Source organism: Leptodactylus fuscus, chromosome 1, assembly GCF_031893055.1.
Source record: "Leptodactylus fuscus isolate aLepFus1 chromosome 1, aLepFus1.hap2, whole genome shotgun sequence".
In the NCBI taxonomy this organism is placed as follows: domain Eukaryota; kingdom Metazoa; phylum Chordata; class Amphibia; order Anura; family Leptodactylidae; genus Leptodactylus; species Leptodactylus fuscus.
Window position 1 is genome coordinate 350,580,412 of NC_134265.1, and position 72,089 is coordinate 350,652,500.

The following is a 72,089-nucleotide window of genomic DNA, read 5'->3' on the forward strand; positions in this document are numbered from 1 at the left end:
CTTGTACATAGCAGGTAGTATTATAGTAGTTATATTCTTGTACATAGGAGGTAGTATTATAGTAGTTATATACTTGTACATAGGAGCAGTATTATAGTAGTTATATTCTTGTACATAGGAGTAGTATTATAGTAGTTATATTCTTGTACATAGGAGCAGTATTATGGTAGTTATATTCTTATACATAGGAGCAGTATTATAGTAGTTATATTCTTGTACATAGGAGCAGTATTATAGTAGTTATATTCTTGTACATAGGAGGTAGTATTATACTAGTTATATTCTTGTACATAGGAGGTAGTATTATAGTAGTTATATTCTTGTACATAGGAGGTAGTATTATAGTAGTTATATTCTTGTACATAGGAGGTAGTATTATAGTAGTTATATTCTTGTACATAGGAGGTAGTATTATAGTAGTTATATACTTGTACATAGGAGCAGTATTATAGTAGTTATATACTTGTACATAGGAGCAGTATTATAGTAGTTATATTCTTATACATAGGAGTTAGTATTATAGTAGTTATATTCTTGTATATAGGAGTAGTATTATAGTAGTTATATTCTTGTACACAGGAGCAGTATTATGGTAGTTATATTCTTGTACATAGGAGCAGTATTATAGTAGTTATGTTCTTGTACATAGGAGTAGTATTATAGTAGTTATATTCTGGTACATAGGAGTAGTATTATAGTAGTTATATTCTTGTACATAGGAGGTAGTATTATAGTAGTTATATTCTTGTACATAGACAATAGTATTATAGTAGTTATATTCTTGAACATAGGAGCAGTATTATAGTAGTTATATTCTTGTACATAGGAGCAGTATTATAGTAGTTATATTCTTATACATAGGAGCAGTATTATAGTAGTTATATTCTTGTACATAGGAGCAGTATTATAGTAGTTATATTCTTGTACATAGCAGGTAGTATTATAGTAGTTATATTCTTGTACATAGGAGGTAGTATTATAGTAGTTATATACTTGTACATAGGAGCAGTATTATAGTAGTTATATTCTTATACATAGGAGCAGTATTATAGTAGTTATATTCTTGTACAAAGGAGCAGTATTATAGTAGTTATATTCTTGTACATAGCAGGTAGTATTATAGTAGTTATATTCTTGTACATAGGAGGTAGTATTATAGTAGTTATATACTTGTACATACGAGCAGTATTATAGTAGTTATATTCTTGTACATAGGAGTAGTATTATAGTAGTTATATTCTTGTACATAGGAGCAGTATTATAGTAGTTATATTCTTGTACATAGGAGGTAGTATTATAGTAGTTATATTCTTGTACATAGGAGGTAGTATTATAGTAGTTATATTCTTGTACATAGGAGGTAGTATTATAGTAGTTATATACTTGTACATAGGAGGTAGTATTATAGTAGTTATATTCTTGTACATAGGAGGTAGTATTATAGTAGTTATATTCTTGTACATAGGAGGTAGTATTATAGTAGTTATATACTTGTACATAGGAGCAGTATTATAGTAGTTATATACTTGTACATAGGAGCAGTATTATGGTAGTTATATTCTTGTACATAGGAGCAGTATTATAGTAGTTATGTTCTTGTACATAGGAGGTAGTATTATAGTAGTTATATTCTTATACATAGGAGTTAGTATTATAGTAGTTATATTCTTGTATATAGGAGTAGTATTATAGTAGTTATATTCTTGTACATAGGAGCAGTATTATGGTAGTTATATTCTTGTACATAGGAGCAGTATTATAGTAGTTATGTTCTTGTACATAGGAGTAGTATTATAGTAGTTATATTCTGGTACATAGGAGTAGTATTATAGTAGTTATATTCTTGTACATAGGAGGTAGTATTATAGTAGTTATATTCTTGTACATAGACAATAGTATTATAGTAGTTATATTCTTGTACATAGGAGCAGTATTATAGTAGTTATATTCTTGTACATAGGAGTAGTATTATAGTAGTTATATTCTTGTACATAGGAGCAGTATTATAGCAGTTATATTGTTGTACATAGGAGCAGTATTATAGTAGTTATATTCTTGTACATAGGAGGTAGTATTATAGTAGTTATACTCTTGTACATAGGAGGTAGTATTATAGTAGTTATATACTTGTACATAGGAGCAGTATTATAGTAGTTATATTCTTGTACATAGGAGCAGTATTATAGTAGTTATATTCTTGTACATAGGAGCAGTATTATAGTAGTTATATTCTTGTACATAGGAGTAGTATTATAGTAGTTATATTGTTGTACATAGGAGCAGTACTATAGTAGTTATATTCTTGTACATAGGAGCAGTATTATAGCAGTTATATTCTTGTACATAGGAGCAGTATTATAGTAGTTATATTCTTGTACATAGGAGTAGTATTATAGTAGTTATATTCTTGTACATAGGAGCAGTATTATAGTAGTTATATACTTGTACATAGGAGCAGTATTATAGTAGTTATATTCTTGTACATAGGAGCAGTATTATAGTAGTTATATTCTTGTACATAGGAGCAGTATTATAGTAGTTATATTCTTGTACATAGGAGTAGTATTATAGTAGTTATATTGTTGTACATAGGAGCAGTATTATAGTAGTTATATTCTTGTACATAGGAGTAGTATTATAGTAGTTATATTCTTGTACATAGGAGCAGTATTATAGTAGTTATATTCTTGTACATAGGAGCAGTATTATGGTAGTTATATTCTTATACATAGGAGCAGTATTATAGTAGTTATATTCTTGTACATAGGAGCAGTATTATAGTAGTTATATTCTTGTACATAGGAGGTAGTATTATAGTAGTTATATTCTTGTACATAGGAGGTAGTATTATAGTAGTTATATTCTTGTACATAGGAGGTAGTATTATAGTAGTTATATACTTGTACATAGGAGGTAGTATTATAGTAGTTATATTCTTGTACATAGGAGGTAGTATTATAGTAGTTATATTCTTGTACATAGGAGGTAGTATTATAGTAGTTATATACTTGTACATAGGAGCAGTATTATAGTAGTTATATACTTGTACATAGGAGGTAGTATTATAGTAGTTATATTCTTGTACATAGGAGGTAGTATTATAGTAGTTATATTCTTGTACATAGGAGCAGTATTATAGTAGTTATATTCTTGTACATAGGAGCAGTATTATAGTAGTTATGTTCTTGTACATAGGAGGTAGTATTATAGTAGTTATATTCTTATACATAGGAGTTATTATTATAGTAGTTATATTCTTGTATATAGGAGTAGTATTATAGTAGTTATATTCTTGTACATAGGAGCAGTATTATGGTAGTTATATTCTTGTACATAGGAGCAGTATTATAGTAGTTATGTTCTTGTACATAGGAGTAGTATTATAGTAGTTATATTCTGGTACATAGGAGTAGTATTATAGTAGTTATATTCTTGTACATAGGAGGTAGTATTATAGTAGTTATATTCTTGTACATAGACAATAGTATTATAGTAGTTATATTCTTGTACATAGGAGCAGTATTATAGTAGTTATATTCTTGTACATAGGAGTAGTATTATAGTAGTTATATTCTTGTACATAGGAGCAGTATTATAGCAGTTATATTGTTGTACATAGGAGCAGTATTATAGTAGTTATATTCTTGTACATAGGAGCAGTATTATAGTAGTTATATTCTTGTACATAGGAGTAGTATTATAGTAGTTATATTGTTGTACATAGGAGCAGTACTATAGTAGTTATATTCTTGTACATAGGAGTAGTATTATAGTAGTTATATTCTTGTACATAGGAGTAGTATTATAGTAGTTATATTCTTGTACATAGGAGCAGTATTATAGTAGTTATATTCTTGTACATAGGAGCAGTATTATAGTAGTTATATTCTTGTACATAGGAGTAGTATTATAGTAGTTATATTGTTGTACATAGGAGTAGTATTATAGTAGTTATATTCTTGTACATAGGAGCAGTATTATGGTAGTTATATTCTTATACATAGGAGCAGTATTATAGTAGTTATATTCTTGTACATAGGAGCAGTATTATAGTAGTTATATTCTTGTACATAGGAGGTAGTATTATAGTAGTTATATTCTTGTACATAGGAGGTAGTATTATAGTAGTTATATACTTGTACATAGGAGGTAGTATTATAGTAGTTATATTCTTGTACATAGGAGGTAGTATTATAGTAGTTATATTCTTGTACATAGGAGGTAGTATTATAGTAGTTATATACTTGTACATAGGAGCAGTATTATAGTAGTTATATACTTGTACATAGGAGGTAGTATTATAGTAGTTATATTCTTGTACATAGGAGGTAGTATTATAGTAGTTATATTCTTGTACATAGGAGGTAGTATTATAGTAGTTATATTCTTATACATAGGAGTTAGTATTATAGTAGTTATATTCTTGTATATAGGAGTAGTATTATAGTAGTTATATTCTTGTACATAGGAGCAGTATTATGGTAGTTATATTCTTGTACATAGGAGCAGTATTATAGTAGTTATGTTCTTGTACATAGGAGGTAGTATTATAGTAGTTATGTTCTTGTACATAGGAGGTAGTATTATAGTAGTTATATTCTTATACATAGGAGTTAGTATTATAGTAGTTATATTCTTGTATATAGGAGTAGTATTATAGTAGTTATATTCTTGTACATAGGAGCAGTATTATGGTAGTTATATTCTTGTACATAGGAGCAGTATTATAGTAGTTATGTTCTTGTACATAGGAGTAGTATTATAGTAGTTATATTCTGGTACATAGGAGTAGTATTATAGTAGTTATATTCTTGTACATAGGAGGTAGTATTATAGTAGTTATATTCTTGTACATAGACAATAGTATTATAGTAGTTATATTCTTGTACATAGGAGCAGTATTATAGTAGTTATATTCTTGTACATAGGAGTAGTATTATAGTAGTTATATTCTTGTACATAGGAGCAGTATTATAGCAGTTATATTGTTGTACATAGGAGCAGTATTATAGTAGTTATATTCTTGTACATAGGAGGTAGTATTATAGTAGTTATACTCTTGTACATAGGAGGTAGTATTATAGTAGTTATATACTTGTACATAGGAGCAGTATTATAGTAGTTATATTCTTGTACATAGGAGCAGTATTATAGTAGTTATATTCTTGTACATAGGAGCAGTATTATAGTAGTTATATTCTTGTACATAGGAGCAGTATTATAGTAGTTATATTCTTATACATAGGAGCAGTATTATAGTAGTTATATTCTTGTACATAGGAGCAGTATTATAGTAGTTATATTCTTATACATAGGAGCAGTATTATAGTAGTTATATTCTTGTACATAGGAGCAGTATTATAGTAGTTATATTCTTGTACATAGCAGGTAGTATTATAGTAGTTATATTCTTGTACATAGGAGGTAGTATTATAGTAGTTATATACTTGTACATAGGAGCAGTATTATAGTAGTTATATTCTTGTACATAGGAGTAGTATTATAGTAGTTATATTCTTGTACATAGGAGCAGTATTATGGTAGTTATATTCTTATACATAGGAGCAGTATTATAGTAGTTATATTCTTGTACATAGGAGCAGTATTATAGTAGTTATATTCTTGTACATAGGAGGTAGTATTATAGTAGTTATATTCTTGTACATAGGAGGTAGTATTATAGTAGTTATATTCTTGTACATAGGAGGTAGTATTATAGTAGTTATATTCTTGTACATAGGAGGTAGTATTATAGTAGTTATATACTTGTACATAGGAGCAGTATTATAGTAGTTATATACTTGTACATAGGAGCAGTATTATAGTAGTTATATTCTTATACATAGGAGTTAGTATTATAGTAGTTATATTCTTGTATATAGGAGTAGTATTATAGTAGTTATATTCTTGTACATAGGAGCAGTATTATGGTAGTTATATTCTTGTACATAGGAGCAGTATTATAGTAGTTATGTTCTTGTACATAGGAGTAGTATTATAGTAGTTATATTCTGGTACATAGGAGTAGTATTATAGTAGTTATATTCTTGTACATAGGAGGTAGTATTATAGTAGTTATATTCTTGTACATAGACAATAGTATTATAGTAGTTATATTCTTGAACATAGGAGCAGTATTATAGTAGTTATATTCTTGTACATAGGAGCAGTATTATAGTAGTTATATTCTTATACATAGGAGCAGTATTATAGTAGTTATATTCTTGTACATAGGAGCAGTATTATAGTAGTTATATTCTTGTACATAGCAGGTAGTATTATAGTAGTTATATTCTTGTACATAGGAGGTAGTATTATAGTAGTTATATACTTGTACATAGGAGCAGTATTATAGTAGTTATATTCTTATACATAGGAGCAGTATTATAGTAGTTATGTTCTTGTACAAAGGAGCAGTATTATAGTAGTTAAATTCTTGTACATAGCAGGTAGTATTATAGTAGTTATATTCTTGTACATAGGAGGTAGTATTATAGTAGTTATATACTTGTACATACGAGCAGTATTATAGTAGTTATATTCTTGTACATAGGAGTAGTATTATAGTAGTTATATTCTTGTACATAGGAGCAGTATTATAGTAGTTATATTCTTGTACATAGGAGGTAATTTTTATTAGTAAAAACAAAACAAAAATACATTACATTCCAGCAGAATTAATAACTAATAATAATAATAATAATAATAATATAACATAAATCAGACATGTCTGTCAGATAACAAAAATGAGAATCACTTTAACTTAAGAGTCCATTGCTGGCAGGATAAAGAGGGGGAAAAAAAAATAAATCCATAAATAAATGAACAGACTTATTTGCAGTGTTATCAGAGTATTCAGCAATCGATATATACATTTCTCCACAATTTTACATTATCAGACTTTTTTCTGACCTCCAGAGACTTTATCCACCTCAGTTCAGACATGATATATGTGACAGCGGTCATATGACGGAAGGGCTCTCTGTGTAGGGACACCTGGGTCCTTGTATGCCAGTGATAATATTTGATGACAGTAATAATAATATACAGGGTCTCCCGGTTAATGTCACCTATATTAGTTGGGATGCCATATACAATCTCGGGGTATTTGAGAGACTGTAATCGGGGAATTTTCAGCCTCCGGGATATTTCCTGCCAGATCTTTCGCCCTCCCCCGCACTCTGATATAAAATGTGCCATGGTCTCCTCCTGCTGACAACCTAATGGACATGCCCGATCTGTCACACTGAGATGTTTTAGGTTGCCTCTTACAAAAAGTTTCCCATGCAGAGATAGCCAGGCAATGTCAAAGAACTTTGCAGGGAGCCTCCGACCAGTGAGGAGCCTCAGACTATCCTGCAGGGTTGTAGATGTGCAGTCCCTCAATGTTGGCTGGAGACAATAGAAGGTCTTACATACCCTGGTGTACAGATCTTTCCTGGTCTTACTCACCAGATAGGTCTTTTCAATACCCCATTTTTTCAGGCACCTTATGCCATAGTCCAGATACTGGGGGAGGTAGTCACGAGTCGATCGACCCCTCTTAAGGCTGCCGCCTCGCACCCAGGATTCTGCAAAAGGCAATATCCAGTCCCTGATACTATTTACCCACAGGGAGCTGTTATCTGAGTCCAGGCAACCAAAATTTACTTTTAGAAACATGGAGTCAAAAAACACCCTTGGATTTAACATATCCAGCCCACCCTGTCTCCTCTGTAGGTAGGTTATCCCTCTTTTTACTGGGTTCAACCTGTTCCCCCACAAAAGTTGGAAGAACAGGCTAAAGAGCCTAGTGGAGAAAGATTCTGGCAAAGGAAAGACAACAGAGACGTACAAGAAGACAGGGACCAGGTAAGTCTTCAACATTTTAACCCTTTCTCTATAGGTCAGCCTCCAGTTCTTCCATCGCTGAACCTTTGCATTTCCGGATTCCAACTTTTCTTCCCAATTTAGTCTGCAATTATCATCCCTCCCGAATTTCACCCCAAGGATCTTAATATAGGAGGAGGCCTGGGCAAACTGCGGCAGATCAAATGTAGGACCAGTATGACCCGTCCAGAGAGCTTGACTCTTCTCAAGGTTGACAAGAGACCCGGAGGCCCCTGAGTAACTTCTGATGGCCGCAGACAACATCTCCACCTCACGAGGCTCAGATATCACCACAGTCACATCATCCGCGTAGGCAACAACTCTCAGGGGCAAGCAGTGGGGGACCGGCGCCCCCTGAAAATCACACTCCTGCAGTGACCTAAGAAACGGGTCTATGGCAAACACATACAGTAATGGACTCAGTGGGCAACCTTGTCTCACCCCTGCCTCAACCCTGAAAGCATCACCCTGCCAACCATTAATCAGAGGAAAGCTCTCCGCCTCACGGTACAAAGTTCTCAGCCAATCCACAAATTGTCCCGGAATACCGTACTTTGTCAAAGTCGCCCATAGATACTCATGGTCTACTCTGTCAAAGGCCTTAGCCTGGTCAAGACTCACAACATATCTCCCACACCTCAGAGCTTTACATCTCTCAAACATCTCCCTTATCGAGATAACCGCTCCAGAGATGTTCCGCCCTTTAACTGTGCCAAACTGAGAGCCTGCCAACAGTGCCGGGGACAAACAAACTAATCTAGAGAACAGAATTTTTGCAAGAATCTTCCTATCGACATTCAAGAGGGCAATCGGCCTCCAGTTCTTGATGTCACTAGGCTCTTTACCTTTAGACAGCAGGATCAGGGAGGACACTCTCATGGATGGAGGCATCAGGTGGTTTTCTAGACTAGTTTTGTATACATCCACGAGAATTGGTGCCAAGAGGTCTCGGAATTTCTTATAGAACTCAGCTGTAATCCCATCTGGACCTGGTGCCTTCTTCAGATGTAACTTATCTATGGCCTCTTTCACCTCCTCCACTGTTAACTCTGCTGTCAAAGGAGAAAAGTCCAAATCATTAGTATCAGGACCTGGAGTTGCCTCCAAGAATTGAGCCACCTTCTCTCTATCCAAAACCTTCTTCTGAAACAAGTCAGCATAGTAAGTTCTCACCACCCCCAGGATACCCTCCCGAGACTCCTGTAAAACACCCTGGGAGTCAGTGAGACCTGTGACCGATTTATTTGCCACCCGCTCCCTGCAATTCTCAAAAGGATCCGGAGCCCCTAAGGACCCATAATCCCGTTCAAGAACCAGGGATGTATACCTGCGGTACTGATACTGACTGATCTCAGATTTCAGCCGGTCAATCTTCTGTTGGTTATCCCCGCCCGCCGAATAGAGTGACTCTAATTCTTTCCGCAGCCTGAGATACTGGCTATACTTACTCTTCCCCTTCTTAACTGACAGTCTCCTTAAGAGGGATCTGATCTCCTCCTTGACATCCTCCCACCAGTCTGCCATGTTATCATAAAACACCACTCTCTCAAGCTGGTTCTGAAATAGAGAGTGGACACAACTCCGGACACAGTCATCGTCCAAGAGGCTGGAATTGAGCTTCCATAGGCCTCTCCCAATATCAGGGCGTTTTGTGGAGCCCAAGCAAAAATACAAAGCCAGATGGTCAGAATAAGGGACTGTCTTTTCACTTTTCTCACTAACATGCTCAGCGGGACTGACCAGAGCTAAGTCTATCCGACTGCATCTACCAGCGCAGGAGTAAGTGAATTTTGGTTTCCTACCACCCTCAGTAAACACATCAGACAGACCAGCCTGGGAAATAATTCTGCTTAAGACCTTGCAGTCCCTGGTGAGAGGCCGACCAGTAGGTCTGTCACTGGATGACATGGTGGCATTGAAGTCCCCTGCCATGACTACCGGAACAGATGTAAACAAGTACTGCTTGACTTCATCAAACAGACGTGCCCTTTCCATCACCGACTGCGGTGGACCATAGATATTAATGAGTCGGAGCCTTCTGCCTCGGATGGTAACTTCTAAAACCAGGCACCTCCCCATCAGAACCTCAGTGAATCTGTGTATGGTGACATCAGGGGTGTTAAACAGTATAGAAACCCCGGCATAAGGTTCCACAGCCAGAGACCAGAAGGACGGGCCAGATTTCCATTCTCTCTCTGCTTCTCGTATTAGTCCTAAAGTATTTAAACGGGTTTCTTGTAAGAAATAGACATCGGCATCAAGATATCTCAGATGTTCATACACTGCGTGTCTTGTCCTCCTTGCTCGGATGCTATTCACATTACTAGAGATAACTTTAAGATAGAAACCTGCCATCAGAACAACTAGGAATATGAGAAACAGAGAGATGGGCCCCATTGTCATAGGTCAGAGTCAGAGGTGTCCTGGTGACCAGCTGTTTCCATGTCTGATTCGGACTGCCCCTCATCTCGGTGGGGTCTCCTCTTAGTGGGGGGATCGCCCTCTGGCTCCTCCTCATACTCCGCCATCATTCGTGAGAGTTCTCTGTCTAGTTCTGCTTCTCCGTCTGACTCTGATAGGACACTAAATCTATTCCCCGTTGCAGTGACCTCGCCTGCACTACTTACTCTCATCTTTGTAGGCTTTTCTACTGTGGTCCACTCACCCTCAGGCTTACGGCTGGCTTTATCCTTCTTCCTCCTTTTATTATTGTTGGATGATCGGGCAGGAGAAGAGACGACCACTGAGGGTTGTACAACCTGCTCGACAACCTCCATGGTCGTCTCAATGGGACCTGACTCGGCCTGGTCTTGGGTGGTATCACCTGTATGTGGTTGAGGCTCCGCCTCCGTGACTACTGACCCTGACAATAGCGCCTCCTCCTCCTCCTGTATGTCATCAGCCGCTGCCAGCAAGTCCTCATCAGGGCTATCCTTACAGATGTTATGCCAGGCATCAGGACAATCTCTGTGGGGGTGACCGATCCTACCGCACAGGTTACACCTAATGCTTTGGCATGTGGCACTCACGTGGCCCATTTCATTACAGAGGCTACACTTTACCATGGAGCATACACTGGCCACATGGCCGGCCTTCCCACACTTGAAGCACCGGCGAGGCTGACCCGCATAGAAGCAGATCCCTTTTTCTCGGCCTATAAAGAACGAATTGGGCAGATGTTGGGTTATGTTGTTCTGCTGACGTAACTTCACCAGGACCCTCCACCCACCGGTCCAGACCCCGTCTTCATCCCTGTTCTTACTAAGATCGGACATGAGGTCACAATGCCTCCTGAGCCAGATGACTATGTCCTGAGGGGGAACGGCTTCATTCCAAAATACAATTGTGACAGAGGCTGTATCTGGCCTAGAGATGGGGATGAAACTGAACTTATCCCAACCTTCCGTATCTCTCAACCTGGTGAGATTGGCCCAGAACCGGTCCAGATCAGACATCAGCTTAAAACTAACATCGTACCCCTGGCGGTCAGGAAGGTTTATGACGGCCAGGATATCAGTCGGCACAAAGCCCATCTGGGTACATAGGAGCTCTCGGACCACAAACCTCCTATCCGGCAGATCCTCCTTGGCACCTCCGTGCCTAAACCTGACTACATTCCTCCTCCTGAAAGCCTGGCCTGTATAATTGGAGTTTGATGCAAAAGATGGAGCACCGCGGCTCCAGGCATTCCCTGAGGAGGTACGGCCGGATCCGCCATCTTGGCGTGTTTGTGGGCGCTGTGTGGGCTGCTGAGCACCTGTACCATGCGGTTCTGCTACTGCGCGAGTATCTAGAGGGGGAAAGTCCTGCACACTGGACTGTCCTGTGTCCGCCCCACCATCAACCTCTATGTCTGCAATATCACCAGACTCCAGAGACTGGACTGCAGAGGGGTCTGACGCCATAGATCGTGAAGGAACCCCCCCAGAAACACCTTCCCCTGCTGGGCCGTTATCACATACAGGAATATCCATAATATCAGGCACATTAGTCAGACAATCAGCGGCAGCAGAGTCCTGCACAGCAGAGTCCATATTAGTATTATAGTCAGCGGCAGCAGAGTCCTGCATAGCAGAGTCCATATTACCACTACAGTCAGCGGCAGCAGAGTCCTGCACAACAGAGTCCACAACCTGTAACCCCAAATATGTTACTCCCCCAGTACCTTCAGGTAAGAGTCCATAGTCCTGCTGCAATGACTTGTCTCCTGGGACTTGTGGTGTCTGCACAGCTGCTACTTCATTACCATTAGGCAGGGGTCCATGACCTGGTTGCAAAGTGCTGGTTGCTGGGACTTGTGGTGCCTTGCTGAGAACTGCTGCAGGTTTTTGCTGTTGCTGAACACTGGTCGCTTTCCCGTACAAATTCCCTTCCTTAAAAGGGAAACTTGCTGGCTGCAGAACTGGTTTTACATGGGACTGCTGGCTGCCACCTTGCAAGGGTTCAGACCCAGCTTTGGCACAAGGTGATGGTGACTTCTGGTATTCCTGGAACCGCTGCTGGTTTCTGTATGATTCTCCCACCGGTCCCATTTGCTCCAGTACAGTCTCGGTCTCCCGTACGTTCTCGGCGAGCTCTTTCGCCAGTGCGCTCAGCTTCCTGTCCAGTAACACCAGTTTCTCAGGGCATGCAGACTTTTTTAGATTATAGGCACATTCAATCTGTCTCTGCAGATATATTTTACTGGCCTTCAATGTCTCCAGTCGCTTGACCAGTGCTGGGATCTCATCTGCCAGGCGCAGTTCTGGTGCTCGCTCAGTAGCTGTGACAGTTTGTGCATTGTTGGAAAGCTTTGCAGGTTGGTTACCCCCAGTATGGCTTCTGGTTGGTGTAGCCTGTGATTTCTGACATGCTACGGCTGTTGTCACTGCCATGGGCCCACAATGTCCAGACTGGGGACTATGTCCCAGTTTATTTCCAGTGACTGTACTGCTGGTACCTTGAAGCTTCCCCGCTGGTCTCCCTTTGATCTCCTCCACTGCCTTCACTACATTTTTGTAGTTACCGCTTCCAGATCTTGTCCGCTCAGACCGTACCAATACAGACTGCTGCATATTCTCCTGCATGGTCTGCTTCTCCAGGGATGTTCTCCTCTGTCTGCAGGAGGGTGGGGTGGACTGGACACCTGCAACCTGCAATGGAGTCTGCACAGGCTGCAAAGTTTGCTCCTTACATTCAACCATTTTGCTTGGTTGTTGCACCGTACTACTGCTTGCTTCCGTTACTTCTTCCTTTACAACTTTCTTCCCATCTTGGCTTGCTGCACTAGGACTGCTGACACACTGGACACGATTCCCATTACTGGGGACTTTAGGATTTCCATCCATTTTTTTAGTTGTCTGGGAATTGCTTCCCAGAGAAGGCCTTGGAGCCTGGGCCTTGGCAGGGGAACTTCCCCACCCAGGGTGGCCCCGCCCTGGGCTATCTCCAGACATCAGGAGCCTCAGGAGAGCTACAAAAACACGTCCTCACAGCTAGGAGGTAGTATTATAGTAGTTATATTCTTGTACATATGGGACAGTATTATAGTAGTTATATTCTTGTACATAGGAGTAGTATTATAGTAGTTATATTGTTGTACATAGGAGCAGTACTATAGTAGTTATATTCTTGTACATAGGAGCAGTATTATAGCAGTTATATTCTTGTACATAGGAGCAGTATTATAGTAGTTATATTCTTGTACATAGGAGTAGTATTATAGTAGTTATATTCTTGTACATAGGAGCAGTATTATAGTAGTTATATTCTTGTACATAGGGGGCAGTATTATAGTAGTTATATACTTGTACATAGGAGCAGTATTATAGTAGTTATATTCTTGTACATAGGAGGTAGTATTATAGTAGTTATATTCTTGTACATAGGAGGTAGTATTATAGTAGTTATATACTTGTACATAGGAGGTAGTATTATAGTAGTTATATTCTTGTACATAGGAGGTAGTATTATAGTAGTTATATACTTGTACATAGGAGGTAGTATTATAGTAGTTATATTCTTGTACATAGGAGGTAGTATTATAGTAGTTATATTCTTGTACATAGGAGGTAGTATTATAGTAGTTATATACTTGTACATAGGAGCAGTATTATAGTAGTTATATACTTGTACATAGGAGCAGTATTATGGTAGTTATATTCTTGTACATAGGAGCAGTATTATAGTAGTTATGTTCTTGTACATAGGAGGTAGTATTATAGTAGTTATATTCTTATACATAGGAGTTAGTATTATAGTAGTTATATTCTTGTATATAGGAGTAGTATTATAGTAGTTATATTCTTGTACATAGGAGCAGTATTATGGTAGTTATATTCTTGTACATAGGAGCAGTATTATAGTAGTTATGTTCTTGTACATAGGAGTAGTATTATAGTAGTTATATTCTGGTACATAGGAGTAGTATTATAGTAGTTATATTCTTGTACATAGGAGGTAGTATTATAGTAGTTATATTCTTGTACATAGACAATAGTATTATAGTAGTTATATTCTTGTACATAGGAGCAGTATTATAGTAGTTATATTCTTGTACATAGGAGTAGTATTATAGTAGTTATATTCTTGTACATAGGAGCAGTATTATAGCAGTTATATTGTTGTACATAGGAGCAGTATTATAGTAGTTATATTCTTGTACATAGGAGGTAGTATTATAGTAGTTATACTCTTGTACATAGGAGGTAGTATTATAGTAGTTATATACTTGTACATAGGAGCAGTATTATAGTAGTTATATTCTTGTACATAGGAGCAGTATTATAGTAGTTATATTCTTGTACATAGGAGTAGTATTATAGTAGTTATATTGTTGTACATAGGAGCAGTACTATAGTAGTTATATTCTTGTACATAGGAGCAGTATTATAGCAGTTATATTCTTGTACATAGGAGCAGTATTATAGTAGTTATATTCTTGTACATAGGAGTAGTATTATAGTAGTTATATTCTTGTACATAGGAGCAGTATTATAGTAGTTATATACTTGTACATAGGAGCAGTATTATAGTAGTTATATTCTTGTACATAGGAGCAGTATTATAGTAGTTATATTCTTGTACATAGGAGCAGTATTATAGTAGTTATATTCTTGTACATAGGAGTAGTATTATAGTAGTTATATTGTTGTACATAGGAGCAGTATTATAGTAGTTATATTCTTGTACATAGGAGTAGTATTATAGTAGTTATATTCTTGTACATAGGAGCAGTATTATAGTAGTTATATTCTTGTACATAGGAGCAGTATTATGGTAGTTATATTCTTATACATAGGAGCAGTATTATAGTAGTTATATTCTTGTACATAGGAGCAGTATTATAGTAGTTATATTGTTGTACATAGGAGGTAGTATTATAGTAGTTATATTCTTGTACATAGGAGGTAGTATTATAGTAGTTATATACTTGTACATAGGAGGTAGTATTATAGTAGTTATATTCTTGTACATAGGAGGTAGTATTATAGTAGTTATATTCTTGTACATAGGAGGTAGTATTATAGTAGTTATATACTTGTACATAGGAGCAGTATTATAGTAGTTATATACTTGTACATAGGAGGTAGTATTATAGTAGTTATATTCTTGTACATAGGAGGTAGTATTATAGTAGTTATATTCTTGTACATAGGAGCAGTATTATAGTAGTTATATTCTTGTACATAGGAGCAGTATTATAGTAGTTATGTTCTTGTACATAGGAGGTAGTATTATAGTAGTTATATTCTTATACATAGGAGTTATTATTATAGTAGTTATATTCTTGTATATAGGAGTAGTATTATAGTAGTTATATTCTTGTACATAGGAGCAGTATTATGGTAGTTATATTCTTGTACATAGGAGCAGTATTATAGTAGTTATGTTCTTGTACATAGGAGTAGTATTATAGTAGTTATATTCTGGTACATAGGAGTAGTATTATAGTAGTTATATTCTTGTACATAGGAGGTAGTATTATAGTAGTTATATTCTTGTACATAGACAATAGTATTATAGTAGTTATATTCTTGTACATAGGAGCAGTATTATAGTAGTTATATTCTTGTACATAGGAGTAGTATTATAGTAGTTATATTCTTGTACATAGGAGCAGTATTATAGCAGTTATATTGTTGTACATAGGAGCAGTATTATAGTAGTTATATTCTTGTACATAGGAGCAGTATTATAGTAGTTATATTCTTGTACATAGGAGTAGTATTATAGTAGTTATATTGTTGTACATAGGAGCAGTACTATAGTAGTTATATTCTTGTACATAGGAGTAGTATTATAGTAGTTATATTCTTGTACATAGGAGTAGTATTATAGTAGTTATATTCTTGTACATAGGAGCAGTATTATAGTAGTTATATTCTTGTACATAGGAGCAGTATTATAGTAGTTATATTCTTGTACATAGGAGTAGTATTATAGTAGTTATATTGTTGTACATAGGAGTAGTATTATAGTAGTTATATTCTTGTACATAGGAGCAGTATTATGGTAGTTATATTCTTATACATAGGAGCAGTATTATAGTAGTTATATTCTTGTACATAGGAGCAGTATTATAGTAGTTATATTCTTGTACATAGGAGGTAGTATTATAGTAGTTATATTCTTGTACATAGGAGGTAGTATTATAGTAGTTATATACTTGTACATAGGAGGTAGTATTATAGTAGTTATATTCTTGTACATAGGAGGTAGTATTATAGTAGTTATATTCTTGTACATAGGAGGTAGTATTATAGTAGTTATATACTTGTACATAGGAGCAGTATTATAGTAGTTATATACTTGTACATAGGAGGTAGTATTATAGTAGTTATATTCTTGTACATAGGAGGTAGTATTATAGTAGTTATATTCTTGTACATAGGAGGTAGTATTATAGTAGTTATATTCTTATACATAGGAGTTAGTATTATAGTAGTTATATTCTTGTATATAGGAGTAGTATTATAGTAGTTATATTCTTGTACATAGGAGCAGTATTATGGTAGTTATATTCTTGTACATAGGAGCAGTATTATAGTAGTTATGTTCTTGTACATAGGAGGTAGTATTATAGTAGTTATGTTCTTGTACATAGGAGGTAGTATTATAGTAGTTATATTCTTATACATAGGAGTTAGTATTATAGTAGTTATATTCTTGTATATAGGAGTAGTATTATAGTAGTTATATTCTTGTACATAGGAGCAGTATTATGGTAGTTATATTCTTGTACATAGGAGCAGTATTATAGTAGTTATGTTCTTGTACATAGGAGTAGTATTATAGTAGTTATATTCTGGTACATAGGAGTAGTATTATAGTAGTTATATTCTTGTACATAGGAGGTAGTATTATAGTAGTTATATTCTTGTACATAGACAATAGTATTATAGTAGTTATATTCTTGTACATAGGAGCAGTATTATAGTAGTTATATTCTTGTACATAGGAGTAGTATTATAGTAGTTATATTCTTGTACATAGGAGCAGTATTATAGCAGTTATATTGTTGTACATAGGAGCAGTATTATAGTAGTTATATTCTTGTACATAGGAGGTAGTATTATAGTAGTTATACTCTTGTACATAGGAGGTAGTATTATAGTAGTTATATACTTGTACATAGGAGCAGTATTATAGTAGTTATATTCTTGTACATAGGAGCAGTATTATAGTAGTTATATTCTTGTACATAGGAGCAGTATTATAGTAGTTATATTCTTGTACATAGGAGTAGTATTATAGTAGTTATATTGTTGTACATAGGAGCAGTACTATAGTAGTTATATTCTTGTACATAGGAGTAGTATTATAGTAGTTATATTCTTGTACATAGGAGTAGTATTATAGTAGTTATATTCTTGTACATAGGAGTAGTATTATAGTAGTTATATTCTTGTACATAGGAGGTAGTATTATATTAGTTATATTCTTGTACATAGGAGCAGTATTATAGTAGTTATATTCTTGTACATAGGAGCAGTATTATAGTAGTTATATTCTTGTACATAGGAGGTAGTATTATAGTAGTTATATTCTTGTACATAGGAGCAGTATTATAGTAGTTATATTCTTGTACATAGGAGCAGTATTATAGTAGTTATATTCTTGTACATAGGAGTAGTATTATAGTAGATATAGGAGTGTTTCTATTCACTGACATCAAGCAGAGGTTTTGACTAGGAATCTCCTCTGATCATCACCTCTCTCTTCATTTCGGGTACTCCTCAGGTTTGTACACTCATGACATCTCTCAGCTTCATCCTATGTAAACTGTTTTACATGTGAGATGTAACAGGGGGCTGCATGACGTGAAGCCCCCACAACTGGGAGACGTGATGGTATGTGCTGTGACTTGGACCTGAATATGTCACTAGTCAGACCCCACACGTCAGCAGAAGGCAGATCCAGGAAAATTATCCTCAGCCAAGCGCAGGAACTGTATAAATACTCAGGGCAAGTGCTCAATATTCAGTGAAGTCTGGAGAATCCGAGCAGACATCAGCAAGGTACGTGCCTCCTCCTCCTGTCATCCTACCTATGTTGAATGGACTTGTTTGTATTATGGATATATATATATATATATATATACACACATACATATTTGATATATTCATATATAACATATCTATTACATATATTACATATAGCATTGCTGAATGTGTTATTGATCTACCTCTTTGTGTATTGTGACAACTTATCTGCAACTTACATGAAAACCTAGCAAAATTTCAACATGAATTTTGCCTAAGGAATGGCAACTTGTAGCCAATATCGCATTGACAAACTCAGCACTGTTACATTTTTGGTCATATCTACAGACATTTGGCAGGACTGACTATGCTATGCGACAGCTTTGCACCTCATGACAACTGTTCATTGTCTTGCACTTTTATGGAAAGATTATTGATACCATTTAGCAGGTTTTGCTTTGGTCGTATGAAGGGACAATAATAAACTCAGCTCTGCTACATTGACACACTCAGTACTGTTCCATCTGTACATATGTTGTATCAGGACTGATATTGAAACCTTTCTTTTGTATATCAGAACAGTTTGATGGAATGACTGAATATAATCTTAGCACTGCTACATTAATTTGAGGTGAGCCGAGGACTCTGTGCTGCCTTGACAAACTCAGCTCTGCTACATTACCTTGACAAAGTTAGCTCTGCTACATTGGAGCGATTGCCATGTACGTGTACAGTTCTACCCATTCACTTTCTTTTACTGTCGCTGGGCATGACATGACGATATTAACACACATTATGCCACATGACAAACTCGGCTCTGCTACATCTTTCCATTTTTAGCTATGGCAGGGCTACTGACCTGTTTCGTTTGGGGGAGAAGGTTTGCTTTTCAGATTGTTGGGACTTCCTCGGTTCAGGACACGGTAGGGAGAGGATTTGACTCCTTGGGTCTTAAAGGAAATGTCTTTTTAAGTAGAGATGCCCTTTAAGGAATGAGGGAATAGACAAGTGTAAGGCTGGTATCTCAAAAGATTTTTTTAGTGTTTTTTTTTGTACATTAAGGCTAAAGCCCCACGTTGCAAAAACAACTGCGTGTTTCAATGAGATACCGGCTAATCCCATCCACACATTGCAGAAAAAAATCCGCTACAGAAAATCTGCTATGGAAACGCTGGCGGTTTCCCTATAGGTTTAATATAGAAAGAAAGTCTGTAGAAGAAACCTCATTAAAAACATAATGAAAAAAACGTTCCGGAAAAAAACACAATGCGTTTCCGTTTTTTAGTGGTGTTTAACTACGTGGAGTCTTAACCTAAGATATTATAGATGGCCTTTTTTCTTTTTGCATTTCATGGTGTTTTCGCCTCTTTGGCGCAGCATGTGCTTGGTACGGTGATTTTTTTATTTTCCTTTTTTTTCCATTTTTTTTCCAGTTTTTTTTCATTTTCCTTTTTTTTTATTTTCTATCGATTTCATAACCAAAAAACACCATTAATATCTGTAGGAAAAATGTGGTGTGAATAGAAAACCCTAAGGGCTAGTTCACACGTAAATTACATGTGGCTTAATTTGGTCCGGAAAAACAACGCTTCCTAAATAGTAAGCGGTTTTTGGACCTTGACATGCTTTTTGGAGCGGTTTTTGCTTCAGAAAACGTCAGGCGGTTTTCCCTTGCCCTAAAGTGAATGGACTGTAATAAAATGCGTTGCGTTTTTGGTCGTGTTTATTTGCAAAAAAGTGACGCGATGCGGTTTCTGCCTCCCATTCACTTCTATTGCTTTCCTCAGGCGGAATCTGCTGGAAGAAAGGTCATGTCGCTTCTTTTTTCCACTGGCGGCAAAAAAACGCTAGTGGAAAAACTAACGCTAGCGGTCTCCATAGACCACCATTGTGTGGAGGCGGATTTTGAGGCAAAATCCGTAGTCAAAATCCGTCTCATTGCCCCTGTGTGAACTAGCCCTTAGTCTAAAAAAGGGCCATAAATAGCAGAAAGTGGTAAAGGAGGATTTTATAGCTTTAATTTTTCAATAATAAAACATCATGGAAAGATTACGGGGCAGGTTTCTTAAAATAGTCTAAAAACAGAACTGTCTTAGATGCCCCCAGGCAACCAATCACAGCACAGCTTTCATTGTGTATTCTGCTACTAACAAATGAAAGCTGCGCTGTGATTGGTTGCAATGAGCTGTGATTGTTTTCTAGGGGGAACCAAGATAGTTTTGCTTTTAGACCATTTTAATAAAGCTTGAAGGGGTCGGTTGTGTTGTTGAGGACAGGGGTTAGGGTCAGGTCACTGGGGTCCGGCTGCCGAAAGTTCCCCTAAACGCCCTTGTGATTGCAGTACCAGTGCCAGTGTCTCCAGTTGTGCCCGCCGCGCCGTGACGTGAATGGAGCGTCAGTCACACAAGCACACTGGCATTTTATTCACAAAGGGGCTTTTGCAGGACTTTCGGTCCCCCCGTCCAGTAATCGGGACCCCATCGGATTGGACACTTTGCTGGAGTCCATAAAGGCACAACCTCTTTAAAGGGATTCTACCACTAAAACACAATTTTTTCTAGTTAACATGTCGGAATAGCCTTTAGAAAGGCTATTCATCTCCTACCTTTGGATGGGCTCTCCGCCGCGCCATTCGTTCACAATACCGGTATGTAAATTCGTTCTCTCGCAGCGATGGGGGCGTCCCCATTGCAGCTCGAAAACCGTCCGCAGCGCCGCCTCTATGGTCTTTGGTGTCCTCCCCTTCCTTCTTCAGCGTCATGTTGGACGCCTGCGCAGTACGCTCTGTTCGGCGAAGACTTCAAAGAACGTACTGCGCATGCGCGAAATTGCGGCGCCTGCACTATGGTTGCGGGCATGCGCAGTATGTTCTTTGTCTTCACCGAACAGAGCGTACTGCGCAGGCGTCCGACATGACGCTGAAGAAGGAAGGGGGGGACACCGAAGACCATAGAGGCGGCGCTGCGGGCGGTTTTTGAGCTGCAATGGGGACGCCCCCATCGCTGCTCCTGCGATGGAGGACGCCCCTATCGCTGCGAGAGAACAAATTAGCATACCGGTACAAACCGGTATTGTGAACGAACGGCGCGGCAGAGATCACTTCAAAAGGTAGGAGACGAATAGCCTTTCTAAAGGCTATTCCAACATGTTAACTAGAAAAAATTGTGTTTTAGTGGTAGAATCCCTTTAAGGCTGGGGCCCCATGTGGCGTAAACATGGCGTTTTACAGTCATTGCAAGGCGGATGGGATGCTTGTAGGAAAATAGGCGCACTGTCGCGGTTTTGAAAATCGCAGCATGTCGATTATATCTATGGAAACGCCGGCGGTTTCACCTATAGTTGTAACAGAAGCTGAAAGACCACAGAGGAATCCTCTAAGGACTTTCTGTGAAAGGTGCTGCTGGAAAAACCGTGATGCGTTGTTGCTGCGTTTTTTTTCCAAAGCGCTTTTTTGCTATGGCCCGCTATGTGGATGGTAGTTTTTTCATTAGGCTATATCTTTTTGTTTTTATATAGATTGTGAGCCCCATATAATGATCACAATGTACATTTTTTTTCCTATCAGTATGACTTTGTAGAATGGAAGGAAACCCACACAAACACGGGGAGAACATACAAAGTCCTTGCAGACATTTTTCCTGGCCGGATTTGAACCCACGACTCCAGCGTTGCAAGGCTGCATTGCTAACCACTGAGCCGCCATGTTGCCCCTATGTTTTTTTTTTTTAATTAGGTTTTAAGTTGCTTTTTCATGTCAGTCCATAGTAAAATATAAAAATTCCTCTACACATTGCGTTTTTTATAGTATAATATTCTCCTTTCGGGAGTCCACATGACAGCCCACGGACACCCTGGGATCTAGAAAATTGATCCTCTATGTTTCCAGAGTTAGGAGGGCACCTGAGCAATCTACGGTCAAATTCCAGAAATGTTCACGAATACGATTTAAAGGGGCATGACTGTGTGATGTGGCCCCTTGGGAGGGAGGATTACGTCGCCTCTAGTGGTCAGGATGACCTGCAAACAATGGCTAAGCCTCATATATAAGATCATTATGGATGGCAAATATTTGGGGGGAGCCTCCAGAGGTGAATCCAATGTCATCGCTTCACAATCAAGATATGGAGATTATCTATTGCCGTAGGACTACAAATACCACAGTGCTGTGCTGGCTGGGAGTTGTAGTTCTACAGAACCCTTAAAGTTTCTACTCATTGAAATAAATGGATATCTATATTCCCCAAAAAGCCATTTCTCAGTGCGACCCCCGCTGTTGTAGGACTACAGAAACCACAATGCTGGGAGTTATAGTTCTCCAGAACCCTTCCGTTTTATGCTCAGTGAGATATACGGATATCTATATTCACAATGCAGAGAGTATGGGGGGTCCAGCACATCACCCAAAAAGCTATTTGGAAATTATATATATATATATATATATATATATATATATATATATATATATATATATATATATATATATTAAATACATTCCGGTGCACGTCCCCTTTAAGTAGAAAATCCACTATTCATATAAAATGTAAAAATTGTAATTAGAAATGCTAAAAATGTAAAAATTCTTGAATAAAAATTCTACAAATTCTCGTCTCACCCTTTGAGGTTGTTTGGGCGAGTTTTGGTGACTTTTTTATTATTCCGTCGGCATAGCCACGTGAGGGCGGATTCTTTTGCGTATTTTCATTTTGCTCCGTTTTGGGGTCCATTTCATTTTTTGCTTTCATTTTATTAACGTTATTTGGGGGATCCATGTAAAATAAAAAAACATCATTTTTGACATTTTGTTTTTGCAACGTTCCCTCTGCATTAAAAATGACATGGTAACGATTACGGCGATACCAGATTCATATTGGTTTTATATTTTACCGCTTTTACTAAATAAAATTTCCATTTTTCGGAAACAAACAATTCGCCCGGGTCATGGTATTCTGAGATCTGTAACTTTTTTACGGTTTACACTAGGTTCATACTAGCGTTCGGTTCTCTGTCATTTGGGTCCGCACACAGACCCCATTGGTTAAAAAAACAGTTACCCACAGACCCCATAGACTATAATGGAGTCCGCCCGCGTCCGTCGGGTTATCCCCCCAATTTTAGACAGAATCTCCGGCGGACACTGCAACGCAGATGCATACCTCCCAACTTTTGAAGAACCGAAAGAGGGACAAAATGTGTGCGCGCGCCGCGGCAAATTTAGCTCCACACACTTTTATGTTGACTCCACCCATTCTCATTAATTTTTCATGTGCCCGCACACACTCCTACAGTCACCCGTAAATTATATGTCCCCCCTCTATCTCTCCCCCAGTTTCATGTCCCCTCCATCTCTGTCTAAGATTCATGTCCCCCATCTCTGCCCACAGTTTCATGTCCCCCCATCTCTACCCCCAGATTCATGTCCCCCCCATCTCTGCCCCCAGATTCATGTCCCCCCTCCATCTCTACCCCCAGATTCATGCCCCCCCCATCTCTGCCCCCAGATTCATGTCCCCCCATCTCCGCCTCCAGATTAATGCCCCCCATCTCTGCCCCCAGATTCATGTCCCCCCATCTCTTCCCCCAGATTAATGTTCCCCCATCTCTGCCCCAGATTCTTCTCCCCCCATCTCTGCCCCCAGATTCATGTCCCCCCATTTCTGCCCCCAGATTCATGTCCCCCCATTTCTGCCCCCAGATTCATGTCCCCCCATTTCTGCCCCCAGATTCATGTCCCCCCATTTCTGCCCCCAGATTCATGTCCCCCCATTTCTGCCCCCAGATTCATGTCCCCCCATTTCTGCCCCAGATTCATGTCCCCCATCTCCGCCTCCAGATTAATGCCCCCCCATCTCTGCCCCCAGATTCATGTCCCCCCATCTCTTCCCCCAGATTAATGTTCCCCCATCTCTGCCCCAGATTCATGTCCCCCATCTCTGCCCCCAGTTTCATGTCCCTCCATCTCTGCCCCCAGATTCATGTCCCCCATCTCTGCCCCCAGATTCATGTCCCCCCATTTCTGCCCCCAGATTCATGTCCCCCCATTTCTGCCCCAGATTCATGTCCCCACATCTCTGCCCCCAGACTCATGTCCCCCCATCTCTGCCCCCAGATTCATGTCCCCCCATCTCTGCCCCCAGTGTCATGCTGTCCTCTCCTTCATCTGCTCCCAGTTTCATGTTCCACCTCAATGTGTACACACATCCTCTAGACGCAGATCTGAGTTGAAATCGGGACATACCTCCCTCCAACTGGGACCGCGGGACACGTCACCGAAATCGGGACGGTTGGGAGGTATGCAGATGTGAACCTAGTCTTAGTTGACAGAACTATATCAGGACTTGATCCCTTGTACAATGTACTGCAATGTTTCTGTATAGCAGTACATTACACATAGCTTCTTTATGCGTCATAGGGAAAGGCAGCCACTACACACTGCAACATTGGTGATCCTATGCACCTCCCCAGATGCCTCCACTGGGGTATAGGCGATAGGTCCCCTATAAGTGGTAATTCCCAATGTACGCACGTATCTACTTGGCGGTACTATATAAGGCCAAACATACATTAGTATATACTAGGAGACAAAAAACAATCACAATTGTAATTGCAGTGAAAAACAATCAGGGACTGAACGCTGCGAACCAAAATCCGCAACCAGGGCTCAACGTAAGCCGACGTAACCCCTACGGGGTGCGTGAGGGGTTATTCATGGTAGGCTGAAAAAAAGGCTGCAAAGAACTCAAAAACAGACTGTCACTGTGTAATCTAGATGTAGCAGAGCGGAGTATGATATTTGTAAAGATCAGACTGGTGGTGTGTTACAGTATATAAGGGTTTGTACGGGACTGAGTTACTACTCTGCAGTGAAATAACAGGTCAATGACAAATTCAGCTCTGCTACATCTATACGGGTTTGTGTTTTAGTGTGTACGAGTAAAGTAAAAAGATTCAACTTGTATTTTTGGAGGAACTACCTGTAGTTACCACTAGGAGGTGCCGAGGAGCTTACTGCATACATTCTGCACTCCATAATAACACAGTGTGCAGTGAGCCCCCTCTAGTGGTGGCCAGAATTTAATGAAAATATAATAAATCACTGCAAAATGTCAGACTTAAAATAATAAGGTGTTAAACGGTAGTCTTCCCCTTTAAGGCTATGCCATACTATGTGTTTGTGGCCCTTTCATTACATAGCTCTGTTGTTTGGCTAATTGTATAGAAATCTCATGGTTTCGATTGTGTTCTTGATGTATGATGACAGCGTGATGTCATCTCTGTCCTGGAGGTCATAAGGAGACAGTTTAGGCGCCAGACATTATAGGGACTGAATCGTAAATTTTCTGTGTTGGACGGGGATAAGACATGGAGGTCAGTAGGCTACAATAAAATCAGGCTGCACCACTGACACTAAACAATAGATTATGCATCAGTGAAGATAGAGCAGAATCCAAAATATGGGAAAAACTACAAGTCCCAGCATGCCCTGACAGCCACATTACCAAGGCAAGGAAAATAAAGGTTGAGAATAACTTCCAACCAATTCATCACATGGCCATTTCCTTTATAAGCTTAGTAGGATGGTGGATGATGTACGGTACTAGGTTTACCAGTAAGTCTATAGAATACCAGCATCATGTTATCCCAGCCCTGCCTCATCCATATCCTTGCAGAAATATCACGATTATCTGATTGTAATGTCACTCCCTGATAGTCATAATGTAAAGGACTGTGCACGTCACCTAGATACACTCTTGTCTATGTCCATTAGAATACAGTACAGCTTCTGCTGTATCCTCAGTATCAAAATGAGGCTGGCTGTATCTCTAAGGCTGAGGAAATATTTAATAAGAACTAGAGAAAGTTACTCTGAAATGTATATTGAATGTGGGTATAAAGATTTGTATTGAGGGCACAACCCTTCTCATTCCAGTTCCAAAAGATCCTTAGAACAGGCTCTGGGAAGGGACCAAGGACTAGAATTGAGAACAAGGCAACAGAGTAGTAGCAGTAGTAGTAATAGCAGGAGTAGTAGTAGTAGGAGTGGTAGTAGTAGGAGTGGTAGCAGTAATAAAAGGAGTGGTAGTAGTAATAGAAGGAGTGGTAGTAGTAGTGGTGGTATTAGTAGGAGTGGTAGTAGTAATAAAAGGAGTGGTAGTAGTAGGAGTGGTGGTAGTAATAGAAGGAGTGGTAGCAGTAGGAGTGGTAGTAGTAGGAGTGGTAGCAGTAATAAAAGGAGTGGTAGTAGTAATAGAAGGAGTGGTAGTAGTAGGAGTGGTATTAGTAGGAGTGGTAGTAGTAATAGAAGGAGTGGTAGTAGTAGGAGTGGTGGTAGTAATAGAAGGAGTGGTAGCAGTAGGAGTGGTAGTAGTAATAAAAGGAGTGGTAGGAGTAGGAGTGGTGGTAGTAATAGAAGGAGTGGTAGCAGTAGGAGTGGTAGTAGTAGGAGTGGTAGCAGTAATAAAAGGAGTGGTAGTAGTAATAGAAGGAGTGGTAGTAGTAGGAGTGGTAGCAGTAATAGAAGGAGTGGTAGTAGTAATAGAAGGAGTGGTAGTAGTAGTGGTGGTATTAGTAGGAGTGGTAGTAGTAATAGAAGGAGTGGTAGTAGTAGGAGTGGTGGTAGTAATAGAAGGAGTGGTAGCAGTAGGAGTGGTAGTAGTAATATAAGGAGTGGTAGTAGTAATAATATAAGGAGTGGTAGTAGTAATATAAGGAGTGGTAGTAGTAGTGGGAGTGGTAGTAGTAGTGGTGGTAGTAGTAATAGAAGGAGTGGTAGTAGTGGTGGGAGTGGTAGTAGTAGTGGTGGTAGTAGTAGGAGTGGTAGTAGTGGTGGTAGTAGTAATAGAAGGAGTGGTAGTAGCAATAGAACTGTAACGCACAGTGTCTCGACTCCCCTGCCTCCTTTACAAGGGGGCCCACTGAGGCTCTGTCGCCCAAGGGCCCATAAAAACCTGGAGCCGGCCCTGATAACAGCAGTAATAGTGGTATTAGCAGTAGCATTAGTAACCACAATTATGGTAACAATAGTAGTAACAGTAGCAGTAATATTAATAGTAGTATCAATAACAGTAGTAACAGTAGCAGAAACTAGAAGCAGGGGACATAACCACATGAAGATAGAATAAAACAGAACACCCAAATATGTGCAACTCCCAAAAATCAGTATTTTTCCCAATAATAATAAGCCCATCCTCTGTCACGTTTATCTTACATTGGTCATTGTTTTCTCCTCAGACCCAGTTCTGTGAACTGTGACCATAAACAGACTCATGGCCATCCAGAGCCACCTGGTGCTGCTCCTCCTGGTTCTGATAGCAGTCAGTACACAGCTGGCACACGGCCAGCACTGGTCTCATGGCTGGTACCCTGGAGGAAAGAGGGAACTGGATATGCCCGCTTCTCCAGAGGTATGTCATCTATATATCCCACTTATCAAATTGTGTGGGAAATTTGTTTGCCATTGAGTTCAACTAGTATTATCTATAGTATTATCTATAACTAGTATTATCTATAGTATTATCTATAACTAGTATTATCTATAAGTAGTATTATCTATAGTATTATCTATAAGTAGTATTATCTATAAGTAGTATTATCTATAGTATTATCTATAACTAGTATTATCTATAGTATTATCTATAAGTAGTATTATCTATAGTATTATCTATAGTATTATCTATAAGTAGTATTATCTATAGTATTATCTATAAGTAGTATTATCTATAGTATTATCTATAACTAGTATTATCTATAGTATTATCTATAACTAGTATTATCTATAACTAGTATTACCTATAGTATTATCTATAAGTAGTATTATCTATAGTATTATCTATAAGTAGTATTATCTATAACTAGTATTATTTATAAGTAGTATTATCTATAGTATTATCTATAAGTAGTATTATCTATAAGTAGTATTATCTATAGTATTATCTATAAGTAGTATTATCTATAGTATAATGTGTAACTAGGATTATGTATAACAAACATTTGTAAGGGGGTGTTCACACTTGCGCCGGTGTCTGCCCGCTGAGTCTCCGTCCTATTTCCCGGGGACGGCTTCCTGGCGGTAAGTTAGAAAACCCATTAATTTGAATGGGTTTCTAAAGCAAAGCGCCGGAGTCCCTATGCGGCCTCTCTGGGGGAAATCCATTTTATTTGCATGGACACAAAGTCCTTGCGGCCAGATCTAGGATGTGCACAATCCATCTCGTCAGAGGATACAGACTCGGTGATATATAAGAGGCAGCGCTGCTTCGCTCAGACCTGGCAGGCGCCACCTGGCACATTTAGTCGCTGAGGCCTGTCCCTTCTCCGCAGCAGGATCTGCTTGGTAAACAGCAGGTGTGAAGAACAGAATGATGTTCATCTCTAGAAACAGATGGGTCTCTAGGGCAGGGACTCAGCCCGGCAGAACGGGAACAGAAGTTCTGATGAGTAGTAAAGTTTCAGTCAGAGCAAATATAGTCACAAAAATACACAAAACAGGGTCTCCCGCAGTCACTGCAGGGGCTGGCGACACATATTATTATAGTTACTGTCATATATATCTATAAATCTCTTCACATATATAAGTATATATAAGATCATGTACTTAAAGGGAGTGTCACCAGCATATCACCCCAGCCCTGCAGATAGATAGGTTACTGTCACCAGAACCAGCATATTACCCCAGCCCTGCAGATAGATACAGTGTTGGCCAAAAGTATTGGCACCCCTGCAATTCTGTCAGATAATACTCGGTTTCTTCCAGAAAATGATTGCAATCACAAATTCTTTGGTATTATCTTCATTTAATTTGTCTTCAATGGAAAACCACAAAATGAATTGTCAAAAAGCCAAATTGGATATAATTCCACAGCAAACATAAAAAGGGGGTGGACAAAAGTATTGGCACTGTGTGAAAAATCATGTGATGCTTCTCTAATTTGTGTAATTAACAGCACCTGTTACTTACCTGAGGCACCTAACAGGTGATGGCAATAACTAAATCGCACTTGCAGCCAGTTGAAATGGATTAAAGTTGACTCAACCTCTGTCCTGTGTCCTTGTGTGACCACATTGAGCATGGAGAAAAGAAAGAAGACCAAAGAACTGTCTGAGGACTTGAGAAGCAAAATTGTGAGGAAGCATGAGCAATCTCAAGGCTACAAGTCCATCTCCAAAGACCTGAATGTTCCTGTGTCTACCGTGCGCAGTGTCACCAAGAAGTGTAAAGCCCATGGCCCTGTGGCTAACCTCCCTAGATGTGGACGCAAAAGAAACATTGACGAGAGATTTCAACGCAAGATTGTGCGGATGGCGGATAAAGAACCTCGACTAACATCCAAACAAGTCCAAGCTGCCCTGCAGTCCGAGGGTACAACAGTGTCACCCCGTACTATCCAGCGTCAGCGTCTGAATGAGAAGGGGCTGTATGGTAGGAGACCCAGGAAGACCCCACTTCTTACCCAGAGACAGAAGCCAGGCTGGAGTTTGCCAAAACTTACCTGAGAAAGCCAAAACCGTTCTGGAAGAATGTTCTCTGGTCAGAGGAGACAAAAGTAGGAAAAGGCATCAACATAGAGTTTACAGGAAAAAAAGAGGCCTTCAAAGAAAAGAAGACGCCCCCTACAGTCAGACATGGCGGAGGTTCCTGATGGTTTGGGGTTGCTTTGCTGCCTCTGGCACTGGACTGCTTGACCGTGTGCATGGCATTATGAAGTCTGAAGACGACCAACACATTGTGCAGCATCATGTAGGGCCCAGTGTGAGAAAGCTGGGTCTCCCTCAGAGGTCAGGGCTCTTCCAGCAGGACAATGACCCAAAACACACTTCAGGTCAGCACTAGAAAATGGTGGTGAGAGAAAGCCCTGGAGACTTGTAAAGTGGCAGCAATGAGTCCAGCCCTGAATCCCATAGAACACCTGTGGGGGAGGGGGAGAGATCTCTTGATGGAGAAGGCCCCCTTCACATCTCAGGGGGGACCTGGAGCAGGAGCCAAAGAAGAATGGTCTAAGATTCCAGCAGAGCCTTGTAAGAAACTCATTGCTGGTTAGCGGAAGCGGTTGTGCGCAGTTATTGTGTCTAAAGGTTGTGCTACCAAGTATTAGGCTGAGGGCGCCAATACTTCTGTCCGCACCAGTTTTGGAGTTTTGTGTAAAATGATCAATGATTTGACTTTTTTTCATTCTCTTTTGTGTTTTTTCATTGCAAGAAAAATAAATGAAGATATTACCAAAGAGTTTGTGCTTGTAATCATTTTCTGGGGGACACCGAGTATTATCTGACAGAACTGCAGGGGGGCCAATACTTTTGGCCAACACAGATATATAGGTTAGTGTCACCAGACCCAGCATATCACCCCAGCCCTGCATATAGATAGGTTAGTGTCACCAAAAACAGGTTACCTATCTATATATAGGTAGACAGGTATACACTTATCCCTAGATCATAAGATTCACAGGCACTCCCAGTAATCAGGAGAATGGGAGCCGTAAGTAGTCACCGGTCCATTTCCTTGCCTGGATGATGTTCTGTGGCAGCCCCATAGAGGTGAATGGAGTTTTGGCCACATGTGTGCACCACCACTCTATTTATATGGAGCACCACTCACATTCTAGTGACCCTTGAGGATCAAACACTCGGTTATCAGACACTAATCAATAAGGTATACATGTGTGTACTAGGACAACCCCTTTAAGGATCCATGCCTTGCATTTACAGGATATTTTTGGGGGATCCTACATAAAAAAGATGTCCCTTAAGGGAGAGTGGTGCAGATACAAGAGATCATATCCTGCTTTCTGCCAGGAAGAGCGCCTCTCTTGCCTATGTCTGGTATTGCAGCATTCAAGAGAATTAGGCTGAGTCGCAATACCAGGCTAAGCCTATTCACTAAAGAAAGCAGCCATATTGTATAACTCCATTGAGCACTGAATCCCTTTAAGATATGTGACAGGTATGGGATTCACCACATAACATGATCTTCTCCATTTTGCCCGCAGGTCTCAGAAGAAATTAAGCTTTGTGAAGGAGAGGATTGCGCTTATCTTAGGAACCCAAGGAAAAACCTGCTAAAGAACATATTGGTAAGAACCATCACAGGGGCTGCAACTGAAATACCAGAACATTCTTCTAATTCGGTATCAATTGTACCTAGAAGGTGTGGGACTGTCGGATATTCCGGATTATTGGATGGTCGTAGAAAATGGTTTCCTAATAAGAAGACTTCTTAAAGGGGTGGTCTTAATAAAGAAGCTGGCATGTTGGCCAGCTGGTCACCAGGGGTTCGGCTCCTCTCAGTCTACAGGGGTAGGCGACATACTTTCCCCAAAGAAGTACATGTGCCTTATAATGTAAGGATGTGCTTGGTATGCCAGGACCTTCATGGCACAAGCCAGGGACCCCCACTAAGGCCTCCATATGTCCAGGGCAAACAGACAGGCATTCCATCCACCTGTCCCCCCAAAAAATTATAGCAATGACTCAATAAGTTCCATGTTATACCCCATAATGACAAAGCCAAAGCAATCTCAATACTAGATAAAAAACAAAGATACCTGCAAAAAACTCAAAGCACCAACTAAGTATCAATGTATAAATAACACAAAAAATTATTTTGATTTTAAATCTAAATTTATTGTTACAAAAAGGTTTTTAATTGTAAAAAATATTGGTATCAGGAAAACAAACACATAAAAACATTTAAAAACACACAACAAGAGTGGAGGTCGCACTGGACTGAGCAGCTCCAGCAGGTGTATAATCTGCTAGTGGTGTAGGGGATGAGAACAGCCACAATGTGTGTATAGAGAGGCCCAGTATTCTGTATATATAAATGTAAATAGGCTCCTATTGCCCACAATATCACAAGATTAGGGCACTTAATTGAAAAAATATATCTGTAGCATTGCAAAGATCATACCCACATCACCACTATATAGTAAGAGCATATAAGGTAACAGAACCAATGTAAAGTTACACACACATGCCAGTATTACATAAGCCAACCTACATAGGACAAAATGTGAAGTATATATATATATATATATATATATATATATATATATATATATATATATAGACCACTGCTCACCAGCTGCGACCTCCACTCTGAGCCCCGACAGACCGTTTTGCCCCTGCTTCTTCAGGGGGCTACAGAGTGGAGGCAGGAGGGGAAGCTTTTATAGGGTACACAATAGTAATTAATGGCGTCATTAATTCATTCAGGTGCGGCTCCCGCATCACAATGGTGCGAGAGCATCACATGACAATGCTTGAGCTAATCAAAACAGTAGAAGTGTCTAAAGGAGACACACATACAGCGTGTATAGAGGGGAAAACCACAGCCACCGCACATATAAACTGAGAGCAATGTCTTATATACGCCTGTGTATAGCCACCAGAACAAAAAAAAAAAAAAGTGAACTATGAATGATGTTAATATACACAAAAAGTTTTCAAAAAGATATGAAGTATTGTTACAACACTACATATAAGATAAAAAGAGGTAACCCAGCAAAATTTTTCTCAAGAAAAATGTGATAAAGGTGCAAGAAAAAAAAAAAAAAAAAAATTGTGAAAAGTCCAGTGAATATATACACTCGAATAAAACAAATGTGAAAACGTGAATTGAAGATGCCAATGAAATTAAATAGGACGATGGCAATAAAGTGAATCAAATAAGTGACAATATAATAAATAGTGAAAGTGTTCAAAAAAATAAAATTATGTCTGTATAGGTTAATAAAATATTTAAAAAAATATATAAATAAAAATTTTTGGAAAAATATAGAAAAAAAAAAAATTATTATTAAAAATTCATTCTTTTTATTGCAAATCTACAAATATGGAGTCCATATGTAGAGGGCTCCGATGGTAGAGAACGATGGCTGCAACTCTCCACATATGTGATCCCTTCCATCTCATGGCAAAAAACACTGAAAAAAATGTTTTATTTATTTACATGAGAAAAAAAACAATATGTACACTTTACTGCGTCAAAATAAGCTCCAAACAGACCCCAATAAAAGGCCCCCCTCCCCAAAAGGTACACTACAAAACATCACATAAATCATTCAAAAACAATAAAAGCCAGAGAATGAATAACCTATATTAAAGGAAGCATCCAAAGCCCACCTTATCATTTAATCCCTTAGGTGATACAGTTTGCAACATTGTTATCCACTTAGTTTCCAATTGTAACAACCTCTTCTTAATGTCCCCCCCACGTACACCCAAATGTACTTTGTCAATTGCCCTTACCTGTATGCGGACATCCCCCATGTGGTGGTCGCGGAAATGTTTCGCAACAGGTTTTATGTTCAGTTGCAAAGATACATCATTTGGATCCTGAGCCCTCCTGATGTCACGGATATGTTCCAATATTCGTACACGTAATTGGCGTGTGGTCATACCGATATAGATTTGTCCGCAGGGGCACGTCAGATGGTATACAACACCCTCACTGCGGCAATTCATACTGTGTACTATCTTATATTGGCGAGATCCTTGTGAGTCCTGAAAGGAATCTGTTCTTATCATAAATTTGCATGCTGTACAGTGACCACACTCAGAGGAGCCCCATTTTGGACCTTTGCTAGAAAAGATAAATCTTGATGGTGGAGGGACATAGTGGCTTCGGACAAGGTGATCCCCTAGGGTTTTGCTACGTTTAGCCACCATTAGGGGTTCTGATGGCAAGATCTTTTCAAGTGTCTTGTCCTGTTTTAGAATCGGCCAAAATCTGGACATAGCATTACGTAGATCTTTCCACCTGTTATTGTAGTTGGTAATAAACCGTATCTGATTTCCTGCTCGTGGCCGTTTTTTGAAGTTGAGGAGATTACTCCTAGGTTCCTCCACTGCTCGGTTATATCCCCTTTCGATATCACTGGATTGATAGCCCCGAGCCAAAAATCGTTGTCGCAGAAGGTTGGATTCTTCTTCAAATTTGTCAGGTAAGTCACAGATACGTTTAGCCCTGAGGAATTGTCCAGTCGGTATTGCTCTTATGACATGATAGGGATGAGCTGAGTTAGCATGCAGGAACGTGTTCACACTGGTTTCCTTACGGAAGATAGTAGTATGTAGATTTCCTGTATCATCTACACTAATTTTTAGATCTAAAAAATCAACTTCCTTCTGAGAGATATTGTAGGTAAGTTTAATATTCAGCGTGTTATTGTTTAGTTCCGTCAAGAATTCATCCAGGTGATGTCTGGTACCCTGCCAAACAAAGATGATATCATCAATAAAACGCATCCAGGACAAAACCTGTCCCCCATGCTGGTAAGTATGATCGACCGCCTCCCTCTCCCAGAATCCAAGGAAGAGATTGGCGTAAGAGGGGGCACAAGCCGCCCCCATAGCCACTCCTTGGATCTGGATACCAGATACCATAATGATACCTATGAAAATGACATCTTGTCCCACAAAAAGCAAGCCCTCCTATACTCATAGAAGGGTTTGATTTTTGTGGGACAAGATGTAATTTTCACTAACAGATAAATGTCTCTTATCTTAGAAAGCAACAGCACAAAATTTTTTATTTTTTATTGAGCAAAAGTTGTAAACCATTAAAAAAAAAGCATCCATATTTGACATCTAGGTAATCATACCGACATATAGAAAAAAATACATTTACACCACACGGTGAATGGAAAAATAAGCTGCTCATAAAGTGGTGAAGGTAGTCTGAAGGGGGATAGTGGTTAGAACGAGTTACCCCCTATTCACAGGATAGGGGACAACCTAATGATTGGGGGGGCCTCCATTATTCACAAGAAGGGAGTCATGTCCCCACCATCTGAGCATGTGCACTGCCACTTCATTAGAAATAGCTGTCAGTCCCATAGAAGTGAATGGACCCCCACTCTCATGGTTGGCCGGACCCCCACTGATCTTAAAGAACAACCACAATGCCCCTGTATAATGTCCTTCATCCACCATCTTGTTTTCTTGCAGGCGGATGTCCTGGCGAGACAGCTGCAGAAGAAGTGACATGTTCTACCCGACTATGCTACACGTTTCAGCCCGGACTCCTGTGTTGTTTGGAAGCCATCCCCTTAGACGAGTCGGTGCCCGGGCGCCATCCATCACCTTCTACTTCTATATGGGTTTTTTGGGACATTCCTTATAGGCCGTGTCCTAGGGTCCAGCATTTGTATCCAGGGAGATTTTCCTTCTTGTATCCTGACCGCTAGCGTACACATCCTGTGTTTTCTCATACTTCGCCATCTTTTTATGTCTCATTTTGTATTTTCCGGAGATTTTCGTAAATAATTTTGATGTATTTGGCTAGATGACGCTGCGGGGTGAAAGATGGGGCATCTTGAAATAAAATCCACAGGTCAAAAATGCATTGCAGTGTCTGTGTAGAGAGAGGTGCGGCATGTTATATCTGGAAAATATGGCGGCATCTCTTGTTCAACAGTAGGGGGAGCTAAGGAGTCGTCTGCATACACTGTATTATGGGGGTTAAGGTATAATTTAGTGGGGGGACAAGTGACCATATTTTATCTTTACCTCCATTGGGGCCGCACATTCCATGCAATATCTTAGTTGGCAACTGTTACCCGCCTCAATGTTTGTAAGTGAACACTACATTCATTGTGGTAACATGGCCCCTGAGTAACCCCACAGTTCTCTGCCTTAAAGGGATTCTACCATTAAAATCAATTTTTTTTGTCGCTCACATGTAGAAAAGGCTATTCTTCTCCTACCTTTACATGTCTTCTCCACGCCGCCATTCGGTAGAAATCCTGGTTTTCGTCGATATGCAAATGAGTTCTCTCGCAGCACTGAAGGCAGGCCCCAGCACTCAAACAGCACTGGGGGCGTCCCCAATTCTGCAAGAGAAATCTCCAGCGTCGCCTCCATCTTCTTCAGGAACGGCCTCTTCACACGTCTTCTTCCGGAGCTGGGGGTCAAACTTCTAGGCCTCCAGCCTCGGACAGAGCAGACTACGCATGCCCACAGACCACAAGAAAATGGCCGCTTACTTACTGTGTAAGCGGCCATTTTTCTTGTGGCCGTGGGCATGCGCAGTCGGCTCTGCCCGAGGCCTAGAAGTGCTGTTTGAAGCCCTATGATCCTAGAGAAAAAGGACAGTCACGTGCCCCCAAAGAAACAGGGCAACCATATGACGCTACAGAACAGGGGCAGCCAAGTGCCCCCAAAGAAATAGGGCAACCATATGACCACAGAGAAAAAGGGCATTCACGTGTCCCCAAAGAAACAGGGTAGATATGCGCCATCCCAAGAAACAGGGTACCCATATGACCACAGAGAAAAAGGGCATCTAGGTGCCCCCAAAGAAACAGGGTAGACACACACTACCACAGGAAACAGGGCACCCATATGACACAAAAAGGGAAGACACGTGCCCACAGAGAATTAGGGTTGATATGTGTTACCCCAAGAAACAGGGCAACTATAGTATCCTAGAGAAGAAGGACGGCCCAATGCCCCCCCCCCCCAAACAGGGTAGACACATACTAACACAACAAATAGGGCAGCCATATGACCTTACAGAGAAAGGAAAGTCAGGTACCCACAGAGAAACAGGGTAGATATGTGACACCTCAACAAAAGAATGCAGCCATGTGACCCCAGAGAAAAGGGCAGTCAAGTGCCCCCGAAGAAACAGGGGTAGAAATGAGTAGCCATATGTCCTAGAGAAAGGGGCAGCCGGGTGTAAATATCGGTAAGTATCCATTACATTCACTGCTCCCCAAGTAACACCACAGTTCTCTGCTTCAAAGAAGTGGCACAGGTCCTCTAAAAAACAGCACCACGCCATGCCCACATGGTACACCGCACATACATGCCTGCAAAAAAATGAGCCCATCACGTACAACCTGAGAAATTGCAAAATATCATGCCCCAGCTTAGTATCCCCAAAATACAGGATAGTCATATGACGCCAAAAAGAGGGCACTCAGGTGCCCTCAAAGAAACAGGGTAGACATGTGAACCTGAAGAAGCCCCCCTCCCTGATAGAGTAACTACTGGCAGATCTCCTGTGTGATACTGCCACCTGCAGGCCACATGAGTTATGTCTCCATAGTAGTGGGGCACTACAGGGCAGGGGGTTGGTGCCACAGGGAGGGCACCTGTCTACCATTGTGGCGTAGCTCCTTATCGCCCTCTAGAGGTGACAGTCCGCCATGTAGCGTTACTTCTACATCCATGCAGAGCATCTGGCGCTGTGTATCAGTAACATGGAGGGCTCTATATAGAGAGAAATAAATCTATCTCTGAGACGTCTATAGACAGAGGCGGAGGATGGAGAGCACTGCCCCGTCCTCACTAACATCAACACATGAGGGGACAGGTCAGCATGCTCCTCTCCTGAAATACTCTGTGCTGCTGTGGCATGATTGGTTACAGATTGTTTGCACATGGTGACCCCCAACCAGAGGAGTCTCCCTAAACTGCTATTTGATAAACCAGGAAGTCTGATTGTCTGCAATAAAATGGGTTGTCTAGGGTTAGAAAAACATGGCTGCTTTCTTACAGCAACAGCGCCACCATGTCCATAGGTTGTGTGTGGTATTACAGATCATCTCCATGGAACTAAATGACCCTGAGCTGCAATACCACACATAACCTGTGGACAAGTGTGGCACTATTTTGGAAGAAAAAAAGCAGCCATGTCTTTCTAATCTTGGACAATTCCTTTAATTTGGCCCCTCCTACAAACTACTATAGGCTCCACCCACTGTTAGCCTAGTATAAATACTGACTCCACCCACACAATTACTGGATCCGCCCTCGAGCTGCTGCTTACTTTGAGACGACTTCCTTTTGGATCCGCCCACGTACGCTATGTAACCACGCCCATACACCGCTATACGACCACACTTGCTCCGCCCATAGTTGATCATTCTCATGACTCCGCCCCTTCTGGGTTGACATTCAGCCTCAGTGAGCTAACTTCTGGCCCCGCCCACTTACTGGCAATAGCCGCCTCCACTTAGTTCTCAATCCGCCCATTTGCTGGCAGACGCCGTGCGGTTGACGTCACCTGACCACGCCTCCTCGCCGCAAGTCCCGCCTCCCGTTCGGCAGAGTCTGCGGCTGTGACATTGTGTATGTCATCAGTGTGCGCCCCCGGATTGCGTCTCTTCCCAGTGCATGGACAGGCGGTGATAGAGGAGAGCGGAGCGGGTATGTCACAGGCTGAAGTGTCTGCTGTGTATCTGCCGGGTCACACTAGAGACGGGTGAGGCTGCGTGCACACATAACCACCCCTCCCCCATATGGGGGAGGTGAGCGGAGACGGCCGAAAGTCACTGAGCCACATGTTGTTGCGCCTACCAGCCAATCAGAATTCATCTTTAATTGTCCTAGTCTGGTGGTGTAACTGTAAGCTGCGCTCTGATTGGTGCTTTCAGAGACATAGGTGTCACTAACAACCAATCAGAGTGCGGCTCTCATATTCCGAGCGCTGTTGTGGATAGTTAAGCTCAACGCTGATAGGTTTAGGTGAACAAGGCCCCGATGTGCTGTCTTTGGTAACCAATCAGAGTTCAGGTTTCATTTTCCCATTGTTGATGTGGAAATGAAAGCTGGACTGTGGTTACAGAGGCCTTCTGTGTAATCAGGGATGGTTGTGACCCCGGTCACGGCACTGTAGGGGTTAATAGAAACCTATAGTGTGTGGTTTAGGGTAGATTCCCAAAATTGCGATTGCTGATCACATGACTCATCTTGACAAGGGGGTGGGGCAGAGCTCGTAATGCAATGCAAAAAAAAAAGTGCGGTTTGTAAATGGAGTTTGGTTGTAGTTGTACGGCAGCATGGCATGGCATGGCATGGTAACAAGAGAATTGGCCCTAGATCTGTTTCCAGCTCCGGGACTGTGCTGGACCGGACAGCGGTAGTGGTTGTGTCTAATATTGCAATTCATCTCTGTTAAAGTTAAAGGGCCGAGCTGCAGTACCGCACACAACCTGTAGACATTTGTGGCGCTGTTTATTTTTTACAGTAGCCATGATATTCTAATGATATTGTAATAGTACCTTTCCTACCAAAGACATGAATGGCATATCCAGAGCTCCCACCTTTAAGACCACTAACTCCCTGGTCCAGTCAGTTACTGGAGACGTTTGGTTTCTTCCATTGTAGTCCACAGAATTTATGGAAAGGTTATGCAATTATTTCCTCGTTGTTTGTTTTATGACTATTAATCTTTTGGGTGACATTATAGGTAAATACATAGGCTAAGGGATACATGTCTGGTCACAGGGGTCCCACAACTGGGACTCCCGCTGATCATGAGAATCTTGTACCCTCTGTGCGAATAGGAGCAGTGATCCACATGGGTAACCACTGCCGAATTCATGTCTCTCGGACAGATGGATATCGCCAAATACAACACCCCATCAGTCCAATAGATGTGAATGAAGTAGTGGACAGGCATGGACACAGTCACTCTAGTCATATAGTGGACTTAGGGGGGGGCCGCCATTTGGGGTCTTAGAGGTTGAATGCCGAGCACTTTAAGGCTAAGGCCCCACATTGCGGAAACGCAGCTCTTTTTGTTGAAGATTTTGTTGGTTTTTTTTGAGCCATAGCCAAGAATGTCTACAAGAGTTACTGGAGATTAGGGTTGAGCGATCATGTTCGGAAAAGATCGGATTCCGATCGGCGATCGAGAAAATTTCATGATCGCGATCGGAATTCCGAACAAGATCTTTTTAGGTGGGATCGAGATCGGTGATTATTTCCCACAGTGCTTTGCTACTGGTCAAGCATTGTGGGAAAAGATAACAATGTTAGCCTTCACACTGAGTATACGCTCTGCTCATTCTGAGCGGAGTGTATACTCAGTGTGAAGGCTCCGCTGCGGTTCCATAGGAATGAATGGAAGCAGCCGGCACACAGCCTTAACCCCCTGCGCCGGCTGCGTCCATTCATTCTAATGGGAGACTAGCTAACATCTCTAGTAGCTACTTACCTGCAGAGATGGCTGGTCCGGTGCCCGGTGTTTTCGTTCTTCTTCGCCTCGCTGCCCCCGCCTCCCAGGTTAGTGTTTAAAGAGCTAGGAAGAAGGCGGGGCTTGTGGCTTAGGAGAGTGTGGGCGGGTACAGGGCGGGGAGACGTGACGTCTCCCCTCCCAGTACCCGCCCACACTCTCCTAACCTGCCCACACTCTCCTAACCTGGGAGGCGGGGGCAGCAAGGCGAAGAAGAACGAGAACAGCGGGCATCAGACCAGTCATCTCTGCAGGTAAGTGGACACCAGGGGGGACTAAGTAGCCAGAGGATTAAAAAAAAAAAATCCTCTGGCTACTTGGAGATTAAAAAAAATCACTACACAGCGTGTAAATTTTATCTGTGGAAACGCTTGCGTTTTCCCCATAGATTTAATAAAGTAAGAAAAACTGCAGAGAAAACTCAATGAAAAACACTGGTTCCTCTGTGTCACCCCCCCCCCCCCCCCCCCCCCTTTATAGCTGCATTCTCCTCCTTGGAGCCATAGCCTAAAATATCTTTCAGGGTATAGAATAGAACAGACCTCTGTTACATTTCCCAAGTCACCATCTTTGTCTTTGGGTTATCCAAAACCAGTGTTTGGTGGTCTGACCCTGGCCCTCCCGCCGGCTAGTTGGCATTCGGACAAGCCCAATAGCCTTTTTGCTCTTTGTCAAGAACGGCACCATGCATTGTACAGTGGCTGTGCTTGGTATTGCAGCTCAGTCCCATGCAGCTGAACAGCAACATGGCCACGTGACCAATGGACGTAACGTCACTGGCCTGAGAAGTGGATGCAGTGGAGGGCAAGAGCCGCAGCTGTTTCGAAAACAAATATCAAACCCCCCACTGATCGGATACGATGAAGTCTTGATAGGATAGTTCACCAATGTCATAGTCCTGGAAACCCCCTTTAAGTTAATATTTAACACCTTGTATCAGGAAGTGATTCAATATGACCAGTCTGGGGTATAATGAAATGTTCTGCTGCGTCTTTCGATGCAGACCATTCGAGCTTGTCCACTTTTCTTCCTCTTTCTTGTGGACTTTTTTTTCCCATTTGATTGTGTTTCTTTGCATCGCTTATGATATCGCTGGAAGACACTCATCTGCCTTCTCCATCTGCCCTTTTTCAGTACTCGATGACCCCCCTCGATGGCCAACTCACTTTGTCGAAGATTGCCAGGAGGCATTTTCCGTCCAGCTACGCTTTCGTCTGTTACTAAATGGATGAGCATTAAAACTCCAGATAAACTTGGGAGGATTAATATTCTGGCCGCTTCTTATTTCAAGAAAGTAGACAGTGACGCCGTAGACCTTCAGAATATCGACAAACCTTCAGGATTTTCCACAACGATCAATGACGATAAAAAGGGACAACCAGAGCAAGAGTACAAGTGGCCGTATGCGAAACCAACTCAAAACGCAGCTGTTTGGCTAAGACGTAAAAAGCTAGCGCTGCCCTCACCTAGTCGGGAGAAACCATCAGACAGATATGCAAAGTTGTATCGGAGAACCAAAGCCGAGAACCGTTATGATGATGTAGAAGCCTACGACAGTATGGCGGATCCACGAGGCTTCCAGCAATGTAGACCAGAGTACAAATCTCTGTGTTTCACCTCTGAACATAGTATGGACACTCCCATGGAGGAAGGTGAGACTCTTCTGCAGAAAGTGGCTTGTACTGATAATCTATCTCCAGCAGAAACTTCCGAATATTTGGAGAAACTAAGTCATCTGCCCGAAGAACGTATCGCCGGACTAAAGTCCAACAAAAGTTTTGAAAAATTATGTCGCAGCAACATTGAAAACCTTCAGCTCTACACCCACGGAGACCTGATTCGTATACTCGCCGCCTTTGTCCGACTCAAAATTCCCGCAAGCCACCCCGTACTGAAAGCTTACGAAAAAGAGTTTAGTCGTCGAGTGTGGTACCTGTCTACCAATGAATTGCTTCTGGTGGCCGATATGTGGAGATGCCTGTCGTATAGTGTCCCTAAATTTTTGGACATAATGTACAGTTATATGCACTTACGTTGCGTGGACTTAAATTTACCTCAGGCCATCCAATTAATATACATCATTGGTGAAGGAAGACGTGCCCCGGAAGAGCTGCTGGAGAAACTGGAGGCCGTGGTATTGAGATATCTCCAGGTCATCAACCTAGAGGAAATCGGTACGGTTTGCTTAGGCTTTTTTAAGACTGGTCATGGATTATCGGAATACCTAATGAGGAAATTTGGAGATATGATCATAGAGAACATCGACGACATAAGCAACTACTCTTTAGTGAATGTTCTTAAAATGTTCCGGTTCACCCGTGTTGACCATATGGACTTCTTTAAGCAAGTGGGACAGGTATCTTGCAAACGTATACCTAACATGGGCATTCAGGGTATCATGCACGTTACGCTTTCCTTCGCTTCGATGCATATTTTGGATGAAAATCTCATGAATACGGTAGCATCGGTTATTCCAGAACGAGCATCTTACTGCCGGAGCAAAGACATTGCTAAGTTGCTTTGGTCCTTTGGTATCTTGACCTATAGTCCGCCCAACGCTGACGTTTTTTACGACTCATTAATTAACGAAATCTACAAGAATCTCCAAGAATTTCAGAGCTTTCCCGAGCACTTCTTGAGTTGTCTCATGGCCCTCGCTTTCTGTCAGAGGTTCCCGCTAGATCTAATCAAGGTGGCCTTAAGCGAAGATTTTATCATTCAGTCTACTAAAATAAGCATGTTCGAGCTGAAGAAGGATCTCTTCACCATAGCCGGCAGTGTCGAGATTGAATGCCCCGAGTATACCGGACAAACCATTTCCCCCAAGCTCAAGCAAGAAGTAACAGAAATGCTTCTAGATTTCTCCAACCAGGACATATATCTGCGGGAGGAGGCTCTGGAAGCTGCGTCAATGTTAGAAATCTTGTTGGGAGGTTCGGAGTTCGTAAAGCACCACATGATCTTGCCTCACACAAGGTCGAAAGATCTTGAGATCCACTTCGATAGTCACCACAAGCCCATCCCGATAAATATTGTTAAAGCGAAACCATCGAAGAAGAAGCCCATTAGTGTTCAGGTCACCGATGATCTCATGAGTCAGTTACTGAATAAAAACTTGAAGCAAACTCCTCCCCATACCCATGATGGTCCAAAGACCAGACACGGACCTGACGGTACTACCGAAATCACCGACCGTCTGCTGTCCCAGTTGACTTCGGGAAAGAAACCTGATCAGAAACCGACCACGGAGGTGACTAAACTAGCCCTCCAGGTTACTAACCGGAATCACTATTGTTACGGACGCAAGCGGCTCTTGGGTCTCCATGACATGAAAAGGAGACAACTGCAGAAGTTGGGTTATGTGGTGGTTGAGCTGCCGTATTGGGAGTGGTACCCTTTAACGAAATGTTCGCGATCGGAAAAACTTTCGTATCTGCATTACAAAGTTTTCGGGTCTCTGGGATGTACGAGGTGATGGATAATGGCGGCTGTTGTTCTGGTGGCTGATCCTAAATCGGATGCAACGTTACGGGGTTCATCATTGATTTGGGCGTTGTCGGCTGTCATATTGTAGTAATAAGTTATCACATACTATCAATTAAAAAAAAATTATATCTCTATTACCTCCCCCCAACCCTGATGTTATTTACTTATTGGTTTACAATGTGAATAAAAAGGCTGCAGGGTTGACAATTCTTTTTGTCTGTTTGGTGTCATTATTTTTGGTGTTTTTTACATGCACTTAAGTCTCAAATGGAGAAGCTAAAATAATGGGGGGGGGATTTATTAAGATTGCCACATAGGCCCTAAAGGGGTGTCTTATATTGATGACCGGCTTCTTAGGATAGTTTATCAGGTGGGCGACCAACAACCAGGATCCTACAGATTGAAGGGGCCGACCGTTCGATCCCTACTCATCAGGAAGACAGGAGTTCTGAATGGAGTGGTGGTCCGGCAGCCTGTATTGCTTCATTCATTTCAATGGGAGTGTTGGAGATGGGCAAAGTACAGAGCCCTGCTCTCTCCGGCACTCCCATTGCAATACGCACCCCCTGCTCCATTCAGAACAGGAGATGACCCGGGAGGTGGCCTCAGTGGCCGGACCTGTAAGCCATCTGCTATCCTATGAAAAGGGAATTATGTGCTTTGTAGGAAAACCCCCTTCAAAAAGCCAGTGATTGAATTCCTATGGAGGTAAATGAGCCATGAACTATACAGTCCTGGAGCTAGCCAAAGGGCTAGTTCACACGGGGCACGGGGTGGTGTATTTTGGTCCTGATTTTGACGCTGGAAGCAGCATTAGAATAGAACCAAAATGCGACTGTCACAGCTTCCCAAATGAATGGGCCTAGTCCGGAGGGTGCTGCCGTGAGGCGGACACCGGGGCTGAATCCGCTGCGGATTTCGCCTGAAGAAAGGGCAGCTCGCTTCTTTTTCCCGTGAGCGGGAACATACCTCTCACGGAACAAAGGAAGCTAGCGGTCTATATAGACCTCCATTGTGAGGGAGCGGATTCTGACGTGGATTCAGCGCCAAAATCTGACCCCCTTGCCCAGGGGTGCTCACACTTCGTCAGCATGTGAGCTACTTCTTTACATGACCAAGCCGTAAGATCGACTACCCACTTCTTGTGGGCGGGGCCAGGACGGGCCTGTAGGTGGGGCGTGTCTGTGGGCGGGGCCGGGTAGATCCCTGGACACTGGCAGGCTGGGGCTGCAGCAGCCCCGCCTGCCGGTGTCAGTAGATGACTCAGCCTGCGCTGTGAAGAAGTAGCACCCCGGCCCCCTCCATCCCTAAGAGCGGCCTGCAAATGCTTGTTCACAGCGCAGGCTGAGAGTCATCTACAGACACCGGCAGGCGGGGCTGCTGCAGCCCCAGCCTGCCAGTATCCAGAGATAACTCTCAGCCTGCGCTGTGAAGAAGCAGACAGCGGGGATCCCTGGCTGCATCCCGCGATCGACCCATACGTCCATTGTGATCGACCAGTAGATCGCAATCGACGTATTGGGCACCCATGCCCTTGCCCCTTGTGAACGTGCCCAAAGTAAAGCATTGGAGTCAATGGGAGCCCTGTTCAGCAGCAGTCACATCCACATTTATCCTGGCTCTGGTCATGCTGAATGTACAGAGGGTTGACACGGACCCCCCATCCTCGCCTCGTGGCATATGTCCTGGGGTTGTAAAAGAATAACAGAAATAATCTAGCTGCTTCCTTTCCAAAACTGCACCGCTCCTGCGCACGTGTTGTGTCCAGTATTGCAGCTCAGCAACATTGTAGTGTGTAGGGCTAAGTTGCAATACCAGAAACTGCCTGTGGGATGGTGTGACACTGTGCTTGGAAGAAAGCAGTCTTATTTTTCCTAGTATTTCCTTGTTAAATACTGAAGTAATGGTCCACTGAGCCATCAGAGATTGACCTGGAGAAGTTTATGTCATGTATAAGGTTATGAGTGTTTTTGGAGATCTGTCCAAGAAATACATTTTTTTTCAGGGCGTCCAGAGACTGGTATAGAGACTTATTAGACCATGCACGCCCTGCTAAGAATTCTGGGTAAGGAATACAAAGAAGTCCTCATTGGGGAAAAAAACCCAAAGAATTTGCTCCTAGCGCCACCTATTGGAAGGGAGCTTCCTATAGATTAATACCTGGTTTAGGGTATAAGAATTGGAGGAAGTTTTTGAAATTTGTTTCTTGCTATATCCTGGACTGGCCACCAGGTGGGGCAATTGGTCTTTATAACTAGTCGTCACTTGAATATTTTTCCCGTCTTTTGGTATCGAGAGCAGCACCACTGCCCTAGTTCAGTACAATGTGGCGGGGCCGTGACGGACGGGGCGGGGGTCCTACAAATGATAGTGAAGCCCATGCTTGACCGTTGTCATAGTCATTGTTTGACACTTGACTTTGTCTAACACTCTTTATATGTCTCCTCCATGTAATAGTGACTATAACGTGGCCCCATGTCAATCAGACCAACGTCGGCCCACTAAGCCCCAGATCTAATGTAGACTCCCTTGATCCTCAGGTGTTGCTACGTGGAGACCTAAGAATATCGGTCAGGATGGTTGTGAACCTCTGCCTCCCCCAGTTCAGACCACGGGTCTTCTGCAATAAGGTAACTTTTTGGCTTTTACTTTCCTGATTATGAAATTATGAATATTTGATCCAATGACAAACTGAGCGTCCACCTCTTTCACCAACGTGATATTTGGGCCTCTCCGTTATTACACGATCTGCAATATTACCAGGGTTACATTGTTACGTATAGGAACCGCCCGCTGCTATTATTATACTCTGGGGACAGGTCATCATTATATAATTAGTGGGGGTCCGACAGCTGGTTGAAGAGTATGTGGTGTTCAGGTGAGCACTGTGACCTCTTACCTGCAGACCAAGAACAGTGCCGTACATTGTATAATGGCTGTGCTTGGTATTGCAGCAGGCTTCAGCGCACAGCCAGCACTGCTACATCTGAGATCGGACCACAATGGAGACTGCTGTGGACCGATATTAGACTCCGCCTCCTCCGGCAGAACCAGCGTTGATTGGCCAAATGCTGTACTCTGTATGGCATTCGGCCAATCAACGCTGGCCAATGCATTCCTATGGGAAAAAGTCAGCTCCCACATATCGCAAGCTGACAGGGATCCCGACCATACAGAGCCCCAAAGAGTTGGGTGAGTAACTAACCCTGCCTGTACATCTGCCCCTGTCTCTCAGTCACATAGTTCACAGTCTCATATGACCTGGATATTAAATCCACCATTCGTGTAAATTGGAGGTCACCTGATTTAGCCAGCCAATTACTTTTTCCGATTTTTTTTTTCGATGCCTCCGCTGTCGTAGTTCCTGTCCCACCTCCCGTGCACAGTTATTGGTGCAAAAAAAGCGCCAGGGAAGGTGGGAGGGGATACGAATTTTTAGTGCGTTTGCCTCGTGATATTCGATTGGAATCGATTACCTTGAGCAGCCTGATATTCGATCGAACGCCGTTTGCTCATCTCTAGTCCCTATACGTTATGGAACTTTTGGGGACGTCCTAATACTAACTATTCCTAATACTACGCTAATTGGTTGAAAGGGAGAACTGAGTTTAAAAGATTTTTCTTCATAGAGACTGATGGAGGTCAAGAAGCCATCCATCTGAGCACAATACCCTTCCTAGTGTAGAACAAGGAATCCCTCGAGAACACTCTAACCTGGTACAGCCAGATCTTCTCATCCAGTATGCCAAAGAGACAGACTTCTGGGGTTAGGGGTATCTGCTTATTCAGAATTTCCTTCTGGAGATCCACAACCCCCCTCCAAAAACAGTGTACAACTGGGCATCATGTGCCAAAAGTCCAGCTGCGGACAGGGACATCTAAGATATCCCAGATGAGGCCGTCGATCCATTCTGTGTAAATAGAAGGGGTAGGAAGCATTGATGAATAATGTTAGGTGTGAATTAATTTATTAACTGAAGGCGTCGCATGTTGGGATGACTCAAGAACTTCCTGAAATGTCTCCTTTGTGAGGGCCAGAATATTGGTACGCCAGCACACCAAGACAGGAGCATCCGACAAGGACACCTTGACCCGAATCAAATGTGCGTCAGTATTGGAGATGAACCCTTTGGGCTTCCGTGAGCGGAGCACACCTATGAGAGGGTAGTCAGAGATCCTACTCAGCTATTGAGGAAACGGAGAGGAGAGAGCATGTCGTGCACCCCTTGAGTATAAAGATCACCCAGGGTAGATATACCATATCACGATCACGACTGAGCCCCGGGCAAGTCAAACGGCAGCCAATCTTTAATTGATGACCTTAGTGTAAAGTAGGCCATCAGCTGATAAGCCTAGAAAAACACTTCATGTACCTTGAATAGGGTTGAGCAATTGGGATCGGGAAAGATCAGATCCCGATCAGCGATCAAGCAAATGTCGCGATCAGGATTGGCTGGAAATGATCAAACTCTTTCCACTCTCTGAAGCCATTTTGTATCTATGGACAGCACTTCCCTAATAACAGGGAGCGAACTGAAAACTAGATAGAAGAGAGACACCTAGTGGCAAGAACATTAGACGGGTTTTTCAGGCAGAAAGCAGCACATTTTTAATTTACTTTTTGTTTCAGAATGACCTGCTCTACAAAACTATTAGTGACTAGAAATGAGCGAACACTGTTTGGATCAGCCGATCCGAACAGCACGCTCCCATAGAAATGAATGGAAGCACCTGGCACGCAGACTTTGCCGGCGGCCGGCCGCTTAACCCTCCCGCGTGACGGCCGCTTCCATTCATTTCTATGGGAGCGTGCTGTTCGGAACGGCTGTTCCAAACAGTGTTAGCTCATCTCTATTAGTGACCATTTAACTGGGTTCCTTTTTGGTGGGATTCTCCCTCACAATCCAGTTCTGGCGTTTGCGCAGAGAAGGGAGAGTTTACCGGCCTCCTTTTGGGTACTGCTGTATGCTTTAGCTGATAGGGTTTAATGTGCAGATAGGTGGGGATCTGATTACTCGGGTCCACCCTCCCCAAATCAGGAGAACGGGGGAGTTTTGCCCATGTCCTAAATAGAGCTTTGATCGGACCAATGTGTGCAAAACTCCATGCATTTCAATTGGAGCACTGGGGATGACTTCAGCTGTTCCATTGACATGTACATGTGCTTCCCCGACCAGTCCCTTATTCTCCTGATCGGTGGGGGTCCGAGTGGTCGGTTCACCCGCAAACTGCAAGTTATCCTCTACCATATGGTTAGGGGGTAACTTAAAAGGAAACTGTACATGACCTACACAAAGCCCTTTATTATCTACACAATAATCTATTTTCTTTCCTTTGTATTTCCCATATATCTTTTTCTCCTTAGATCAGTGCCGATGGCTACGAAGTGGAGAATCTGGTCTCTGAAGACCTCGCTAAAAGGAATCGTGGTTTTCGCTGTGAATATTTCATTAAGCCCCCTATACACATCACCTTCTCGTTTCCATTTAACATAGATATATGTAGGATTAATATAGACACCTCCTCTGGGGGGCACCAGCACTTTTCAGGAATGGACGTTTATACAGCTACCTCCACCAACAAAATGTCTTGGAATAACCACGAGGTGAACAATCCGGATATGGTTGGCCAAGCGCTGGACAAAGAAATCTTTGCTATGGTGGGGAAGGTTGTGCTAAAAAATCAAAGCAAGGCTACGTTTAATAACCGAGGCTTCAAGCCGAGACACCCGTTCCATCAAACCGATAACGTGATGTCTTACCACGGATCGTCTTGCCAAGATCTGTGGAATAAGGGGCAACACTCTCTAAGTAACGTTACCCACCTGAAGATCTGCGTGACGCATGTGGCTGGGGGTACGCCTTGTAGTATAAAGAGGGTGGAGGTGTGGGGACAGCCTGCTAAGACTTGCCCTAAGGAGGTGGTGGAAAACGTTTACCAAATCGCTTGTCTAAGTCTTCCTCACGGCTTCGGGCAGCAGTGTCCCACGTCGCCGATGGAAAGTAACCACATGTCTTATAGCAACTCAGAAAATACACAGCACAGTATGAGCGAGCTCGCCAGTATTCTGCAAGAGGTCCCAGAGGAGTTTCTGGACCCCATCACACTGGAGATCATGACTTTCCCCATAGTCCTTCCATCGGGGAAAGTCATTGACCAAAGCACACTCGATAAATGCAACCAAAGCGAAGCGTCATGGGGCAGGATGCCAAGCGACCCATTTACAGGGGTTCCTTACACTCCGCACTCCCAGCCTCTCCCTCACCCTTCACTCAAAGCTAGGATAGACTACTTCCTCTTACAGCACAATATTCCCGGCTCTACGCTCCTGGGAAGAGCACGCGTTGGTGGCCCGGTCACTCCTTCTGCCATAGCTTTGTCCTCCATGAAGCGGAAGGTGGAATGGATGGAGGATTCGGCCAACGATGGTGATAATGTAGACACCTACTTCTCAGCGGTGAGCGGCCTCTCGTCTACCTCAGTGTTTGGAACGAAGAAGATGAAAACGGAAAATGATGGTCACATGTCACAGATGGATTGTTCAAATTCAGGTATTCTCAACGCTCTCGGCGTTCACACCACCATTGCATGTCCAATATGATAGGGCATATTAAAAATAAACAAAAACAGACACCCATTATAACGACTTTAACAGACACTAACATCACTTTTTTTTTTTCGTTCCGCTTTCTGAGCATGTGTAGATAAAAACAGACCGAAATAACGGACCGTGTAACGACCATCTGTTACCATCTATCCGTTAGATGTTACAAATGAATGGACGCTTAACATCCGTCATAAGTCCGTTATTTTCAACAGACCCAAAAGTCCTGCACCCTGCGTTATGTCTGCCAAAATAACGGGCCTGTGATGGATTTGGTTAAAACGGGCAATAGATCAAATCCCATTGAAATCAATGGAATTCTTAAAGGGGCTCTATCACTGGATTTTCGCCATTTTAGATAAACATATGCCTATATAGCCGTTAAATAGTCTATTCAAGTCCTGCTAATCGATTGTTAAAAGACCCCCCCGTTTTAATGAATTACCTTTTAAACATATATGTAAATGAGGCCTCCGTGCACCGTGGGCGTTCCCGTGCACCCCTCACGTCATACTCTGTTCATGCCCTCCTCTGTGGTTTTTCTATGTAAGTCCCTCCTCCTTCTTTCGATTTACAGCCTCACAACTGTCTGCTCCCTGCTTCTGGAAAAGGAGCTGTGATGATGTCACTACTGCTCTGTGATTGGCTTGTCCCTGTGATGACATCACTACAAGGTCCTTCACCGTCTTCTAAGTAGTGATCTATACAGAGCAGGGGCTTCAGCTCTCTGTGTCTATCATATCATAGATCTACTGTGTACATGGAGATCTATGATAGACACAGGGAGCTGCAGCCTCTGCTCTGTATAGATCACTACTTAGAAGACGATGAAGGACCTTGTAGTGATGTCATCACAGGTCCTGTGCCACTAGCAGGCAAGAGACAGTTGTGAGGCTGTGAATCCAAAGCAGGAGGAGGGACTTACATAGAAGAACCACAGAGGAGGGCGTGAACAGAGTATGACGTGAGGGGTGCACGGGAACGCCCACGATGCACGGAGGCCTCATTTACATATATGTTTAAAAGGTAATTCATTAAAACGGGGAGGGGGGGTCTTTTAACAAATGATTAGCAGGAGGTGAATAGACTTTCTAACGGCTATTCAGGCATATGTTTATCTAAAATAGCGAAAATCCAGTGATGGAGCCCCTTTAAGATCTGTTAGTGTCCGTTGTTAACATTTTATGACAGATGCCAGCAATTGCAGTGTGAGCGCCCCCTTAGGGCAAGTGTAAAACGAGAGGAAGGTGATTGGCTGCCCCTTAGCCCTTTCTTACGTGATATTGGGTTGGCCTGTTGTCAGATCCAGGAACATTTTGTGCCAGAGCTGGAAATGAAATAGCTCAAGTGACTGCGAGTTCACTGGTCACAAGTTGTTGGGTACCAGGGACGTCACCGGTATTCAACATGTGATTTCTGTGGGCAGGAATTGTCCATAGCAGTCACCAGAGCTCTTCACTGGGCATGAGGTGGAACTGGGGACCCAATGCCAGGACCAAAGGTAGGTGTGTATCGCTTGTACTGGCTCCACTAACATGAAGGGTGGGTAGAACCAACCTTTTCACGTCTGGCCTAAGTGGGGTTGTTATGAGATATATTGATTTGTCTGATGACATCATCAGACAGGTTATTAAGTGTGAGTGGGCTGCCCTGCCTCACGTGATCCACCAAATGCTTTGCTCCTCCACATTTCCACAAGATATTTAAGTGCCAAGCCGGATAATGTAGACTTCTAGAGCGCTTCATACAATAGTTTTTTTTTGTTTTTGTACTCTAGAGTCAATATCCCATGAACAGAGACTGACACAAAGCCTAGACCAGGCTCTCACCGCCGCCTTGGGCTCCATGCCGTCATACACAGCCAAGTTCATGAAGAGTCCACAGCAAGACTGTCACATGGAGGGCGCCGGGAACCCACCCTGGGCCACAGCCTCGACTTTTACTGGTATGGTGCTAGTCAATGGATTAGATCATTACTAGGCTAGGAAGGGGTTAAGATTCTGATTCTGTATAGACTTCAGTTTCCCCCCCCCTTTTAACCCTTTTGTGCCCGTCCTCTCTTTATCCCGCAGAGCACACTAGGAGCGGTGGCGTCCAAGGCTGCACGTCGTGTATGAGGACATTTTCGGCCTACTGTAAAACCGAACCCATTTACCAGCTTTCTTGCGGCCACCTCATGTGTCGCCCTTGCCTGGCTGAGACTCAGAAGTCGCACTCTGTGGTCTGCAGGAGTTGCAATCGGACCGTCGCCACCCGTGATGTGCTGAGGGTCCACCTGTAGATGGCGCACAGACCAGAGGGGCCAATCACGTTCAGCTTCCTTCCGGGACATAATGCTTAAACGGGACACAACCTTTGCTGCTAATCTCTACAAACTTGTGCATATTTATTTAGAAAGGTCATATTAGGAGTTATAACGGGCGCCGTAGCCTTGGCGTCTCTGCTGTCTTATAGCTGTGCTAGTGAAAAGCCCAAAAAAAAGTCTAGGTTTTGTGTTTACAATGGGATTCCATAATGCGTTACCTGAAAACATGAACGTCTGCTGGGTCCTGATTTGGAATTAAGTGCAATTGTGTATTGTGATCCTTATGCTTGTCCTCCTCGGTGCCTGGTTCGTTCCCCGCGTGGTTCCAGTAAATCTACAGGCCTCGTATAGGCATCTGTTGTGCCCTACTGGGCACCAGAGCATTTCTGTGGTTTTATAATGGCCGTACTTGGGCAGCCCCTGCCCTCGTCTTCCTTCCTTATTGCGGATCTTAAATTGACGTCAATCGTATTTAAGGAATGGAGCTCTGTTTAAGGTTCGGAGCAATACATGTAGGCTTGATTTGTATATGCCCATCGCATCACATGATACATTAGTTCTGTAACATGGCGGCCTCCATTCAGTAGTGAAACATCTCAGGTACTTGATCAAGATTTGAGGTTTTTTTGTGGAGGTGTCACAATTGTCCGCATCCCAAAACTCGCTTTCTTAAAGGGCTATTCTGGAACGTGATGATCTATCCTTAGTCATCAATATGTGATCAGTGGGAGTCTGACATCCGGGACTCCTGCCGATCAGCGATCTGAAGAGGTTACGGCCTCTTCCCTGTGGTGAAGACGTTACAATAGAGTCCCATTCCAGTGGGTGCAATACCCATGATATGTACCACAATGAGCTTGGTATTTGGATAAGAGACTGCAGTATTCACCCAACTGTGGCGGCCTCCTCAACCAAATTATTGGTGGAGGCCTCTTAAGAATAGGTCATCCATTGGTATGTCCTGGAGCAGCCCTTTAAAAGCAATCAAGTGACGGAGGATTGTAAAAACTTAGTTCATATTGCCAAGCATTATATGACTATCCTTTACATGGGTCACCAAAAGTAAATTGTTGGGGGTCCCTGCCAATAAGCTGAGTGAGGGGCCCATGGCTCTTGCTTTTAACACTGCATTCTCTTCATTGCTTGCCAGTCACAGTCCATACTTTTATTCCTAAGCTGCAATACCAGGCATAGCCACTACTAAAAGTATGGCGTTATGGTAAACAATAAAGAAGCGGTGGCACTTGCTGGAGCGTTGCGGCCCTTACAGGAACCAAATTGGTGATGGTGTCAGGAGTCAGGCCAAGTACGTTCTTTCCATGCTCCATTAACTTCAATGGAAGTTGGGGGGGGGGGTAGTTGCGTTCCGATTTTGCGGAGCATCAAACTCTTGATCAGAAGAACCTCAGGCTGCCACCGACTCGCATATATTACTCCTTTTTACGTAAATCCGTGAACACGGTCTCGTGAGAACTGAGAGCCGCCCATATTGGAAAAAAATGCAAAAAAGATGTGTTTGGAGCGATACAACATGAAATACACAGTGCGACAGAAAATGAAGACGTCTACGATTCCAGCCTGTCCTTCGTTGGTCTGTTGGAGATAATCGCTGTAAAACTATGTGATGCCTGGAGTGGCCCTTTAACCCTCGAACCCTTGTACATGACCCTCACTGTGCTTTCTTAGACTATAGCTATGAATGAATGTAAGACACTTACAACTTTTTTTTTCCCCTTCCCAATGAAATGATTTTGAAGGTACTCTATTTTTGGTCATTTTGTACATATGGGCCCCCCAGTGCCCGTTGCCATAACACTGTGCAAGCTTCTAGTTTTGTAGCTGGTTTACGCTTCACTAGGGAGGCCGACCGTCGCAGAAAGGTCTGGTGTTCTCGCAATTATTTTTAGCCAGTCATCGTTAAAAAACTATCTGCCAACTTTTTGGACAGGATAGGTGAAAATGAAATGTAACCTTTGGTTCATATCGAACATTCACAGTAACAAATCTGTGATCCCTCTTGAAGAAATTCATGCTATCAGCCATGAAGAACTGAAATTTTTGAAAAATTAATTTTTTCATGCAATCCAATTTCCCTTTTTTTTTTTTTTTTTTCAAAAACACGCGTCCGAGGATCTATACGATTTATCTAGAATGGTCTATGGCTGACTACGTACAGTATTCAGTATCCTGTGTAATGTGAATATTTACAGATCTCTCCATCATGGCCCTTTCTGAAACGTAAAACCAAGCTCGTTGGATTATATGGATGCAAGTTGGGCAAACCTATCATAAATGGTTTCAGTAAAGTTCCTTAATGTGTCTTTCAGGATATTTGTCGGAACCGAAATTGCCTGTTTCTTGTGCCTTTGTGTAAGTTAAACTGTAAAATTTCAAGCCAACGTTAACATGGGCCAAATACTTTCACAAGCACCTTCTTGTCCTCACCACGATCTAAATAATCCACTGACGGGTGAATAATCTGTGTCAGAACATGTAGTATATTCTAGTAGAAATTGGAGAACAACAGCTCATTGATGTAACGTATGCCGCATTAAAGGTTTGGTAAAATTTGTGAATGTTGTGTGTCTTATTTGTCTTCTTTGGCTTTGATGGAGGTGCCAGTATGGACTGACTTATTGGCAGGCTGTAGATATATAGAGATGTATCCAGTGGGATGCTGTGCTGCAAAGCTAAAGGAATTGCCAGTGGGATACTTGGCTGTAGAGCCAGAAGTATTACCAATGAGATGCCAGGCTGTAGCACTAGAGGGGCAGCCAATGGGATGCTGGGGGCTAGGTCTAGAGGTGTAGCCAGTAGGATGATAGGCTGTAGGGCTAGAGGTTTAGTCTGTAGAATGCCAAGCTATAGAGCCAGAGGTATAGCCAGTGTTATGCCAGGCTGTACAAGTAGACATATAGCCAGTACGATGCTGCACTGTAGAGCTAGAGGTATAGCCAGTAAGATGCTGGGTTGTAGAGGTGTAGCCAGTAAGATGTTGGGCTGTAGAGGTATAGCCAATGGGATGCTGGGCTGTAGAGCTAGAGGTATAGCCTGTAGGATGCTGGGCTGTAGAGCTAGAGGTATAGCCAATGGGATGCTGAGCTGTACAGCTAGAGGTATAGCTAATGGGATGTAGAGCTAGAGGTATAGCCTGTAGGATGCTGGGCTGTAGAGATATAGCCTGTAGCATGCTGGGCTGTAGAGATATAGCCTGTAGCATGCTGGGCTGTAGAGCTAGAGGTATAGCCAATGGGATGCTGGGCTGTAGAGCTATAGGTATAGCCAATGGGATGCTGGGTTGTAGAGCTAGAGGTGTAGCCAATGGGATGCTGGGCTGTAGAGCTAGAGGTATAGCCAATGGGATGCTGGGCTGTAGAGCTAGGGGTATAGCCTGTAGGATTCTTGGTTGTAGAGATAGAGGTATAGCCTGTAGGATGCTGGGCTGTAGAGCTATAGGTATAGCCAATGGGATGCTGGGCTGTAGAGCTATAGGTATAGCCAATGGGATGCTGGGTTGTAGAGCTAGAGGTGTAGCCAATGGGATACTGGGCTGTAGAGCTAGAGGTATAGCCAATGGGATGCTGGGCTGTAGAGCTAGGGGTATAGCCTGTAGGATTCTTGGTTGTAGAGATAGAGGTATAGCCTGTAGGATGCTGGGCTGTAGAGCTATAGGTATAGCCAATGGGATGCTGGGCTGTAGAGCTAGAGGTGTAGCCAATGGAAGAGCGAGATTGCGATCCTGTTGTATATAGTACTTGTGTGACCACATCTGGAATACTGTGTCCAGTTATGAATACCCTACCTAGAAAAAAATTAAATACAACTGATGGAAAGGAGGGCTACAAAAATAGTGAAGGGTCTGACGCATAAAACCATATCAAGACAGGCTTAAGGCTGAGGCCCCACGTTGCAGAAACGCAGCTTTTCTTTGCTGCAGTTTTTGAGCCAAACCCAGGAGTGGATTTAGCAAAGAAGAGAAGTATAAGAACTTCCTAGATATTTCTCATTTCTTTTGAAGCCATTGGTTTTGGCTCAAAAAACCGCCGCAAAATCTGCAACATAAAAAGCTGCGTTTCCGCAACGTGGGGCCTTAGTCTAAAGAACATAATCTGAAAAGGGGAGGGGGGGGGGAACATAACAAACTTGCAAATGTACTACAGGGCAAATATTTTGAAGGGAAGAACTCAGAAACACGTTGGCACAATCTGAAATTTGGGGGGAAGATCAGAAGTAATCTCGGGAAGGAGTAGTTGAGGCTTGGGACAAGCGACACATGAAGTGAATGTGAGCATGCCTAGGATAACCACATGTCTATCCTGAGATAAAATGGAAATCATATATGAGCGGACTCGATGGACCATGTGATACCAGTTTTCTGTATTTTGGTTAAAAGTTTTGCAACCAATGCTCAACTAGCTGAGTAGTAACGTGATGGATCACAGCAATACAACTGTTGGGCTAGCAAGAAACTTAACGTGTTGGCTGGGTCAAAATTTGCCCAAACGCATATACAGGACACCTACAGAGCTCTTGTAGAGGCCATGCCTCAAAGGATCAGAGGTGGTCAGGGGCACCAGGAAGAACCTATACCTATATCCTGACATGTCGATTAGTAGATACTTCTGGAATATCTCTTCTTATAAATCTGTGTTGTCCATTCCTCTGTTGTCCTCCTGAATACATAGGACTAACTTGACAACTGGGAATTACATCTTGTCAAAGGGGGTGTGTCCTTACATTGTCTAATAATGGCAGTGGTGATTGGACAAGGCTTAAAGGGGCCCTCAGCTTGTAACACAACTTAGAGCTGCAAGAAAAGATGCTTCAGAATAGTTATTTTATGGGCAATACAATTATTTACCAAAAAGATATGTGATAAGTTCTCTTTAAAGGGGATCTTTCACCCCCTTAACTAACTCCAGCTCTTTGCATCCTTGAACAGTTGCCGCTCCACTGATTCGTGTGCATTTGGAATTTTTTCTGTAGCCCCCACCATTCCTGAGCAATGCCCTATATGCTTCTTAAGATATCTATTTTCAGGTGGGCGGTCCCAGACTACCTTCTCCACTCCAGGACCGCCCACCTGTCAGTAATTAGGATATCCAGTGCTGAGACTAACAGCTTCGATTTCTCAGGAATGGCAAGGGTTAGAGAAAAAATTGCAACTGAGCTGGAATCTGTAGGTCGGTGGCTATTAAGTGATGCAAAGAGGTGGGTTTGGTGAAAGGTCCTTTTAAGTAACAACTTTGGAGTTTACTGAAGGCCTGTGTAAATTCAGACACTTTAAGGATAGCAGAGTAGTGCAGAGACATGACCCCGGCTGGAGAGACATAGTTACACCTGATGTTTGTCATCAACTGTTGTATAAAACGATGAGTAACATTTACGGATTTTCTTGTAACCGGGACGCAAACATCACGCCTCCGCTGCTGCCAGGACGCCTGTCAACTTGTCATTGGTGGCGTTTTTTACGTAAAATGCGAGATTTGAAGGAAATATTTGCATAATTTTGCTGCTCCCGGAACTGCCCTTAACCGTCTCCAGAAGCTGTCATCAAATTAGTGTCATATAATGGCCACGTGAATAATACCGCCATTGTGCGAGCGTCCTATTACGAAGAATGAGGGATGAGCATGGACTTTGAAGAATCTTTATCCTTTGTGTCAATCCTTTGTCTACTACTCCCAATCTTGAAGAAAGAGGGGGGGACTTGCCTTTGAAGTGGTCAATACAGTAGATGTAATAATTTCATTACTATAATAGCCCGCGCCTGTGACTGATTCCTTTATTCCCATATCAGGACCTTCACTTTTCTTCCGTCTGGACCTTCCTTGTCTCGTCTTCATTGTGTTTGTACACACAGTAATAATAGTGAAGTCATTGATTCTGGAGGTAATTCATGACACACACGAACACGGGTGATTATAATAATATATTACTTACATCAGCCTCCCGCTCTCCGGGTTTCGGAGTGTTCTCCTCAAGCGTAAAGGTAACACTTGGACAAGCTGTAGACCTTGTAAACTTGGCCTAGATGGTCTTAAGATGCACCAGATTTATCACAGTGACTGATACTGGATGATAAATAGGACGACCATCTTGTCTAGTTTGTACCACTTACGTGTTGGCTTAGTTGATACTAAAGATCAGTGACCCGATTCAGAATGAACAGGATACAACTAGAATTTTCCAAAAGTCCAAAATTCGACCCAAACTTGAAACCTGAAATGACCCCATCAAATACACTTGTGCTAAAAAGTTTACATACCCAGGCAGATTTTTTGGCCTTTTTTTCAGAGAATATGAATGATAACACAAAAACTTCTCCACTCACGGTTAGAGGTTGGATGAAGCCGTTTATTGTCAAACATCCACTAGTTTTGGATGAGGCTCTTTACTTTCTCCGATGGTAATGCCGCCCAATCTTCTTGTTCCTGTAAATTCTTGGGCTGTCTTGCATGTCCTGCGCACTTGAGATCTCCTCAGAGTGGCTCAATGATATTGAGGTCAGGAGACTGAGATGGCCACTCTAGAACCGTCACTTTCTTCTGCTGTAGCAGAAGACAGGTCGACATGGCCTTGTGTTTTGGATCGTTGTCATGTTGGAACGTCCAAGTCCGTCCCATGCGCAGCTTCCTGGCTGCCTTCTGTATTTGCTGATAACGCGCTGCATTCATCTTTCTTTCAACTTTGACCAAGTTTGAAGCTCACACATCCCCCATCATCAGTGATCCACCTCCTGGCTCTACAGTAGGAATGGTGTTCCTTTCATCATAGGCCTTGTTGTCACCTCTCCAAATGTAACATTTGTGGTTGTGGCCAAAAAGTGTGATTTTTGTCTCATTGCTCCAACTGACCTTGTTCCAGAAGTTTTGAGGCTTGTCTCTGTGCTGTATGGGGTATTGAAGGTGAGATACTTTGTGGCATTTGCACAGTAATGGCTTCTTCTGGCGACTTGACCATGCAGCCCATTTTTCTGCAAGTGCCTCCTTATTGTCCCTCTTGAAAGAGCCGCACTGATCGTTTACAGAGAGTCCTGTATTTCAGCTGATGTTATGTCTGGGTATTTCTTTGCATTACGAATAATTTTCCAGGCAGTTGTGGACAAAATTTTAGTTGGTCCTCCTGACCGTGGTTTGGTTTGTGTCAACTTCTGGGCATGTTATCGGGCCAAAAGCACCAGGGTATGTGAACCTTTGAGCAGGGTCATTTTGATGTTTTTGGTTGTCATTATGATTTAAAAAAGAAAAAACTCAGAAGTTTGACAATGAATGACTTCACCCAACCACTAACCATGAGTGGAGAAAACGTTTTTGTGTTATCATTCAAATTCTCTGAAAAAAGGCCAACCCCCCAAAAAAAATCTGGCGGGGTATGTAAACTTTTTAGCACAACTGTAATAAGTGTTAGCCCAAGAGAGGTGAGTTTCCACTTACTCTACTCTGTGGTGTGAAGAGACCCTAGAGCAGGGTTCGGGAACCTATGGCTCGCAAGCCAGATGTGGCTCTTTTGATGGCTGCATCTGGCTCACATGCCGCGTGCCCCACAAGCACTATTATACTCGGGGGTCTTTTTGGCGCCTGCATCAGAGAGTGCAGTGGGGCCAGGGATAGGTAAGTAACAGTGTTTTTTATGTTTTTATCTGCCATTGGGTCTCTGATTATTATACTCTGGGGTCTGAAAAGACCCCAGAGTATGATAATTGTTCATGGGTGTCCACAATGGAGCATAATAGTGCATGCAGGAGCCACTATGGGGTATAATACTGTGTACAGGGGCCACTATAGGGCATAATATTGTGTGCAGGGGCCACTATGGGGCATAATATTGTGTGCAGGGGCCACTATGGGGCATAATACTGTGTGCAGCGGCCTCTATGGGGCATAATACTGTGTGCAGGGGCCACTATAGGGCATAATACTGTGTGCAGGGGCCACTAAGGGACATAATACTGTGTGCAGGGACTACTATGGTGCATAATACTGTGTGAAGGGGCCACTATGGGGCATGATACTGTGTGCAGGGGCCACTATGGGCATATAATACTGTGTGCAGGGGCCACTATGGGACATAATACTGTGTGCAGGGACTACTATGGTGCATAATACTGTGTGAAGGGGCCACTATGGGGCATGATACTGTGTGCAGGGGCCACTATGGGCATAAAATACTGTGTGCAGGGGCCACTATAGGGCATAATACTGTGTGCAGGGGCCACTATGGGGGATAATACTGTGTGCAGAGACTACTATGGTGCATAATACTGTGTGAAGGGGCCACTATGGGGCATGATACTGTGTGCAGGGGCCACTATGGGCATATAATACTGTGTGCATGGGCCACTATAGGGCATAATACTGTGTGCAGGGGCCACTATGGGGTATAATACTGTGTGCAGGGGCCACTATGGAGGATAATACTGTGTGCAGGGGCCACTATGGGACATAATACTGTGTGCAGGGGCCACTATGGGGCATGATACTGTGTGCAGGGGCCACTATGGGCATATAATACTGTGTGCAGGGGCCACTATGGGACATAATACTGTGTGCAGGGGCCACTATAGGGCATAATACAGTGTGCAGGGGTCACTATGGAGGATAATACTGTGTGCAGGGACCACTATGGGGCATAATACTGTGTGCAGGGACCACTATGGGGCATAATACTGTGTGCAGGGGCCACTATGGGGCATGATACTGTGTGCAGGGGCCACTATGGGCATATAATACTGTGTGCAGGGGCCACTATAGGGCATAATACTGTGTGTAGGGCCACTATGGGGCATAATACTGTGTGCAGGGGCCACTATAGGGCATAATAGTGTGTGCAGGGGCCACTATAGGACATAATACTGTGTGCAGGGGCCACTATAGGACATAATACTGTGTGCAGGGGCCACTATGGGGCATAATAGTGCGTGCAGGAATGCGGGAGGGGGGGGTTATTATGGCTGTCAGGGAATTATATTGTGAAATATGTGGCATTCATGGCTCTCTTAATCAAAAAGGTTCCCGACCCCTGCCCTGACCTGGTTCATGATGATTATTATTCTACCTGGAACCATCCCTAGTTGATACCAACACTTTGACCAGCAATATACTTTAGATCAACCTTAAATTGGTCTTCAGTGGGACACTTTTTGTACCATACTCAGAGATAGTCAAAAGCTGCTCACGTTCCAGTCTAAGAACGGAAAATGTCAAGGATTTGGGGAAATCTCTTTCTTTTTGGTGTCAATAAATGACACATATATAAAAGAAATACATCAAAATTTGCCATTTGGATCAATGAACAGAGGACAGACATCTCCCGGGCAGGTGAATCCAGATTTCTGTTGCACCGTGCTGGTGAGAGGGTTGGAATTTGGCACGTAGAGTGAATCGATGAACCCTCAGGTTGGAGCTGTGGAGTATGTTTCCTCAAATTGCTGCAGTTCTGAAGGCCAAAGGATGTCCAATGGATCTCTTGGGCGTCCACTGCAGAGCCAATACTACTACTACTACCACATATACGGTGGAGAAGGTGGTGGGAATCTGTTTTAAGTTTGGTTTATGAAATAACTTGGGGTCTTTAGTAAAACCAGGGATGCCTTAAGGGTAGACTAGATGGACCAAGTGGTTGTTGTGTGCCGTCAGTCTTCTATGTTTCTAAACACTCATTAACACCATCAACGTCAGGAATATCAATCCTGATGTCTCCATCATGACGTGGCCTCTGACATTAGCAAACGTGTCTCATACACACGAGCCATCTCCTCGGTTCAGTGGTCATGACAAAGGTTTCCATAAGTGAAGACGATGCACTGGAGGGGACCTACTGCCTGTGTGAAATGACTTATTACAATGCACACGAGCTGGTGCAGTCATAGCAAATTAGTCCATTGAATGACAAACAGGATTCCGGGCTGATAATTTTATTAAAACATGTTAATTACACAACGACATCTCCGCCGTCAAAGGGACACAGTATGTAAAGCAAGTTACTAAATAAATCGGTGTACGGCCATGACAAAGACAAAGTCCACCCTCTCTGAATTCTCTGGATTTACGTCTCAAGACATAATTTAAAAAAAAAAAAATCTGGTCTTTAGAAGTTCTTAAAATGAGGTAAAAACAACTTCAGACAAACGACAACGCCTGACAAATTATACCATGTTATTATTATGAAAAGCTAGGCCAAGATGTAGAAGCAGTGAGGGAAAATGTAAGTACACCCCTGACCCCATACATATATTACCCGCAATCAGAGGTCCATAACTGCAAATAATATGCGGTCCCATTGATTTCTATGACCCTGTAGTTTTTACGGATGTGTGTCTGGGCTGTGAAAAAGAGGTGTGAAGTATGGAGCATGTCCTATACCTCTATGTTATGAGCTTTTCCATTCATTCGAGTGTATGGACCAATAAACATCACAACCTATGTGCCATCCACTCCGGTTCCGTGATCCGTACACCACACATGGTCATGTGAATTAATCTTTACTCCTTCCTTAGGAATTAAGAGGGTAAGTAGCAGCCAGACATGCTCAAAAAACATGGCCGCCGGCCTGTGCATTCGGCCCGATGGCAGAACCGACTGCACATGTGTACAAGTGTGACCCCAGTGCCGGAAGAAGACGTATGGAGAGGACGTTCCTGAAGAAGATGGAGGCGGCGCTGGAGAGAGTTCTCTCATAGCATTGGGGACGCCCCCAGTGCTGTGAGAGAACTCATTTGCATACCGACATACGGAGGCCACCTCAGTTTCTGGACCAAAAAACGGGTATATAGAAGGGAGGGGGGAGGGGAAGTTCAGGTTCAACTTGCAGGTATTTAACAAAAGATGTATTCAAACTCACGTTCCTGAGGACAGCCAATGCACGGAAGATCTTCACGGCCCGAAGACATGTATCCAGAAAAAATTGCAATGCAAAAGTCCAGCAAAGACTTCTTCCATAAAATTTAACTTTTAATAAAGATGCAATTAAAAATCACAAAATTCTTCAGCAAGCATTTTTACATAGATGGAATTATGCAGTGGCCACATGGGTAACTAGCTAGCTTACGCGTTTCGGAATAAAGATTCCTTAGTTGTAGCCTATGACTATGTAAAAATGCTTGCTGAAGAATTTTGTGATTTTTAATTGCATCTTTATTAAAAGTTAAATTTTATGGAAGAAGTCTTTGCTGGACTTTTGCATTGCGAATTTTTCCAAAAAATGGGTAGCTTTGACTTGATGCCGGTGCAGTGCAGCGGGATCCAGTCGCGCACTCTGCTCCGGATTAGGCCCAATGAATGGGTTTAGTCCGGAGGAGGGAGTGTCTTCAGGCCGAATCGCGAGGTGAATGCGCCTGAAGAATGAGCACCTCGCTTCTTTTTTCCAGGAGCCGTTCGTTGATTGATTTCAATAGGAGCCGTCTTTTTGGTCAGGATTTTGAGGCGAATTCGGCCTTAAAATCCTGACCAAAAAACTACGTGTGAACTCAGCCTAAGTAAGAAGCCAGAGTGTTTTAGTAATTCTATCGTGTCTTGCACTTGTCGGGAATGAATTAAAGCTAGCATAAGAATCGCCAGTCTTAATAAATTTACCCAACGTCTTTCTCTATTTACTACTATTTTACACCACAAAGTGGCGTAGCAGCATTAATGAATTCCCCCTCCCTGGGGCTAAATTACCATGGCTTGTGCACCATGAAACCGGTGTACAAGCTATAAGCATTAGAGATGAGCGAACAGTAAAATGTTCGAGGTTCGATATTCGTTTCGAGTAGCCCCTCAATATTCGACTACTCGAATCGAATATCTAACCCTATTATAGTCTATGGGGGGAAAATGCTCGTTTCAGGGGTAGGCAACATTCGATCAAATTATACTTACCAAGTCCACGAGTGAGGGTCGGGCTGGATCCTCCGAGAAGTCTTCTCCGTGCAGCGTCCCCGCGGCGTCTTCCGGCTCTTCATTCACTCTGCCAGGCATCGGGCCTGGGCAGAGCCGACTGCACATGTCCGCACTACAAGCACTACAAGCGGATATGCACAGTCGGCTCTGCCCAGGCCCGATGCCTGGCAGAGTGAATGAAGAGCCGGAAGACGCCGCGGGGAAGCTGCACGGAGAAGACTTCTAAAGGCAGGAGAAGAACCAGCGTTGATTGGCCGACTGTATAGCATTCGGCCAATCAATGCTGGTTCTGCATCAAACTTTTACATTTGAACAGCGAGTGGTACTCGATCGAGTACGAGTATTTCGAATACCTACTCGATCGAATACTACTCGCTTATCTCTAGTAAGTATCAAAATTTTTGTGGAAATGAAAATTTTGGGGTGAAATTGGGACTTCTTACTTTTTGAAGCCCTCATTTCACTTTCTTCAAAGTTTTCTGCCATACATTATGCCAGCAAGGAGATGAGATAGCTGAGATGTTTAGGTGCATGGGCTCTGGAGGATGCGTCTACTTTATGATGAGATGTGCACCTCCATATAAATTAAGGGCAAACTCTGGCTGGGCACGGAAATGTCAGTCTTGATAAATCAGCCCCATTATTTGGTGAATTTTCTCTGATTTTGGGTATCTGGGTATACCATATGTCCATGGAGAGTCTCATATTATGGGCCTGTTTGATATCAAATGGGGAGGGGTCCACATTCTTTCACCCATATAGTATAGGTGGATGATATCTGGAAGTATCTGCTCCATAGACTTGTATGATTATACTTCGTCAATTGTATCCATGGCTAGATAGTTGAGTTTCTTGAAACTTCCAGGACCATTATGTCAGAACTGTAGTCAGAGCCGGAGGTCTGGACCTGATGTGCTGGTGGTGACTCATATTCTTACATGTTACACCAGAGATAATGTTATAAGATGGTTATTTTGTGAGCGAATATAATTCGGAGTTCAGTCTTTGTTTCCATTACGTGTGAAGGACACCAATGACGAGATATTGTATAGATGTGAAAGAATAGTTTGCTTCGCCTTGTTAGTCAGTCATGACTCTTGAAACCATTCCTATTGTTTCTGCATTTTTTTCGAGCTGAAATACAATGAACATTCTCCATTCCTCCTTTGCTTGACGAGTGCTTTTTCAACAAGAACAATGTTCTTCGCTTCTGTGCAAAACATGGGTCTTCACCTTTTGGGTTCAAGCCAATGGCCAAGCCAACTTGTGTGCTGTTTGCTTGTGACGAACAAGAAATCGCTTTTCGAGACACCATGTAGTATTGAATCTAAATGGAGTTGTGTTCTTATGGAACTTAAAGGCTCTTTTCGTCATAACCTAGGCCAACTAGACATCTTGGTTGGTCAGTCTGACTCTGACCATAGTCTAGAAGACCTTTTCAGGCCAAGTAACGTCTTGTAAAAAAAAGTTCCATTCGAGTACCCCCAATGGGCGCTGTGCTGTCCATCATGTAGTAGATCCTTCTCCCAAACTCAAGTGGGAAAGAAAAGTTTGTATAAGTATATGTCGACAAAGCACTACTCGCTGTTGTAGAGAAGTCACACCCATTTAACCTTTTCCCGAAGTCTTCTGATGCCTACCTCTGCTTGGCAGCCACTGTGTCTTAGTATTTCAAGACGTTGTATGGTTCGGGCAGCAGTAGACCACCCAGGAGCCTTGGAACCTGAGCACTCACTATCTCTGCCACTTCCAAGACCTTGGGTCTTATTGGAGATAAACACTCTACATGGTAAAGGAGTTGTCCATTATTGGTTACCTTGCGAGAGAACAGAATAAAGTGTTTACACTTTGTGTCCATAACACTTTCAGTATGAAGGACACCAATGAGATGTCATGCGGATGTGAAAGAATGTCTTCTTCCCCTTGTTAGTCAGACATGACTCTTATCACCATTCCTGTGATGACTGCATTTTTTGGAGTTGAACGTTTGCAACTCCTTGTTTCATCGACAAATGGTTTGTAAACAAGAACAATGTATTTTTTTGGTTCTATCAATGCAAAACATGGATCTCTCATCTTAAGCCCAAGAAGACAACAACTTGCTATCTGCTTGAGACCAACCAAAAATGGCTTCTTAAGACACCATGTATTGGCTCCAAATGGTTTTGTCTTCTATTGAAACTTTAGGTCCATTGTATTAGAAACTGTGCCAACTGGAAGATCCTCTGATATTCTGCTTGCCCATGGATTAGAATGGCCAGAGTGTAATGCTACATATTCTCTGTAGTGGCCACTGTAGGGAAAATGGATTTTAACATCCATTTTCTTTACATTTTTAGAAATGACCATTACGAGCCTACTCCATATGAGCCTTTCTTATGGAGAGTTGAAGAAATTAGAATATTTTTGATTTTCTTTTTTTATTTGAAAAAGAAACACCCCCAAAAACTTTCTGTCCGCTCTTGGGTGTATTATTAATTCTTCCTATTTTAGGTGAGTGACTGTTGTCCTTTTGTGATGTTCCGGAGAATTGGACTTTAAGAATTCCCTTCATCGTACACCTAAAATGTCAGGTATTGTAACGTAAGTTTTTGCTAAAGTTTCTACTTCCTTCTGACATTTCCATGTAATACCACTGAAGCCTTCAAACTTTGCCGCACCGTTCCCCGCACTCCTTACCGCCGATCATGGATTTCCCTTGGCTGGTTACCTTTCTGGTTGTTATTTTATGTTTTGTAATTGGATTAAAGAGGAAATCCACTCTAAAAATATCTTCTGAAATGGCACAGTGCCATATGGATAAAGCCGTAGTGGGATTGTTGAGGTTGGACGATCATAGCTCCGAAAGGCATTGGAGCTCCCAAATCTATGAGGAGCAAGTTTTGGACTCCTTTTTTAGCGTCAGTGTCTGCACATTGTCGTATAATAAAGTCTTCCCTTAAATAGGTTTTAGATTTTAGGTTATCCCGTGTGGCCAACCTTTACTTAGAACAGAGTTTCCCGATTGACCTGGGTTGAGCCTTTCTAATGTCCATTTAGCCACTCATTGTAGGTGATAAATAGGTGACTGTGTAATACGTGGTTACATTAAACCTACTAGAGCGAATGCTGCTCTTGTTAGTGGCTTACTGTTCTTGGTCATGGAGTGGTACCCAGTAGGGTCCCCCCTCTATGACATCAATATGACCTCATAGGAAATATGAAAAGGGTTGTCCAGATAACATATGTATGTACTAGCCTCTGCCCGCGACTTCATCTGCATGTTGTTGGCGTCGATGATTTGCCTATATTCAGCAAATTGCTGTCGTCGATGGTTTACCTCCTCTGGCATTTCGGCAGCTCTCAAGCTGGCCTGCTGCTGAACTTGTTCCTCACACTGTGCCTGTGATTGTTCCGGCATCTCAACAGCTCACTGGGACGCCATATAATGAGCGTATTGTTGGCATTGATGATCCGCCTGTTCCGGCGTTTCAGCAACTGTCAAGCAGGCCTGCCGCTGAACTTGTTCCTCGTGCTGTGCCCGTGATTGTTACGGCATCTCAGCAGCTCACTGGGACGCCATATAATGAGCGTGTCATTGGTGTCAATGATCTGCATGCTCCAGCATTTTGGAAGCTCTCAAGTTGGCCTGGTACTGAAGTTGTTCTTCACACCGTGCCTGTGATTGTTTCGGCATCTCAGCAGCTTGCTGGGACGCCATATAATGAGTGTGTTGTTGATGTCAATAATCTGCATGCTCCGGCATTTTGAAAGCTCTCAAGTTGGCCTGGCACTGAAGTTGTTCTTCACATTGTGCCTGTGATTGTTTCGGCATCTCAGCAGCTTGCTGGGACGCCATATAATGAGTGTGTTGTTGGGGCCGATGATCCCCCTGAGCTCCACTTGAGGAGAACTCTGTTGACTTCTGGCTTCCTTCATAGCTCTTGTTGTTTGCGACGAATTAGATTTTCTTTTTCCTGGCATGTTTAAAATTTGCAAACTGCCAATTTGGGTTAAAGGTGTTTTCTCATGTCAGTGTGTCAGCACTGCCTGGAGCAGATCAGATAATATGAAAATGCAGGTACACAATCGACTGAGGGTTAGCTGAGTGTTTACACATAGCGATAACAAACCTGTGACCTGAGATAAGGCTGCTGCAGGAGCAGTGTAATATAGTATGTGAAAATAAATTCATAACAGTTGTGAAGCCATGTCATTTACTGGGATAAAAAGTAGCCTATGTTTTAATCGAGGTTACAATCTATCTATGTGCTGAATTTCATTCAAATCCGTTCAGCTTTTTTTGCGTGATTGAGGAACAAACATCCAAACATATTAGTAGGATAAGGTTGTTTTCACCTTGTTTAATACTGCTAAAACATTAAAAGGTGTGGACATTCATTAAAAACGTCCCAATGCATCTCAGAGTAGCAAAAGAAAGCAATGTTTCCAATACCCTCGAAGAAAATCTTCTACCGTTTTGGGTATACAGCTCCCATGCACTCACCAAGTAAACCCGGTGTAGTCTGATCCTCCAGTTCTGGGTTACTCCGCTCCCTCTGCTCTCTCTTTTCAGTAGAAGATGATAAAGAATATGAACAAAGTACTGGAGGTTCCGACTACACGGTGTTTGTAGTCTGTACCATGGCGACATGCAAATCCGGAAAGAAGCTGTGATCTGAGAGCGACAAATAAGAAAGAAACCAGAAAGAGTTAAAGAAACTTTAGATAAGAGTTCGAAGACTTGAACAACTACAGACAATTCCTATAACAATATACATCATCCATACAACAGACACCGTAATGAGGGGGGGGGAACAATCATAGAACAAAGCAACCAGGAGAACAAAGCCAATGACAAGATGGTTGTAGAAAAGACAAAGCTCGGTGATATCTTGTATCAGCCTGTGAATAAGTACAAAAAGAGAACTTACCGTTGTAATTTAGATAATTATAGTTCACTGAACCCAGAAACCGAGTAAACTAAGAAAGAAAAAAGTGACACCTGCTCCGGCCCTTTTATAGTTTTCTGAAGGGTTGTCAGTTCCCCTCCCCCACCAGATTGGTTTGTAAATGAAGCCTTCGCACATCAGATGAAAAGTGAATTCAGTGAATCAATATGGAGTTGTCTTACATTGAGGTTGTTTTTTACTGAATCACGGGGCCTGCTTGCATTAAGGGTCCTGGCTATAAAAAATTCTATACTGTGCGCCATCCGGTAGATCTTCTGTCATCACGGTCTACCTTCTCTCCTCAACCTCCGAGATCTCTCCTGTACCGCATCGATATCAAAGCAACACTCAAGTATTATTTTATTATGTACTTTCTTCTTCTGACCTGCTGAAAAACACATGCCTTTTTGTGCAATCCAAAAGTCCCAGTCTCGCTTCCTGTAGGATAGACTGGGCGGACACACACTCCTATCACAGTTACTGATGATGATGAGACAGGCTCCGGACACACAGTTACAATGAAGAAAATGACATGTCAGGCTCCCAAACTATAGACTTATCCCTCTTAGTGAGAAGGAAGATTACATGAAGGTAGAAATGGTACTGTCTCTAGCTGAAGCATCATGGGACTGTGCTGATACAAAAGCAATATACATAAAATAAATGCGAAAGACTGAGCTGTAGTTGTAGTCGTAAAAATAGAAGAGTTGGAGTCGGTGGTTTGGCCCTCTCTGGGTAAGTTCTGTCCCGGCTATACTATAACTACTCACTTGCTATTTCTTAGAGGAAGTTTCTATCACTGTGAGGGACAATGTCAGGGCAACCCAAGAGACCGAACTAAGGGAGGCCCCATAACAGCCCCATATGGTCGATGTCAGGGCAAACAGCTAAGCTTTCATAATAAGTACCTAGAAACAGTCAGTGTCATATTAGGGTCCCATTGGCCATACAATTTTTGGGGTCAGATGTACCATACTGAATAATAGTCCTAAGGGTGCCAGCTACTCAGTTTAATATGTAAGGTCTGTGGATCTTACTTAATAGAAAATCGGGCCCTGGACAAAAAGTTCTCAGAATTTTATAACAAATCCATAAACACCGCTATATAAGCTGGAATGTGATTGATGATACTGAAATACTACCATACCATGCCAAGAAAATCTACACAGTCCGGTCATATTAATGTGACCACCGCCAACGTTAAATAACCAATGGCAGAAGACACGTGTCATCAGCCATCTGGGTGCACTTATCATTGTGGAAGGCACGATGGACCAGCACAAGTATGCATCTATCCTTGCGGACCATGTTCACCCCTACATGCTGTTTTTTCCTCAGGATGATGGCATCTACCAGCAGGACAATGCGACGTGTCATAAAGCTCGCAGTCTACGTGCGTGGTTCGGCGAGCACCAGGATGAGTTTACCGCACTCCCTTGGCCAGCAAATTCCCCGGACTTGAACCCAATCGAGAATCTGTGGGACCACCTCACCGATGGATGCTCAACCGGATAACCTAGCACAGCTGGCCACGGCACTGGAGTGGCACTGGCTCAACATCCCAGTGACATCATCACAACATCCCCTCTCTTCCTGCACGGCTCGCAGCGGTCCGCTCTGCCAAAGGTGGTTATTCTGGATTTTGACAGGCGGTCACATTAATATAACTGGACTGTGTAGTTCTATCCACACAACACTGCCATATAGATCCCAAGTCATAGCAAGACACAAAGCTTAAATAAAACCTCTACGTAATATGTAAAAAATACTTCTATAGAGTTCCCACATAACACTACCTTTGATTTCCCATGCTGCCATTCATTGCCCATATAAAATTGCCATCACGTGTTCAAATAATACAGCCATACAACGCCTAAACAATGAAGAGTACAAGGTTAAGACCAGGGTTTGTTTTTGTTTTGACATAACCCACCCCCTAAGTATGACCAGGATAGGACACAGCCATATATTTCCCATGTAAAACTGCCATTGCGTCCAAATAATACCGCCATACAACGATGAGTTCGATAGTAAAAGTAGGGCCTGCTCCACTAGCAAATAAGGACCCAGAGACCCCCTAAAATTGGCCTTAGACTTAGGTCAGCTAAATCTGCCCAGGATGAGACACGCTGTAACATTCAGCCTGTGCATGGGACCTATAGCTACGCCGAGATGAAGGCGGCAGCCCGAAAGGTCAGTACATTCTCATTCATTTTGTCATATGTTACGCCGCGTTTCGCTATTCACTTCCCACAAATTTGATGTCACATTTTCCTCACCGTCCCCTGATTCCATTAAGTGATTCTCCGCGATGTGTCTACAAATCCACGGCAACTCGAAAAATCAGATTATTAACCTTCTTTGACTTTAAGTAAAAAAAAAAGAAAAAAGTGTAATTGTATTTTAATGTTATATTTAGCTGTTAGCATTCCAGACACAAAGTAGATTGAAATGCAGATTATTCTGATTTAATGCGGCGTTAATGCTAACATTCAGCGGTAAATAGAGCAGGCATGCTCTGCCAGACATCCACTCCAATTTGCTTTTGACATTTCGCTTCGGGAAAAAGTTTGCCTTTCTGATTTGAG

General features: G+C 42.4%; 3 protein-coding genes across 5 annotated transcripts; all 3 read left to right on the forward strand.

The window, feature by feature from the left end:
- Nucleotides 1-18,273: 18,273 nt before the first annotated feature.
- Nucleotides 18,274-35,656, forward strand: LOC142196569 (progonadoliberin-2). The gene is made up of 4 exons (XM_075266542.1): nucleotides 18,274-18,368; nucleotides 27,561-27,733; nucleotides 31,316-31,399; nucleotides 35,277-35,656. The coding sequence occupies exons 2-4, from the start codon at nucleotides 27,596-27,598 to the stop codon at nucleotides 35,310-35,312; spliced, it is 258 nt and encodes an 85-aa protein (XP_075122643.1). The 5' UTR covers nucleotides 18,274-18,368; nucleotides 27,561-27,595; the 3' UTR covers nucleotides 35,313-35,656.
- Nucleotides 35,657-38,393: 2,737 nt separating this feature from the next.
- Nucleotides 38,394-43,875, forward strand: FASTKD5 (FAST kinase domains 5). 2 transcript variants are annotated; one of them, XM_075261759.1, is made up of 2 exons: nucleotides 38,394-38,483; nucleotides 41,428-43,875. In XM_075261759.1, exon 2 carries the CDS (start codon nucleotides 41,447-41,449, stop codon nucleotides 43,766-43,768), a length of 2,322 nt encoding a protein of 773 aa, XP_075117860.1. In that variant the 5' UTR covers nucleotides 38,394-38,483; nucleotides 41,428-41,446; the 3' UTR covers nucleotides 43,769-43,875. The 2 variants fall into 2 exon arrangements, with proteins under 2 accessions (XP_075117860.1, XP_075117862.1); XM_075261761.1 differs by having other exon boundaries at nucleotides 38,475-38,538; nucleotides 41,428-43,841.
- On the forward strand, nucleotides 38,425-55,259 carry UBOX5 (U-box domain containing 5). Of its 2 annotated transcripts, none has more exons than XM_075261766.1 (5): nucleotides 38,425-38,483; nucleotides 46,320-46,409; nucleotides 49,145-50,330; nucleotides 52,161-52,328; nucleotides 52,456-55,259. In XM_075261766.1, exons 2-5 carry the CDS (start codon nucleotides 46,356-46,358, stop codon nucleotides 52,662-52,664), a joined length of 1,617 nt encoding a protein of 538 aa, XP_075117867.1. In that variant the 5' UTR covers nucleotides 38,425-38,483; nucleotides 46,320-46,355; the 3' UTR covers nucleotides 52,665-55,259. The 2 variants fall into 2 exon arrangements, with proteins under 2 accessions (XP_075117867.1, XP_075117868.1); XM_075261767.1 differs by having other exon boundaries at nucleotides 38,453-38,538.
- The last annotated feature ends 16,830 nt before the right edge of the window (nucleotides 55,260-72,089 follow it).

Bases quoted from the DNA above. Each gene is read 5' to 3' on its own strand.
- LOC142196569 (XM_075266542.1), top strand. From the start codon at position 27,596: ATGGCCATCCAGAGCCACCTGGTGCTGCTCCTCCTGGTTCTGATAGCA. The intron at 27,734-31,315 runs GTATGTCATCTA...TTTTGCCCGCAG, and splicing joins ATATGCCCGCTTCTCCAGAG to GTCTCAGAAGAAATTAAGCT. The intron at 31,400-35,276 runs GTAAGAACCATC...GTTTTCTTGCAG, and splicing joins ACCTGCTAAAGAACATATTG to GCGGATGTCCTGGCGAGACA.
- FASTKD5 (XM_075261759.1), top strand. From the start codon at position 41,447: ATGGCCAACTCACTTTGTCGAAGATTGCCAGGAGGCATTTTCCGTCCA.
- UBOX5 (XM_075261766.1), top strand. From the start codon at position 46,356: ATGGTTGTGAACCTCTGCCTCCCCCAGTTCAGACCACGGGTCTTCTGC. The intron at 46,410-49,144 runs GTAACTTTTTGG...TTTTCTCCTTAG, and splicing joins CACGGGTCTTCTGCAATAAG to ATCAGTGCCGATGGCTACGA. The intron at 52,329-52,455 runs GTATGGTGCTAG...TTTATCCCGCAG, and splicing joins CACAGCCTCGACTTTTACTG to AGCACACTAGGAGCGGTGGC.